This window comes from Oncorhynchus tshawytscha, linkage group LG11 (genome assembly GCF_018296145.1).
Source record: "Oncorhynchus tshawytscha isolate Ot180627B linkage group LG11, Otsh_v2.0, whole genome shotgun sequence".
NCBI classification, from domain to species: domain Eukaryota; kingdom Metazoa; phylum Chordata; class Actinopteri; order Salmoniformes; family Salmonidae; genus Oncorhynchus; species Oncorhynchus tshawytscha.
The window spans coordinates 26,126,074-26,197,301 of NC_056439.1; the positions used below are offsets into that span (position 1 = coordinate 26,126,074).

Consider the following 71,228-nt stretch of genomic DNA (forward strand, 5'->3'; position numbering starts at 1 on the left):
TAATATGTTCATAATACTGTCATGACACAGATCTTTAAACCTATTGTGAAATACTGTATATTCTGTTATATTGTGACTGGTTATGACACACACCTACATAAGAGTGTCAAAACCCACAAAACCTACCACACAGGGCAAAACATTGCTTTACACCATAGCCTACGTGTCAACAATATGCTTATGTCATATACAAAAAATATTAATTGACCATATTCAATTATCATTGTAATTGCACCTACCCCAATGCTCTGTGGCTGATGACTGCAGGAGCAGGAATCAGGAGCAGGACAAGACACCCTCCTTTTTGACTGATGATTGACATAAGGGCATGTACATGGTAGACCTATCTGGCTTATATCATTATATGATGGTCATAATACTTAGCCCAAGTAAAGTGACCCATAATGATTCATGACAGTGTCATAAAGTGTATTTCCTACAAATGATTTAACATATAATGAAAGAAAACACGACTGTAAATAATTCATTACAACAACAAGAAAGGATTTAAGAAACAAACTTGCAAAGAAAAGGGAACTTCTTGGTAGGGAAACATATTATTTGAATAAATGTGGGTTTTGACACCCTTATATAGGTGTCATAACCAGACATATAATAACGCAATTATTATGATAGTTTATGACAAGTTATGTCAGCTGTTATGACATATGACATGGTTACGACTGTGTCATAATGTGTTAGATCACTGAGTGTCAAGTAAAGTGTCACTGAAATCTTATTGTCATATTTTGGGGATTTCAAGTCCTTTCTGGGGTCCATAATAGGACAGATAACTTTGTTCCATGACAAAGTCATTTGCAAAAGACTGTTAATGACAAGTATTATCATTAATATCATTAGTGTTATGTAGGGCTCAACAATGCGTTTGCCAAATCATTTGATACTGACATTAGCCAACCAGCCAGCTGTATGGTTATGGGCCAGATCGTGTCAATAGTTCTGATAGGTAGGAAGATGTATGTCTATGTCACAGCGACAGTACGTCAGTTTAAACAGCCATTGTCAAGCCGTGTGATTGTCATGGCCCTAGGAGGCTACTGACCTTTTTGTTGTTGTTGATTATATTATATTAGATCAACTCAATTCATTTGGTAATGTGCTTAAAATGATGTGCGTGGCAAAACTGTGTGCTTAAACAATGTGATTCAAATGATGATGTGTGTAAATGTTTTTCCTGCAATTTGATATCAAAATCTTTGTGAGATTTTCACTGTCCTGGGAAAGTAACACACACAAAGTTAAAATCGTATCCTAGTAAAAATACAACTATATGTATATAGACACTGCACACTTCCTTACTCTTGATACTCCCACACTTCAATACCCAGAACACAATAGAACCAGCAACTGGCCAGGATTGTCATGCCGATCATTATGTAACCATGGGTTCAGATAGACAGCACTGTGAGTTTCCATCCTCACATTTCTTGCCTTGTCATGGTTTAGTTTTTTCCCTCTTGAGATGATGAACATGATGAGATGACGAACATGATATCGAGACAATGCGGTTGTATTTTGTATTATTGGCATTTACACAATGACAGCAAGGGTAGATTCCCAACTATTCATGGTATATCATATCTACTACAGGTGTAGGATCCTAGTTTGATCACTCTTTTGTTGCAGAGAATTTTCCTGGACAGCAGGAAATGCACACTTGTCGTATATTTGAGGTTTAAAATGTCAGACTTGATTTTCCCTCATTTATTATAATCCACATAATAATTCACATTTCCTGTTGCTGCAGGATTATTTTCCTGCTGTAGAAGAATTGGCTCAAATTTAGATCCTACATCGGTAGATGTGTCTTGAATGATTAATTTCACTGTACAAGGTTGAACCCTAACACAGTACGTCCCAAATAGCGGGCCTGGACATGACTAGCTCCACTAGGGTCACAGCAAAGAACTGAGTTCAGGCCAGACACATTGGTTTGATTCATTTTAAGGTCATTTACAGCCCTCCTGAAACAAAGCATCATATTCTCTTAGTTGCAAAACAATTTGATATCCAGTTTGTGAAACATAAAAAGCTATACTACGCTATCTCAGAGCTGAAGCAATGGAAAGCGAGGGATCTCAGAGCGAGTTCAGGTTCTTCATTAAGGCTTGACTGGCTTTGATGTGGCTCAGGTCTTCTAGGACTTAGTTTCCCCCATTTGTTCTGTCATCACAATCTAGGACACCACTGTCAGTCGAAATGTGGATGTCAGGGCCAGGGTTAACCTACATGGGGGTTTCTAAACATCCAGGAATCTCTGAAGTTGCTTCCTCCTCTTCCGCTAACAGCCAACCAGCGTGGGCTAAGTAATATCCAGGAACCACGGGGGGAGACCCAAAAACATTTGATCGATTAACCTTTTACTGCACTGGGCTAAATCAGGATCACACAGAGTGTTTATTGGGAGTCATAAACAAACCTACTTTGAAACGAAAGTATACACTTCACACACATGGTTATGGGCTTAAAAAAAGAAGACACCTATACCATAATTTTGAGTTTGCATCCCAATTTTACACTTTATATACATCACAGAAGACTGAAATTTAACTAAACCGTTTGACATATAAACACAGGTAAAAAAAAAAATATGAATAACATTCCACCCATGAGGCTACTAGGTCATTTGACTGCAGGAAAAGGCTACACGTGTGTATCTGTGGCGGTCAATCAAGAGCTTAGAACAGGGCACAAATATATTTGCACTTTCCTGACTTTTGGTTAGTCACTTTATATACACTACCGTTCAAAGGTTTGGGGTCACTTAGAAATGTCCTTGTTTTTGAAAGAAAAGCAAATTTTTTTGTTCATTAAAATAACATAAAATTGATCAGAAATACAGTGTAGACATTGTTAATGTTGTAAATGACTATTGTAGCTGGAAATGGCAGATTTTAAATGGAATATCTACATGGAGGCCAATTATCAGCAACAATCACTGCCGTGTTCCAATGGCACGTTGTGTTAGCTAATCCAAGTTTATCATTTTAAAAGGCTAATTGATCATTAGAAAACCCTTTTGCAATTATGTTAGCACAGGACTTTCTTTTAGACTAGTTGAGTATCTGTAGCATCAGCGTTTGTGTCTGTCACATCTGCTCCAGCCCTAGTGGACATCTGTTGTCTCCTTGACCTGCAGCCATTCCCCCAGTACACTCTCCCTCTCCCTCTCCCTCTCTGTGTGATTGTGTGGTTGGAGACAGGTGTCCTGGAGTCAGAGCAGATCCCCACCAGCTGCAACCCGTTCCATAATCAAGAACTCTACAAATACTCAGTCCTGCCACTTCCACTCTGCCAGATCGTAATCTCCGTTCAGTCAGTCATGCGTCTAGCTATTTGTTATTTAAGATCCTGTATCCTGTTGTGTTTCCTTGCCTGAAGCTGTTTATCCTCTCACTGCAGTTTTGCCGCTCTGACTACTGTACAGGTTTGCCGCTCTGACTCAGTTTTGCCGATCCTGTTCAGTTTTGCCGCTCTGACTCCTGTTTTGCCGCTCTGACTCCTGTTCCTGTCTCCTGTTCCACATCTCACCACCCTGCTACCCTGTTCTGGATTCGGCTCACCATCACTCCCTTGGATTCCCCTCCGGACCTGTTTACCCTGTCCCAACCCAGCTCACTCCAACCTCAGCCTCCACATCTGGTTTCCTACAACTCATTCGAGCTTCCCCGGATCTGCACTTCATCTCTCCCTGTGTTACAATAAATACCTTGGTTCATTCATCCCTGTTTCCTTGTCTGAGTCTGCTCTTGGTTTCCCCTGTGCTGCTCCGCATAACAGTGTGTTCAATTACAGGCTCAAAATGGCCAGAAACAAAGCACTTTCTTCTGAAACTTGGCAGTATATTCTGGTTCTGAGAAATGAGGGCTATTCCATGTGAGAAATTGCCAAGAAACTGAAGATCTCGTACAACGCTGTGTACTACTCCCTTCACAGAGCAGCGCAAACTGGCTCTAACCAGAATAAAAAGAGGAGTGGGAGGCCCCAGAGCACAACTGAGCAAGAGGACAAGTGCATTAGTGTCTAGTTTGAGAAACAGACGAGTCCTCAACTGGCAACTTCATTAAATAGTACCTGCAAAACACCAGTCTCAATGTCAACAGTGGAGAGGTGACTCTGGGATGCTGGCCTTCTAGGCAGAGTTCCTCTGTCCAGTGTCTGTGTTCTTTTGCACGTCATAATCTTTTATTTTTATTGGCCAGTCTGAGATAGGGCTTTTTCTTTGCAACTCTGCCTAGAAGGCCAGCATCCCAAGGTCGCCTCTTCACTGACGTTGAGCCTGGTGTTTTGCAGGTACTAAGGGAGTAGTACACAGCGTTGTACAAGATCTCCAGATTCTTGGAAATTTCTTGCGTGGAATAGCCTTCATTTCTCAGAACAAGAATAGACTGACGAGTTTCAGGAGAAAGTCTTTGTTTATGGCCATTTTGAGCCTGTAATCAACCCCACTGTTATGCTGATGCTCCAGATACTCAACTAGTCTAAAGAAGGCTTGTTTTATTGCTTATTTAATCAGAACAGTTTTCAGCTGTGCTAACATAATTGCAAAAGGGTTTTCTGATGATCAATTAGCCTTTTAAAATGATAAACTTAGATTAGCTAACACAACGTGCCATTGGAACACAGGAGTGATGGTTGCTGATAATGGACATCCATATGCCTATGTAGATATTCCATTAAAAATCTGCCATTTTCAGCTACAATAGTCATTTACAACATTAACAATGTCTATACTGTATTTCTGATCAATTCAATGTTATTTTAATGAACAAAAAATTAGCTTTTCTTTCAAAAACAAGGACATGTCTAAGTGACCCAAAACTTTTGAAAGGTAGTGTATATCATATTATTTTTCTATGTTGTATTTTATTGTATCATGAGTAGCAGTTATATCAGAAGCATTGCATTTGTCTACATACACACCTCCTCTCTCTAGATAAAATGGGGTCACAGAATTGCTGATACACTTCCCACAAGTAAGTATCTCTTGAGTCACAGCAGCAGACTAAGAATGAAACCCCTACACAGTCTGACCAGACCACATCAGAGGACGCTAGGAACCACATCACACAGATTGTGACATAACAGTAAGAGGTGGGGCCAGCAGGAAAGACACAGGAAGTTGGTAGGTCCATAAAAGGAAAGTAATGTACTGTACAGTACAATACCCGTCAGCTTCAAAAATCCAAGGATAATGAACAGTAATATGCTGCTTTGTCTGTTTTAAAAGGTTGTAGTCAGTGGTGTAGTGGGCCTGGAGAAGTGGGTATACTCACATTTTTCCCAAAATGTCCTAAATGGGCTGCCCGGGCAAAGGAAAGGCGACCTGGGTGAAAAATGATATGAGAAACAGTGGCATACTGTCAGGACTTCTGCCGAAGTCAGCCCTTCTCCTTGTTCTGGCGGCGTGCGGCGATCGACGTCACCGGCTTTCTAGCCATCGCCGCTCCATTTTTCGTGTGTCCATTTGTCTTGTCTTGTTTCCATACACATCCCTGGTTTACATTTCCCCAATTAAGCTACTTGTGTTTAACCCTCTGTTTCCCATCATGCTTTGTGTGTAATTGTTTTCATGTTAGGTGGTGTTAGTTTACGCGCTCTACTTTTATGTTCTGTTTTTTGAGCGTGTTTGTTTCATGTAGAGCTCTCGTTTTTGGAACTATAATAAAAGTGTGCCTGTTCATTGTATCTGCCCTCCTGCACTTGACTTCGCCTCCAATACACCATGCTCACACATACACTCTAAGTTATCTAAAATGATGAATCCCATATTGGTTTTTCACAGTCAGGCCAACCCATGCTGTACTGTGCAAGTAGGGTAATACTATTGAAACGGATAAATGAAGTTATCAACTGTGTCAGAAGGTTATTACTCCCAGTTACACTTCTTTATATAGAAACACAACACAATGAGATGGTCTAAATCCAATGTTTAAACCACATCAGGAGACCAGTTTTGACGGCTGGGAAAAATCTTTTTTTTTTTTTTTTTGTGTAGTTACCCTTTAATTCAGGTGTGCAGGCACCTACAGTAGCACTGTTTGGTTAGCGTTTCTGTAGCACAGAAGTTTGAAAAACAAATGACCACTTGGATTGATGCAAACGCCAGGTAGACAAAATAATTTTGCCATGTAGGCATAGGTTACTTTGTAGCCAGTTAACATTTAATTGGGAAGGTTTTACCTGAAGGTTAGACCTATCATTAGCATTTCTATATTTTTTATGTCCTTAAATTGTTTGAAACCTGGACATTTTACTTCATATTATGAAGCATGTGTTATCTTGCTCAAAGTAGTCTATAGCCAAAATCCCACCATAGAAACGTGGAGCCAATTATTTTATGAAGACATCCTCATATGCATTCTCCTGTTCTATTCTTTCAAATGTATTTAAATGTCTTGCAGCGAAAGGCATTATCCTAATCATATGAGCAACCCATGACAGTTGTTGCATCTTTATCTCTCCTCTTTCTACATTTCTAACCAATATTCCCATCTCTGTCCGCTTGCATGTGTGGAACACATTTTAGAACTGTGTTTTCCTGTGTTAGATTCTGGGTTAAACTTTATAACATTGTTATACTAGAGACATGATACATCAGGAGTAATACTATAGTATCTGAGGAGTGATAGAGGCTGGTTTTTACATCAGAAGTTAAATGGTTATCTGTAGGAGCCAGATGGCTTTGGAATGTGCTGGGTAGAGGGGAGGGTGTTAAGGGAGTGCTATGGGTGATACGGGTGGAGAGCTTTGGATTAGGCATCAAGGGGGTTGAGGTCAGGTCACCTTAAGGGAGGAGGAACGGTTTATTACCCCATCACTTCGTCATCCTGTTGAACCATAACAGATGTCAGGGTTGGAGAGAAGGAGGAGTGCATCTAAATTGGATTATATATACTTGTGTTGGTGGAAATATGTTTTGTCTAATGCAGCTGTATTGATCCTCTGGGAAGAATAAAATTTCTGGGACTAAAATGTGAAATAATGCTTTATAAAAATATATTTTAAGCTAAGCATTATGATCTGTTTCATCCTCCTTATTTAATTGATAGCATCATGGAGATTAAGAAGTGAGAATACGCAATGCCCACTGAAAAATAAGTGAGTGGGAGAAAACCTGTGTATAGCCTCTCTCTCTCTCTCTCTCTCTCTCTCTCTCTCTCTCCCTCTCTCCCTCTCTCTCTCTCTCTCTCTCTCTCTCTCCCTCCCTCCCTCCCTCCCTCCCTCCCTCCCTCCCTCCCTCCCTCCCCTCCCTCCCTCCCTCCCTCCCTCTCTCTCCCCCTCCCTCCCTCCCTCCCTCTCTCCCCCCTCTCCCCCTCCCTCCCTCCCTCCCTCCCCTCCCTCCCTCCCTCCCTCCCTCCCTCCCTCCCTCCCTCCCTCCCTCCCTCCCTCCCTCCCTCCCTCCCTCCCTCCCTCCCTCCCTCCCTCCCTCCCTCCCTCCCTCAATCTCTCCCCCTCTCTCCTCCTCCCTCTCCCCCTCCCTCCTTCCCTCCCTCCCTCCCTGGGACAGCATCTGACTGTGTGCATGTGAACGTTTCCCAGGTTGAGAGGACTTGTTAAGGTGGTAGATGTAACCTGTTTTAAAATGGGACCGTGTCTGGATGCAGTCAGCCTTTCACTCATCTGTGCAGTGGTTGGGTAGTCGAGAGCACATGAGGATGCCCTATCATTGGAGGCATCTATCTAGAACAGAGTTTCATCTCGATGGAGAGATAGATAATAAAACTGTTGTGTAGTTGTGTAGTCTAGAGTGTACGGAATGACTAGACTACAACTGGGTAGGAGGAGGTAGGAGTATCTCACAACTGCTTCTGTTATCTGTTCAGCCGATGCGGTTGATCGCTGAGATAAGAGAGTAAATGCATGCAACAGGCTACAACAACGATCAACAAAGGGGTGTAATGGGTTGTGCTATACTGCCCTACCAAGCAAAAAGGCAGTAACTGTTCATAGCGTTGAACTGAGAAAAATGGCTTCAGTTTTTTTAATTGTCCCTGACCTCTAAAATTACCTTTGACCCTTAAACGGCAGTTACTGCCTTTTTTCTTGGCATGATATGTTACAAATTGCAGGTTAATACCAAAGCAAAAAGCAGCATCTGCCATTTTCATTTGTTAGTATATTATACTTCTCATTTATGCTCATTTATTAATAAAAGAGCAGTGGAGTTACTGACAGTGTAACAGAGTTCAAACTGCATCCTTTGTGTGTCTTCCACTAAGATACCAGTTGCATTTATATGGAGATGTAGGTTCTGGTCAGTCACATTACATACTATGTTTAACAAGTATCCCATGTCTTGTTATAGTAATACATGTGAAAAGCAGTCCTAACGCACCCTCACATAGCAACTTTGATCCCCATAGATACTATAATCATCTAGGCCATAGGGGTTGGTGGAAGTCATTTTCGCAAAACAGTTTCTTCCCTCATTCAAGTAATGATGGCACCGAAGCAGACACATTGAGCACACGTTTGGCATGCCAAAGCTTGTTGTGCTAAAAACATACACCACCAACAAAGGTGATGGATACAATTTTGGATTTTAACTTTCCTGACCAGGACAGTCACTCAATACTGGAAGATAAAAGAAAACCAGAAACCCTGGACATGTGACTAGATATATTATTAATGAGTGTCACGGCCATCAAAAGAAGTGGACCAAAGTGCAGCGTTGTGAGCGTACATTTTATTTTATTTTAAAATGTCGCCAACAAAACAACAAACGAAGGAAACAACCGTGAAGCTTACAGGGCTAAGTGCCACAAACAAAGTTACCTACCCACACTGAAGGAGGGAAAAAGGGCTACCCAAGTATGATTCCCAATCAGAGACAATGATAGACAGCTGTCCCTGATTGAGAACCATACCCGGCCAAAACATATAAATATAGAAACCTAGAAAACAAAATATAGAATGCCCACCCCACATCACACCCTGACCTAGCCAAATAGAGACATAAAACTGCTTTCTAAGGTCAGGGCGTGGCTGTTACAGGCTAGAAATCGTGTGTGTGGTGTACTGATTCAAAGAAACCTTCAGATGAAATTTCTGAATGTAATTCATTATAGGGCTAATAGATTGAAGTTAGTATCATATCATCAAACCTTTGACTGGTACTGCATCACATACATACTGCATTCTTGCATCACAAGACAGTAACTCATTGACTACTGTCGCCATTTCCGGTCACAACCTGCAGACTTGTTTACGTGTTGCTGTGCGTTTTGTGCGTTTTGTTGCCAACCTTACTTTGCTACCTGACAACTTTACGGTTTTTACTTTTTAATTACCACTTATATTTTTGTTTTTTCCCATTCAACTTTTTCACTCCGGACGCTTTATCTGGACATGGTTCGTCAGGACCTCCAACAGCCGAAGCTAAGTAGTAACATTAACAGGATGCCTTCTAATTGCAGTCGCTGTATATTACAGCTGTACTGTAATATACAGGAGAACGATCGCCTTACGGCGAAGATAGCTGTGTTGCAAGCCCAGCTTCAGACGCAATCGCTATGCAAGGGTAATTTCAGTGTAGGAAAGGATGAAACAGCGTCTGTGCCACCAATAAGTACAGATAGTAACGTTAGTATAAATCCCCTCGCACGGTCCCCGCAGCCGGACAACTTTCTCATGGTTTCTGGAGGGAAATGCTGTAGGAATGCTCAACCGGTGTCGCTCATTCAGCCGACAGAAACTTTCAACCGGTTTTCCCCATTAAGCAGCGAGTCGGAGTCTGAGGCCGAGCCTTCTCTTGTCTCAGACCCTGTAACGGGAGGAGTAGAGACACCAAAGCTTCCCACCATTAGCTCTGACAAATTGAAAACCCTAGTCATTGGCGACTCCATTACCCGCAGTATTAGACTTAAAACTAATCATCCAGCGATCATACACTGTTTACCAGGGGGCAGGGCTACCGACGTTAAGGCTAATCTGAAGATGGTGCTGGCAAAGCTAAAACTTGCGAGTGTAGAGAGTATAGAGATATTGTTATCCACGTCGGCACCAACGATGTTAGGATGAAACAGTCAGAGGTCACCAAGTGCAACATAGCTTCAATGTGTAAATCAGCTAGAAAGATGTGTCGGCATCGAGTAATTGTCTCTGGCCCCCTCCCAGTTACAGTGCCTTGCGAAAGTATTCGGCCCCCTTGAACTTTGCGACCTTTTGCCACATTTCAGGCTTCAAACATAAAGATATAAAACTGTATTTTTTTGTGAAGAATCAACAACAAGTGGGACACAATCATGAAGTGGAACGACATTTATTGGATATTTCAAACTTTTTTAACAAATCAAAAACTGAAAAATTGGGCGTGCAAAATTATTCAGCCCCCTTAAGTTAATACTTTGTCGCGCCACCTTTTGCTGCGATTACAGCTGTAAGTCGCTTGGGGTATGTCTCTATCAGTTTTGCACATCGAGAGACTGACATTTTTTCCCATTCCTCCTTGCAAAACAGCTCGAGCTCAGTGAGGTTGGATGGAGAGCATTTGTGAACAGCAGTTTTCAGTTCTTTCCACAGATTCTCGATTGGATTCAGGTCTGGACTTTGACTTGGCCATTCTAACACCTGGATATGTTTATTTTTAAACCATTCCATTGTAGATTTTGCTTTATGTTTTGGATCATTGTCTTGTTGGAAGACAAATCTCCGTCCCAGTCTCAGGTCTTTTGCAGACTCCATCAGGTTTTCTTCCAGAATGGTCCTGTATTTGGCTCCATCCATCTTCCCATCAATTTTAACCATCTGCTTTCACTCTAGTGGTAGCATGAGACGGAGTCTACAACCCACACAAGTGGCTCAGGTAGTGCAGCTCATCCAGGATGGCACATCAATGCGAGCTGTGGCAAGAAGGTTTGCTGTGTCTGTCAGCGTAGTGTCCAGAGCATGGAGGTGCTACCAGGAGACAGGCCAGTACATCAGGAGACGTGGAGGAGGCCGTAGGAGGGCAACAACCCAGAAGCAGGACCGCTACCTCCGCCTTTGTGCAAGGAGGAGCAGTAGGAGCACTGCCAGAGCCCTGCAAAATTACCTCCAGCAGGCCACAAATGTGCATGTGTCTGCTCAAACGGTCAGAAACAGACTCCATGAGGGTGGTATGAGGGCCCGACGTCCACAGGTGGGGGTTGTGTTTACAGCCCAACACCGAGCAGGACGTTTGGCATTTGCCAGAGAACACCAAGATTGGCAAATTCGCCACTGGCGCCCTGTGCTCTTCACAGATGAAAGCAGGTTCACACTGAGCACATGTGACAGACGTGACAGAGTCTGGAGACACCGTGGAGAACGTTCTGCTGCCTGCAACATCCTCCAGCATGACCGGTTTGGCGGTGGGTCAGTCATGGTGTGGGGTGGCATTTCTTTGTGGGGCTGCACAGCCCTCCATGTGCTCACCAGAGGTAGCCTGACTGCCATTAGGTACCGAGATGAGATCCTCAGACCCCTTGTGAGACCATATGCTGGTGCGGTTGGCCCTGGGTTCCTCCTAATGCAAGACAATGCTAGACCTCATGTGACTGGAGTGTTTCCGCAGTTCCTGCAAGAGGAAGGCATTGATGCTATGGACTGGCCCGCCCATTCCCCAGACCTGAATCCAATTGAGCACATCTGGGACATCATGTCTCGCTCCATCCACCAACGCCACGTTGCACCACAGACTGTCCAGGAGTTGGCGGATGCTTTAGTCCAGGTCTGGGAGGAGATCCCTCAGGAGACCATCCGCCACCTCATCAGGAGCATGCCCAGGCATTGTAGGGAGGTCATACAGGCACGTGGAGGCCACACACACTACTGAGCCTCATTTTGACTTGTTTTAAGGACATTACATCAAAGTTGGATCAGCCTGTAGTGTGGTTTTCCACTTTAATTTTGAGTGTGACTCCAAATCCAGACCTCCATGGGTTGATAAATTTGATTTCCATTGATAATATTTGTGTGATTTTGTTGTCAGCACATTCAACTATGTAAAGAAAAAAGTATTTAATAAGAATATTTAATTCATTCAGATTTAGGATGTGTTATTTTAGTGTTCCCTTTATTTTTTTGAGCAGTGTATTTTACCTCTTGGGGATGTCATTCAAAAACATACTGTTAACTGTCACTTCTATGCGGATGACACACAGCTGTACATTTCAATGAAACATGGTGAAGCCCCAAAATTGCCATCGCTAGAAGCCTGTGTTTCAGACATAAGGAAGTGGATGGCTGCAAACTTTCTACTTTTAAACAGACAAAACAGAGATGCTTGTTCTAGGTCCCAAGAAACAAAGAGAACTTCTGTTGAATCTGACAATTAATCTTAATGGTTGTATAGTCGTCTCAAATAAAACTGTGAAGGACCTCGACGTTACTCTGGACCCTGATCTCTCTTTTGACGAACATATCAAGACTGTTTCAAGGACAGCTTTTTTTTACATCTACGTAACATTGCAAAAATCAGAAACTTTCTGTCCAAAAATGACGCAGAAAAATTAATCCATGCTTTTGTTACTGCTAGGTTAGACTACTGCAATGTTCTACTTTCCGGCTACCTGGATAAAGCACTAAATGCACTTTTCAGTTCGTGCTAAATACGGCTGCTAGAATCCTGACTAGAACCAAAGAATTTAATCATATTACTCCAGTGCTAGCCTCCCTACACTGGCTTCCTGTCAAGGCAAGGGCTGATTTCAAGGTTTTACTGCTAACCTACAAAGCATTACATGGGCTTAATTTGGTCCTGCCATACATACCTACACATACGCTACGGTCACAAGACGCAGGCCTCCTAATTGTCCCTAGAATTTCTAAGCAAACAGCTGGAGGCAGGGCTTTCCCCTATAGAGCTCCATTTTTATGGAATGGTCTGCCTACCCATGTGAGAGACGCAAACTCGGTCTCAACCTTTAAGTCTTTACTGAAGACTCATCTCTTCAGTGGGTCATATGATTGAGTGTAGTCTGGCCCAGGAGTGTGAAGGTGAACGGAAAGGCTCTGGAGCAACGAACCACCCTTGCTGTCTCTGCCTGGCCGGTTCCCCTCTTTCTTTCTTCAAAGCTGTGCTTTGGCAAAGTGGGTGGGGTTATATCCTTCCTGTTTGGCCCTGTCCAGGGGTATCATCGGATGGGGCCACAGTGTCTCCTGTCCCCTCCTGTCTCAGCCTCCAGTATTTATGCTGCAGTAGTTTATGTGTCCTCCAATTTACTCAAATGATGTCAATTAGCCTATCAGACGCTTCTAAAGCCATGACATAATTTTCTGGAATTTTCCAAGCTGTTTAAATTTACAGTTAACTTAGTGTAGACTTCTGACCCACTGGAATTGTGAGACTGTGAATTATAAGTGAAATAATCTGTCTGTAAACAATTGATGGAATAATTACTTGTGTCATGCCCAAAGTAGATGTCCTAAATTACTTGCCAAAACTATAGTTTGTTAACAATACATTTGTGGAGTGGTTGAAAAATGTGTTTTACTGACTCCAACCTAAGTGTATGTAAACTTCTGACTTCAATTGTATAAGTGACTAATGCTGATATTTGTACTAGGTCTTGAACGGGATTTGTGCCACAAATGCAAAAAAATTACCATATCGAAACAGTGCAGTGAAACTAAACCTAAGTATGAATTGCTGTCATACTCTGTCTATTGACTGCTTACAGGGTAAGGAAACCCATATGTAATTTTGTAATTTGGGTGAACTTGAACACCTTTTTGCGTGGTGTTTCCACACCGAAGGCGCCTGGAAGTAGATTTAGTGATAAGGCAAACTATTTCAGATCTGCAGAATCCCCCTTTGTTTCAAATGGTCTACAAACAGGTCAGGTCAGAGATATTATCTCATTGTTGATCCGTTTTCCATATTACGTGCAGATTTTCCACTCAAGGCATTTAGATAAATACTTCACACCCGGAGAAAGAAGTTCGACATAAAAACGTGACGGATAGACAGACAGAGATCAGAGATGGAGCTCAAAAGCAACGTGTCGAAGTACCTGGTGAGTATGACAGGCAGCGTGTGATAGAGATACTACTAATGTTTTTTTGTTATACTGAACATTGTATGTAACAATTTAAACTCTTATTGAGAGCATTTAAGGTTCATTCAAAGGCACATCCCAAAGATGTTTCACCTACTCGGCTCAAGGATTCATAATGGCAACCTTTCGGTTATTGGCCCAACACTAACCACTAGGCTACTAGCTGCCTAATAAGGATGACCATACATGTACTTATTTGCCATACTTTCTTTGCTATGTACTTGTGATGTGCAAATTAATTTATCTCATAAACGAAAAACTCTTTGGTTGCATCATCTGTAATGTATTTATTAGTACAGTGCAGAGTCACACCCGATCTGGACAATTTGATTCATTTAATTGATCTAAATAAATAAAAAATAGAACAGTGTCTGTCCAATGATCTTTGTTTAGCCTGTTTTTGTGCTTAAGTTTCAGCCCTATTCATTTGTTAGATAACTTCTAACATATTTACTTGTATTTCCATCTCTTCCCATCCTCAGGTTGTGTGCTGTGTGTCTATGCTGCTGGGCCTGACCATGGCGAAAAGAATGAAGGTGACAAAGGAGAGGTGTAACGAAACACTGATCATCCCTTCAGACTTCTACAAGATTCCCACAGAGGAATCCGAGGGAAATGGGAACATTCACACACGCTCTCTGTCACCCTGGACTTGGAAGTGAGTTACATTTACATACTATAGCAGACACTCTTATCCAGAGTGACTTACAGGAGCAATTAGGGTTAAGTGCCTTGCTCAAGGACAATTGACAGATTTTTCACCTAGTCGGCTCAGGGATTTGAACCAGCGACTTTTCAGTTACTGGACCAATGCTCGTAACCGCTAGGCTACCTACCGCAAATTTACATTAACACACACACACTACAGTATTTGATACTGTACCTAAAGAAATCCTTTTCAAAAAAATTGACCTCGATCTGAGTTATGTGACTGTCTTACAATCTTAATACAAGCTCTATGTAAAGCCTGTGAATACTATCCGTAGGTTTAAATATTTGTTGTTGATTTATTTTCTTCTCTCTCTGTTTAATCTCTAGAAGCACTACAGTGGAGAACCGTATTCCTCAGACCATGTGGGAGGCCGAGTGCAGCTCTATGTACTGTGTCTACCCCACCAACAGCAGCCAGTACATGCGCTACAGGCAGAACTCTGTACCTATCTACCAGCAGGTCGTGGTACTCTACACTTCAGCCACCAGGAAGTGCTACAGCGCCTCCTTCCTGTCTGTGGCCGTGGGGTGCACCTGTGCCTGGGCAAGGACTACTTGATGTAGCCTGCAGTACACTACATCTATGGCCTTACTTTGTTTGGTTATTCATTTAATTCAATATAAATGTAATGTATTTTAATTTAAAGTAACTAGGGAGGTCCAACTTTTGTTAATCCCACTAAGCAGAAGAATTGACTGTGAATAGTTGAGTAGAATTCAAGAAAAAGATCCCCATTGACATATGTTCTATTTGAGCAATAAAAACATTTTAAAAACCCAATTGTCTTAAACTTTTTGAAATATATTATTTTTTGAAGTAGAATAGTATGTCCAGTCCATTCATCAGAATTGAAAAATCAGCAGTAGAAGTTACTAGGGAAATCTCACTACAATTTAAAGAATGTCTCATGACTGATTATCCTCGTGGTCTGCAGTTTGTGTTTGGGAGGAAAATAAGCATAATTGGAGACAAATTCGTACATTCATTAAGAAAAGGAGACTCATTGTTTTATTAAGCTGACTAAGAGCTATGAGGTAGAACATACCATCTGTTACCCTTGTGTGTGTGTTTGTGTGTGTGAGAGAGAGAGAGAGAGAGAGAGAGAGAGAGAGAGATGCCCAAGCAAAATAGATCCCTATCATGAGGGAATGATGTCTGGGATCGGTGGGAGTGAAATGTTGATACACATAAAGTTGCAGTCAGTAGTCAGAGGTGGAAGAGTCCAGAAAGGGAGAGTTTCAGGTTAGTTCCTTTTTCCTTCTCTCACCTCTGTGGAACAGCAGCCTATACTTGTTATACACGTGTTCAAAGGGGGAATTCAAAGTTCTGTTTTATTAGGTTTGTTTCTCCTACATCCACTTTTAACGTATTTCTTCAGGGCTTTCTGGTTTAGTTTATAGTAGACATCTACAAGTATGTCTTCTGCTAACTGTTATTCACAAGGTTGAGTTCCTGGTTTGTCTTTGTGATGGTCACTGTGAGCATATGTAACCAGATTAGTCAGGAGCATGTTGATGTTGATGTTGATTTGAAAGAGGAGCATTACATGGCAGAGGATACACCAGAGGCATGAGAAGTCTAGTAACATGTTTGTCCAATGACAGTTCTGTCTGTAAATGTACAATCATGTACACCTCTTATTGTGTTATCCAATTTTTTGGGCAAAGCATGCATCTCATCAAATTCGACCAAACTCAGTATGACAACACAGTTACCAACCTGCTGTCCTTCCCTCTACAGACAGACCCCCTCACCTCAAACCTCCTCACAGGTGCCCCATTCTCCTTACCCCCTCATTCCCTCTGTCCCCAATTCCACCATGCCCAGTATATCTGTCTCCCTCTCCCTAAAACCCATGAGTTCCCTCTCCTCCTTCCTCTCCTCTCTGTCTTCTCTTCCCCACACCGTCAGAGACACTGAGGTCCCCCTTCTCTTCCGTGAGCCCTACATCCTGTCTGGCTACCGGCCCGTGGGCCATTCCTGGAGCTTCTACTTCCTCAGCCTCTTCCAGATACACAATGAGACAATCAACGTGTGGAGCCACTTGCTGGCCGGAGTCTGCGTTGCGCTGAGGTTCTCTGTTTTTGCTGTGATGTGTGGAGGGGTACTTCAATACTTTTTTGTGTAATTCAGTGTGTGTTAGGGTTAGATTTAGATAAATTTTGTATGTATGCATTTGTATGTGCGTATTTGTGTCCAAAATAATGCCACACAATTACTGCAGATTTAAACCTTGTATTTAAACCTCATCACCCTTCCGAAGGGTCTCGTGGGCCTGACCCTGAATGGACCAGACGGGCTGGGTCTTTACCTGGACCTGGCCTGTCTACCGCTGGTCTACTACGTCCTGTCTCTTCTGACCTACTTGTGCTGCAGCGCAACAGCCCACCTGCTCCAGTCCCACTCCGAGCTGGCCCACTATGCCCTATTCTTCCTGGACTATGTGGGAGTGGCTGTGTACCAGTATGGCTGTGCCCTGGCTCTATACTTCTACAGCTCTGATCCCGCATGGAGACGCAGTCGAGTAGGAGAGGTGGGGAATGAGTGAATGAGGGAGTCAATGAGTGAATGAATGAGTGGACAAAGGAACAAAGTTACGAACAAACCTCTCCTCTGTTAGGTGTTCCTCCCTGCAGCAGCTCTCCTGGCTTGGTTATCCTGTGCCTGCTGCTGCTTTGCCAAACTCAGTTACCTCCACCCATACCCACTCCATCGTAAGCTGTGCCAGGTCGTGCCAACCGGTCTGGCGTGCCTGCTAGACAGCAGTCCTGTGGCACATAGACTGGTCAGCAGGACCTGGGGAGACGACCCTGCTATGACCCTACACGCAATACAGGTGAGGGAGAGGGAGAAAGAGAAGGAGAATGATGGAGAAAGAGATAGAGAAGATTGAGGTTGGGGAGAGGTTTCTGCACAATCTGACACTCTGATGTCACACACAGGTGTTGCTGTTCCTCCTGGCAGCGTTCTTCTTCTCCTGTCCCATGCCTGAGCGTTTCTTTCCTGGGCACTGTGACATCATCGGCCACGGGCACCAGCTCTTCCACTTCCTCCTCTCCCTCTGCACGCTGACCCAACAGGAAGCTGTGTTTGAGGACTTCCTGTCCCGGCGGGCGTCCCTGACGAGGGAGTACGGGGAGTGCCGCCTACAGGTGGCAGCCGTGTCATTTCCTGCCCTGGTGTTCTGTAGCGTGCTGACAGCTGTGATCATGAGGAGATTGGTGGAGAGGAGGCTGAGGAAGGAGGACAGTTGGGGGGAGGAGGTAGAGAGAGGATAGAGAGTGGGAGAAAGAGAGATCTGGTGTGAGGTAGAACGAAGGGGAAGAGAGGGTTAAAGGGGAAGGAGAGAGAGATTTGGGGATTGTAAGATGAATTCTTATACATTATAAGGCCTTCATCCGATGACTTGATATCTAGCTTTTATGGTCACTTATTTGTTTTGAACATAATTCACTGGTGATCATAGGCTTATGTATGTTGTTGTCTCATTTGTAGTATGCATCTTTGGCCATAGGGAGGCAGTGTCTACTGTCATTACTATCTACTGCACGGAGAGTTGTGATTTGTGAAGCAAAGATGAACACTTTTACACCAAGCACATTCATGCTGTGATTATGTTCCTATTGAGAAGCATTTAACAATTTCACGCTGTTTAGGTTCATGTTGTTTAGGTTCACGCTGTTTAGGTTCACACTGTTTAGGTTCACGCTGTTTAGGTTCACACTGTTTAGGTTCACGCTGTTTAGGTTCACACTGTTTAGGTTCACGCTGTTTAGGTTCACGTTGTTTAGGTTCATGTTGTTTAGGTTCACTCTGTTTAGGTTCACACTGTTTAGGTTCACACTGTTTAGGTTCATGTTGTTTAGGTTCACTCTGTTTAGGTTCACACTGTTTAGGTTCACGCTGTTTAGGTTCACACTGTTTAGGTTCACACTGTTTAGGTTCACACTGTTTAGGTTCACACTGTTTAGGTTCATGTTGTTTAGGTTCACTCTGTTTAGGTTCACGCTGTTTAGGTTCACACTGTTTAGGTTCACGCTGTTTAGGTTCACGCTGTTTAGGTTCACGCTGTTTAGGTTCACACTGTTTAGGTTCACACTGTTTAGGTTCACACTGTTTAGGTTCATGTTGTTTAGGTTCACTCTGTTTAGGTTCACACTGTTTAGGTTCACACTGTTTAGGTTCATGTTGTTTAGGTTCACTCTGTTTAGGTTCACATTGTTTAGGTTCACGCTGTTTAGGTTCACACTGTTTAGGTTCACGTTCTGTTTAGGTTCACACTGTTTAGGTTCACACTGTTTAGGTTCACACTGTTTAGGTTCACTCTGTTTAGGTTCACGCTGTTTAGGTTCACTCTGTTTAGGTTCACGCTGTTTAGGTTCACTCTGTTTAGGTTCACACTGTTTAGGTTCACACTGTTTAGGTTCATGTTGTTTAGGTTCACTGTTTAGGTTCACACTGTTTAGGTTCACTGTTTAGGTTCTGTTTAGGTTCACGTGTTTAGGTTCTGTTTAGTTCACACTGTTTAGGTTCACACTGTTTAGGTTCACACTGTTTAGGTTCATTTGTTTAGGTTCACGCTGTTTAGGTTCACTCTGTTTAGGTTCATGTTGTTTAGGTTCACACTGTTTAGGTTCACACTGTTTAGGTTCACACTGTTTAGGTTCACACTGTTTAGGTTCAGGTTTAGGTTCACTCTGTTTAGGTTCACGCTGTTTAGGTTCACTCTGTTTAGGTTGTTTAGGTTCATGCTGTTTAGGTTCACACTGTTTAGGTTCACACTGTTTAGGTTCATGTTGTTTAGGTTCACTCTGTTTAGGTTCACACTGTTTAGGTTCACGCTGTTTAGGTTCACGCTGTTTAGGTTCACACTGTTTAGGTTCAGGTTATTTAGGTTCACTGTTTAGGTTCACTGTTTAGGTTCACACTGTTTAGGTTCACACTGTTTAGGTTCATGTTGTTTAGGTTCACTCTGTTTAGGTTCACGCTGTTTAGGTTCACTGTTTAGGTTCTGTTTAGGTTCACACTGTTTAGGTTCATGTTGTTTAGGTTACCTCTGTTTAGGTGCACGCTGTTTAGGTTGACTCTGTTTAGGTTCACGCTGTTTAGGTTCACACTGTTTAGGTTCACACTGTTTAGGTTCACGCTGTTTAGGTTCACTCTGTTTAGGTTCACGCTGTTTAGGTTCACTCTGTTTAGGTTCACACTGTTTAGGTTCACACTGTTTAGGTTCATGTTGTTTAGGTTCACTCTGTTTAGGTTCACACTGTTTAGGTTCACACTGTTTAGGTTCATGTTGTTTAGGTTCACGCTGTTTAGGTTCACACTGTTTAGGTTCACTCTGTTTAGGTTCACATTGTTTAGGTTCATGTTGTTTAGGTTCACACTGTTTAGGTTCACACTGTTTAGGTTCACACTGTTTAGGTTCACACTGTTTAGGTTCATGTTGTTTAGGTTCACTCTGTTTAGGTTCACGCTGTTTAGGTTCATGTTGTTTAGGTTCATGTTGTTTAGGTTCACACTGTTTAGGTTCACACTGTTTAGGTTCATGTTGTTTAGGTTCACTCTGTTTAGGTTCACGCTGTTTAGGTTCACACTGTTTAGGTTCACACTGTTTAGGTTCACGTTATTTAGGTTCACACTGTTTAGGTTCACTCTGTTTAGGTTCACACTGTTTAGGTTCACACTGTTTCGGTTCATGTTGTTTAGGTTCACTCTATTTAGGTTCACGCTGTTTAGGTTCATGTTGTTTAGGTTCATGTTGTTTAGGTTCACACTGTTTAGGTTCATGTTGTTTAGGTTCACTCTGTTTAGGTTCACACTGTTTAGGTTCACGCTGTTTAGGTTCACGCTGTTTAGGTTCACACTGTTTAGGTTCACACTGTTTAGGTTCACACTGTTTAGGTTCATGTTGTTTAGGTTCACTCTGTTTAGGTTCACGCTGTTTAGGTTGACTCTGTTTAGGTTCACGCTGTTTAGGTTCACACTGTTTAGGTTCACACTGTTTAGGTTCACACTGTTTAGGTTCATGTTGTTTAGGTTCACTCTGTTTAGGTTCACTCTGTTTAGGTTCACGCTGTTTAGGTTCACTGTTTAGGTTCACAATGTTTAGGTTCATGTTGTTTAGGTTCACTCTGTTTAGGTTCACGCTGTTTAGGTTCACACTGTTTAGGTTCACACTGTTTAGGTTCATGTTGTTTAGGTTCACTCTGTTTAGGTTCACGCTGTTTAGGTTCACTCTGTTTAGGTTCACGCTGTTTAGGTTCACACTGTTTAGGTTCACATTGTTTAGGTTCATGTTGTTTAGGTTCACTCTGTTTAGGTTCACTCTGTTTAGGTTCACGCTGTTTAGGTTCACACTGTTTAGGTTCACACTGTTTAGGTTCACACTGTTTAGGTTCATGTTGTTTAGGTTCACTCTGTTAGGTTTAGGTTCACTCTGTTTAGGTTCACGCTGTTTAGGTTCACACTGTTTAGGTTCACACTGTTTAGGTTCATGTGTTTAGGTTCACTCTGTTTAGGTTCACACTGTTTAGGTTCACTCTGTTTAGGTTCACGCTATTTAGGTTCACTCTGTTTAGGTTCACACTGTTTAGGTTCACACTGTTTAGGTTCATGTTGTTTAGGTTCACTCTGTTTAGGTTCACACTGTTTAGGTTCACACTGTTTAGGTTCACTCTGTTTAGGTTCACACTGTTAGGTTCACACTGTTTAGGTTCATGTTGTTTAGGTTCACGCTGTTTAGGTTCACACTGTTTAGGTTCACTCTGTTTAGGTTCACATTGTTTAGGTTCATGTTGTTTAGGTTCACACTGTTTAGGTTCACACTGTTTAGGTTCACACTGTTTAGGTTCACACTGTTTAGGTTCAGGTTGTTTAGGTTCACTCTGTTTAGGTTCACGCTGTTTAGGTTCATGTTGTTTAGGTTCATGTTGTTTAGGTTCACACTGTTTAGGTTCACACTGTTTAGGTTCATGTTGTTTAGGTTCACTCTGTTTAGGTTCACGCTGTTTAGGTTCACACTGTTTAGGTTCACACTGTTTAGGTTCACGTTATTTAGGTTCACACTGTTTAGGTTCACTCTGTTTAGGTTCACGCTGTTTAGGTTCACACTGTTTAGGTTCACACTGTTTAGGTTCAGGTTGTTTAGGTTCACTCTGTTTAGGTTCACGCTGTTTAGGTTCATGTTGTTTAGGTTCATGTTGTTTAGGTTCACACTGTTTAGGTTCACACTGTTTAGGTTCATGTTGTTTAGGTTCACTCTGTTTAGGTTCACGCTGTTTAGGTTCACACTGTTTAGGTTCACACTGTTTAGGTTCACGTTATTTAGGTTCACACTGTTTAGGTTCACTCTGTTTAGGTTCACGCTGTTTAGGTTCACGCTGTTTAGGTTCACGCTGTTTAGGTTCACGCTGTTTAGGTTCACACTGTTTAGGTTCACACTGTTTAGGTTCATGTTGTTTAGGTTCACTCTGTTTAGGTTCACGCTGTTTAGGTTCACGCTGTTTAGGTTCACACTGTTTAGGTTCACACTGTTTAGGTTCACACTGTTTAGGTTCATGTTGTTTAGGTTCACTCTGTTTAGGTTCACGCTGTTTAGGTTCACGCTGTTTAGGTTCACTCTGTTTAGGTTCACACTGTTTAGGTTCACACTGTTTAGGTTCATGTTGTTTAGGTTCACTCTGTTTAGGTTCACGCTGTTTAGGTTCACTCTGTTTAGGTTCACTCTGTTTAGGTTCACGCTGTTTAGGTTCACACTGTTTAGGTTCACACTGTTTAGGTTCATGTTGTTTAGGTTCACTCTGTTTAGGTTCACGCTGTTTAGGTTCACTCTGTTTAGGTTCACGCTGTTTAGGTTCACTCTGTTTAGGTTCACACTGTTTAGGTTCACACTGTTTAGGTTCATGTTGTTTAGGTTCACTCTGTTTAGGTTCACACTGTTTAGGTTCACACTGTTTAGGTTCACTCTGTTTAGGTTCACACTGTTTAGGTTCACACTGTTTAGGTTCATGTTGTTTAGGTTCACGCTGTTTAGGTTCACACTGTTTAGGTTCACTCTGTTTAGGTTCACATTGTTTAGGTTCATGTTGTTTAGGTTCACACTGTTTAGGTTCACACTGTTTAGGTTCACACTGTTTAGGTTCACACTGTTTAGGTTCAGGTTGTTTAGGTTCACTCTGTTTAGGTTCACGCTGTTTAGGTTCACTCTGTTTAGGTTCACGCTGTTTAGGTTCACACTGTTTAGGTTCATGTTGTTTAGGTTCACTCTGTTTAGGTTCACGCTGTTTAGGTTCACACTGTTTAGGTTCACACTGTTTAGGTTCACGTTATTTAGGTTCACTCTGTTTAGGTTCACGCTGTTTAGGTTCACGCTGTTTAGGTTCACGCTGTTTAGGTTCACGCTGTTTAGGTTCACACTGTTTAGGTTCACACTGTTTAGGTTCACACTGTTTAGGTTCATGTTGTTTAGGTTCACTCTGTTTAGGTTCACGCTGTTTAGGTTCACTCTGTTTAGGTTCACGCTGTTTAGGTTCACACTGTTTAGGTTCACACTGTTTAGGTTCATGTTGTTTAGGTTCACTCTGTTTAGGTTCACGCTGTTTAGGTTCATGTTGTTTAGGTTCATGTTGTTTAGGTTCACACTGTTTAGGTTCACACTGTTTAGGTTCATGTTGTTTAGGTTCACTCTGTTTAGGTTCACGCTGTTTAGGTTCACACTGTTTAGGTTCACACTGTTTAGGTTCACGTTATTTAGGTTCACACTGTTTAGGTTCACTCTGTTTAGGTTCACACTGTTTAGGTTCATGTTGTTTAGGTTCACTCTGTTTAGGTTCACTCTGTTTAGGTTCACTCTGTTTAGGTTCACGCTGTTTAGGTTCACACTGTTTAGGTTCACGCTGTTTAGGTTCATGTTGTTTAGGTTCACACTGTTTAGGTTCACGCTGTTTAGGTTCACGCTGTTTAGGTTCACGCTGTTTAGGTTCACACTGTTTAGGTTCACACTGTTTAGGTTCACACTGTTTAGGTTCATGTTGTTTAGGTTCACTCTGTTTAGGTTCACGCTGTTTAGGTTGACTCTGTTTAGGTTCACGCTGTTTAGGTTCACACTGTTTAGGTTCACACTGTTTAGGTTCATGTTGTTTAGGTTCACTCTGTTTAGGTTCACTCTGTTTAGGTTCACGCTGTTTAGGTTCACACTGTTTAGGTTCACAATGTTTAGGTTCATGTTGTTTAGGTTCACTCTGTTTAGGTTCACGCTGTTTAGGTTCACACTGTTTAGGTTCACACTGTTTAGGTTCATGTTGTTTAGGTTCACTCTGTTTAGGTTCACGCTGTTTAGGTTCACTCTGTTTAGGTTCACGCTGTTTAGGTTCACACTGTTTAGGTTCACACTGTTTAGGTTCATGTTGTTTAGGTTCACTCTGTTTAGGTTCACTCTGTTTAGGTTCACGCTGTTTAGGTTCACACTGTTTAGGTTCACACTGTTTAGGTTCACACTGTTTAGGTTCATGTTGTTTAGGTTCACTCTGTTTAGGTTCACGCTGTTTAGGTTCACACTGTTTAGGTTCATGTCGTTTAGGTTCACTCTGTTTAGGTTCACACTGTTTAGGTTCACTCTGTTTAGGTTCACGCTATTTAGGTTCACTCTGTTTAGGTTCACACTGTTTAGGTTCACACTGTTTAGGTTCATGTTGTTTAGGTTCACTCTGTTTAGGTTCACACTGTTTAGGTTCACACTGTTTAGGTTCACTCTGTTTAGGTTCACACTGTTTAGGTTCACACTGTTTAGGTTCATGTTGTTTAGGTTCACGCTGTTTAGGTTCACACTGTTTAGGTTCACTCTGTTTAGGTTCACATTGTTTAGGTTCATGTTGTTTAGGTTCACACTGTTTAGGTTCACACTGTTTAGGTTCACACTGTTTAGGTTCACACTGTTTAGGTTCATGTTGTTTAGGTTCACTCTGTTTAGGTTCACACTGTTTAGGTTCACACTGTTTAGGTTCACTCTGTTTAGGTTCACACTGTTTAGGTTCACACTGTTTAGGTTCACTCTGTTTAGGTTCACGTTGTTTAGGTTCACACTGTTTAGGTTCACGCTGTTTAGGTTCACGCTGTTTAGGTTCACACTGTTTAGGTTCACACTGTTTAGGTTCACGTTATTTAGGTTCACACTGTTTAGGTTCACTCTGTTTAGGTTCACGCTGTTTAGGTTCACGCTGTTTAGGTTCACGCTGTTTAGGTTCACACTGTTTAGGTTCACACTGTTTAGGTTCACACTGTTTAGGTTCATGTTGTTTAGGTTCACTCTGTTTAGGTTCACGCTGTTTAGGTTCACGCTGTTTAGGTTCACACTGTTTAGGTTCACACTGTTTAGGTTCACACTGTTTAGGTTCATGTTGTTTAGGTTCACTCTGTTTAGGTTCACTCTGTTTAGGTTCACGCTGTTTAGGTTCACGCTGTTTAGGTTCACACTGTTTAGGTTCACACTGTTTAGGTTCATGTTGTTTAGGTTCACGTTATTTAGGTTCACACTGTTTAGGTTCACTCTGTTTAGGTTCACTCTGTTTAGGTTCACGCTGTTTAGGTTCACACTGTTTAGGTTCACACTGTTTAGGTTCATGTTGTTTAGGTTCACTCTGTTTAGGTTCACGCTGTTTAGGTTCACTCTGTTTAGGTTCACGCTGTTTAGGTTCACTCTGTTTAGGTTCACACTGTTTACGTTCACACTGTTTAGGTTCACTCTGTTTAGGTTCACACTGTTTAGGTTCACACTGTTTAGGTTCACACTGTTTAGGTTCACTCTGTTTAGGTTCACACTGTTTAGGTTCATGTTGTTTAGGTTCACGCTGTTTAGGTTCACACTGTTTAGGTTCACTCTGTTTAGGTTCACATTGTTTAGGTTCATGTTGTTTAGGTTCACACTGTTTAGGTTCACACTGTTTAGGTTCACACTGTTTAGGTTCAGGTTGTTTAGGTTCACTCTGTTTAGGTTCACGCTGTTTAGGTTCATGTTGTTTAGGTTCACACTGTTTAGGTTCACACTGTTTAGGTTCATGTTGTTTAGGTTCACTCTGTTTAGGTTCACGCTGTTTAGGTTCACACTGTTTAGGTTCACACTGTTTAGGTTCACGTTATTTAGGTTCACACTGTTTAGGTTCACTCTGTTTAGGTTCACGCTGTTTAGGTTCACGCTGTTTAGGTTCACGCTGTTTAGGTTCACACTGTTTAGGTTCACACTGTTTAGGTTCACACTGTTTAGGTTCATGTTGTTTAGGTTCACTCTGTTTAGGTTCACGCTGTTTAGGTTCACTCTGTTTAGGTTCACGCTGTTTAGGTTCACACTGTTTAGGTTCACACTGTTTAGGTTCATGTTGTTTAGGTTCACTCTGTTTAGGTTCACTCTGTTTAGGTTCACGCTGTTTAGGTTCACGCTGTTTAGGTTCATGCTGTTTAGGTTCACACTGTTTAGGTTCACACTGTTTAGGTTCACACTGTTTAGGTTCATGTTGTTTAGGTTCACTCTGTTTAGGTTCACACTGTTTAGGTTCATGTTGTTTAGGTTCACACTGTTTAGGTTCATGTTGTTTAGGTTCACGCTGTTTAGGTTCACGCTGTTTAGGTTCACGCTGTTTAGGTTCACACTGTTTAGGTTCACACTGTTTAGGTTCATGTTGTTTAGGTTCACTCTGTTTAGGTTCACGCTGTTTAGGTTCACTCTGTTTAGGTTCACTCTGTTTAGGTTCACACTGTTTAGGTTCACACTGTTTAGGTTCATGTTGTTTAGGTTCACTCTGTTTAGGTTCACTCTGTTTAGGTTCACGCTGTTTAGGTTCACACTGTTTAGGTTCACACTGTTTAGGTTCATGTTGTTTAGGTTCACTCTGTTTAGGTTCACGCTGTTTAGGTTCACACTGTTTAGGTTCACACTGTTTAGGTTCATGTTGTTTAGGTTCACTCTGTTTAGGTTCACGCTGTTTAGGTTCACTCTGTTTAGGTTCACGCTGTTTAGGTTCACTCTGTTTAGTTTCACACTGTTTAGGTTCACACTGTTTAGGTTCATGTTGTTTAGGTTCACTCTGTTTAGGTTCACACTGTTTAGGTTCACACTGTTTAGGTTCATGTTGTTTAGGTTCACGCTGTTTACGTTCACACTGTTTAGGTTCACTCTGTTTAGGTTCATGTTGTTTAGGTTCACACTGTTTAGGTTCACACTGTTTAGGTTCACACTGTTTAGGTTCACGCTGTTTAGGTTCATGTTGTTTAGGTTCATGTTGTTTAGGTTCACACTGTTTAGGTTCAGGTTGTTTAGGTTCACTCTGTTTAGGTTCACGCTGTTTAGGTTCACACTGTTTAGGTTCACACTGTTTAGGTTCACGTTATTTAGGTTCACACTGTTTAGGTTCACTCTGTTTAGGTTCACGTTATTTAGGTTCACACTGTTTAGGTTCACTCTGTTTAGGTTCACATTGTTTAGGTTCACTCTGTTTCAAACATAATTTTTCAAACAATAACCTAAACTTTCTGACACATGCATCTTTCAACAATGTCATCCTACTCACACTAATACAGACACATATACAGGCTTAGTGAGCCATGGCCACTGCGAACACAAAGGACATTCATGCATGGGTGCATGAGTGACTGTGTGTCGGTGAAGATAAGGCTATTTTTAGGTTAGACCCTGTTGCTACAGTATGTCTCAATCAGCACCCTGGGGTGATGTCATGCTAAAACTCCTCTACAACATTCTCAATCCGCCTCAAACCCAGCCCTGTATTCACCAAATAAATCCGATCAAATCAAATTGTATTAGTCACGTACACATATTTAGCATATAATGTGTGTGTAGTGAAATGCGTGTGTTCCTAGCTCAGTGCAGTAGTATTTATCAATACACAACAATAGACACAAATCTAAAATATATATATATACTCCGGACCTCGAGATTGCTCATCCTAACTTTTCTATATTTCTTAATTCCATTTATTTACTTTTTTTTTTTGATTTGTGTCTATTGTTGTGTATTGTATATCTGTAGAATATGTAGGACAGAATAGTATATGTACAGCAATAGTTTAATAGGATGGCCTTGACCAGAATACAGTATATACAGTGCCTTGCGAAAGTATTCGGCCCCCTTGAACTTTGCGACCTTTTGCCACATTTCAGGCTTCAAACATAAAGATATAAAACTGTATTTTTTTGTGAAGAATCAACAACAAGTGGGACACAATCATGAAGTGGAATATTGGATATTTCAAACTTTTTTAACAAATCAAAAACTGAAAAATTGGGCGTGCAAAATTATTCAGCCCCCTTAAGTTAATACTTTGTAGCGCCACCTTTTGCTGCGATTACAGCTGTAAGTCGCTTGGGGTATGTCTCTATCAGTTTTGCACATCGAGAGACTGACATTTTTTCCCATTCCTCCTTGCAAAACAGCTCGAGCTCAGTGAGGTTGGATGGAGAGCATTTGTGAACAGCAGTTTTCAGTTCTTTCCACAGATTCTCGAATGGATTCAGGTCTGGACTTTGACTTGGCCATTCTAACACCTGGATATGTTTATTTTTTAACCATTCCATTGTAGATTTTGCTTTATGTTTTGGATCATTGTCTTTTTGGAAGTCAAATCTCCGTCCCAGTCTCAGGTCTTTTGCAGACTCCATCAGGTTTTCTTCCAGAATGGTCCTGTATTTGGCTCCATCCATCTTCCCATCAATTTTAACCATCTTCCCTGTCCCTGCTGAAGAAAAGCAGGCCCAAACCATGATGCTGCCACCACAATGTTTGACAGTGGGGATGGTGTGTTCAGGGTGATGAGCTGTGTTGCTTTTACGCCAAACATAACGTTTTTCATTGTTGCCAAAAAGTTCAATTTTGGTTTCATCTGACCAGAGCACCTTCTTCCACATGTTTGGTGTGTCTCCCAGGTGGCTTGTGGCAAACTTTAAATGACACTTTTTATGGATATCTTTAAGAAATGGCTTTCTTCTTGCCACTCTTCCATAAAGGCCAGATTTGTGCAATATACGACTGATTGTTGTCCTATGGACAGAGTCTCCCACCTCAGCTGTAGATCTCTGCAGTTCATCCAGAGTGATCATGGGCCTCTTGGCTGCATCTCTGATCAGTCTTCTCCTTGTATGAGCTGAAAGTTTAGAGGGACGGCCAGGTCTTGGTAGATTTGCAGTGGTCTGATACTCCTTCCATTTCAATATTATCGCTTGCACAGTGCTCCTTGGGATGTTTAAAGCTTGGGAAATCTTTTTGTATCAAAATCTGGCTTTAAACTTCTTCACAACAGTATCTCGGACCTGCCTGGTGTGTTCCTTGTTCTTCATGATGCTCTCTGCGCTTTTAACGGACCTCTGAGACAATCACAGTGCAGGTGCATTTATACGGAGACTTGATTACACACAGGTGGATTGTATTTATCATCATTAGTCATTTAGGTCAACATTGGATCATTCAGAGATCCTCACTGAACTTCTGGAGAGAGTTTGCTGCACTGAAAGTAAAGGGGCTGAATAATTTTGCACGCCCAATTTTTCAGTTTTTGATTTGTTAAAGAAGTTTGAAATATCCAATAAATGTCGTTCCGCTTCATGATTGTGTCCCACTTGTTGTTGATTCTTCACAAAAAAATACAGTTTTATATCTTTATGTTTGAAGCCTGAAATGTGGCAAAAGGTCGCAAAGTTCAAGGGGGCCGAATACTTTCGCAAGGCACTGTACATATGAAGTGGGTAAAACATTATGTAAACATTATTAAAGTGACCATTGTTCCATTATTAAAGTTACCAGCGTTCCATTATTAAAGTGACCAGCGTTCCATTATTAAAGTGACCAGCGTTCCATTATTAAAGTGACCAGCGTTCCATTATTAAAGTGACCAGCGTTCCATTATTAAAGTGACCAGTGTTCCATTATTAAAGTGACCAGTGTTCCATTATTAAAGTGACCAGTGTTCCATTATTAAAGTGACCAGCGTTCCATTAATAAAGTGACCAGTGTTCCATTATTAAAGTGACCAGCGTTCCATTATTAAAGTGACCAGTGTTCCATTATTAAAGTGGCCCGTGTTCCATTATTAAAGTGACCAGTGTTCCATTATTAAAGTGGCCCGTGTTCCATTATTAAAGTGACCAGTGTTCCATTATTAAAGTGGCCCGTGTTCCATTATTAAAGTGACCAGTGTTCCATTATTAAAGTGGCCCGTGTTCCATTATTAAAGTGACCAGTGTTCCATTATTAAAGTGACCAGTGTTCCATTATTAAAGTGACCAGTGTTCCATTATTAAAGTGACCAGTGTTCCATTATTAAAGTGGCCCGTGTTCCATTATTAAAGTGACCAGTGTTCCATTATTAAAGTGACCAGTGTTCCATTATTAAAGTGACCAGTGTTCCATTATTAAAGTGACCAGTGTTCCATTATTAAAGTGACCGGCGTTCCATTATTAAACGTGTTAGATGTTTATGTACATAGGCAGCAGCCTCTAAGGTGCAGGGTTGAGCAACCGGGTTGTAAACGGCTAGTGACAGCGACTAAAGTTCAGGACAGGGTACTGGGCGGAAGCCGGCTAGTGGTAACTATTTAACAGTCTGATGGCCTTGAGATAGAAGCTGTATTTTAGTCTCTCGGTCCCAGCTTTGATGCACCTGTACTGACCTCGCCTTCTGGATGGTAGTAGAGTGAACAGGCCGTGGCTTGAGTGGCTGAGGTCCTTGATTATCTTTTTGGCTCACATAATGACACTGAACCACTCACATAATGACACTAGACTTTTACTGCTTTTAAACTGGTACTTAATTTTCACTGCTGTAAGTACAGTGCAATAATACTTAAAGAGCTTGTTGCACTGTATTCAGAGTAATAATTACCCAGTATTAAGGACACACTAATGTAAGGGTTGAATGTAAAGTGTTACCTAAAATTACAATATCTGTGCTGGTCTTTATAAATAAAACATACACTTAACCTAATAACTTGAGCTGTGATAGTTGTGATTCTGAAAGCTAGGCATACATGTTGACACTTATCAGGGTGGGAGAGCGAGATTAAGCATGTCAGAATATGACAACCCAGCAAACCAAAGTTGGTTCTGTTCCCAGAAAGTTCCAAGAACATTTGTTAGGTTGCGGAAAATGTTCTCATAACACAAAAACTGTCCAGTCGTGCTGATGATTTGTCAAGAGATTATTTAAGGTTTGTATTAAACATTTGCCTGATGTTGCAAGAATGTTCCATGATCACATTTAGCCTGTTCTTTAAAGTTTCCCAGAATGTTTTAAAAGGTTGTGGGAACAGTCTGGTGGGAACATTGTGGGGTTATCACAAAAAATATGTGAACAAAACACAAAAACAGTCCAGTTGTGCTGATGATTACACAATGTTTCTTTTAGGGGCAAAAACATTCACCTGACGTTACAACAATGTTCCCAGGACATTTTTTTATGTTCTTTAAAAGTTCATAGACATTTCTTTAGGTTGTGGGAACATTGTGGAGTTCCCAAAATAAGTTCCCAAAACACTAAAACTGTCCAGTTATGCTGACATTCAGATAATGTTTGCATCAGGGTGAACAACACACTCCATTGATGTTGTAAGAATGTTGACAGAAGAGCCATTCTGAGTTCTTTAAAGGATCCCAGAATATTTAATTAGGTTGTGGGAACACTGTGGGTACATTACAAGAGATATGTTCCCAAAACACAAAATCTGTCCAGTTGTGATGACATTCTTATAGTGTTTGTATCAGGGTGCACAAAATAATACCTCAATATTCCTAGCATGTTATTCCGATGTTCCTATGTTTCTTTCATGTGTTAGTGTTATCTTACTGTTAAGGAAGTTAGTTGTACAACAATCCATGTAGAAACATATACGGCAATTATTTACAAACATAGTTTGAACCTACTTTTTAAATTGGACCCCTTTTTCTCCCCAATTTAGTGATATCCAATTGGAATTTACACTCATCGCTGCAACTCCCATACAGACTTGGGAGAGGTGAAGGCCTAGAGCCATGCGTCCTCTGAAACACGACCCAACCAAGTCACACTGCCCGCTTAACCCAGAAGCCAGCCACACCAATGTGTCAGAGGAAACACCGTACACCTGGTAACCATGTCAGCGTGCATGTGCCCGGTCCACCACACCACAGGAGTCACTACAGCACAATGGGACAAGGACATCCCTGTCAGCCAAACCCGGACAACGCCGGGCCAATTGTGCACCGCCCCATGGGTCTCCCGGTTGCAGCCGGCTGCAACAGAGCCTGGGCTCGAACCAGGATCTCTAGCGGCACAGCTAGCAACTGCAATGCAGTGCCTTAGACCTCTGCACCACTCGTGGGGTAATCTACTTTGTTGATAGTCACAAGCGGGGATAGAGCCTTTGAACTTTGGAGTGATATCCCTTGAGTTAGCTGTTTACACCTTTACTCTGCCTTCCAGGATGTGGTCTTTGTCTTTGCAAAAGAGAGAATAACTAAATCTAGAAAAATACGTCATCTCTATTATTTTGTACTCTACCAATCTTCTTTATATACTGTAAACTTGGGATGTACTGACTTGTATTTTACCTACAAACTTGGTAGAGTAAGAAATAATAAAAGACACTTATTTTTCTATATTTAGTTATCCTCTCTTTTGGATAACCACATTCTAGAAGTCAGAGTAAAAGTCCCAGTGGACCAGTGGTTTCATTCCAAGGATAACACTCAAAAGCTCCCAGGTTTGATCTCTGCTTGCGGCTAACAACAAAATACAGTGAAACTACTGTATGTTTGTACATTGTCATGTCATGTGATTCCAAATAATTGCCGTATGTGTTTCTACATGGATTGTTGTACAACTAACTTCCTCAACAGTAAGGTAACACACGGAAAAAGAAACCACCATGGACTGTTCAAAATGTAATTGTGTCATTCTGGGAACATTGAGGTAATGTTTTGTGCACCCTGATTCAAACATTGTAAGAATGTCATCACAACTGGACAGATTTAGTGTTTTCCATTTCCATTGTTCTGACATTTTGTTGCGGCAGTATGACCTAAAAACATTACTAGTACATTGTGCTATTACATTACCTGAAAACCTACTGAGAAAGTATGAGGAATGTTCTGTGGCAGTCGCTCCAAATGTTGTGCAAAACATTTTAGTGAATGTAAGTGAATGTAAGGAGAACATTCCGAAGATATTTAATTGAAAACATTTTCTGAAGAAAAAACAACAACATTTTGTTATCAAAACATTCTTTGAATGGTTTAGGATGTCATCATCCTAATGTTAGATAAAACCGTGACTGGGACTTAATGGGAATCTTAGCTATTATTCCGCGAATGTTTCCGTTTTGCTGTGATGTGTGTCACATTAAGCGAGAAAGAGAGAGAAAGAAAGAGGTGGGGAGAGAGAGAATGAGGAAGTAAAGTTCCAAAGTTACTTGCTGCTTAGTGCTAACCGAGATCAGTGACAAGATAACAGAGAGAGACAGAGACAGACAGAGAGAGAGAGACAGAGACAGCGACAGAGGGAGAGAGGTGGTGGCTGTGGTGTGCCATATTGACATGGTACATTTGGGTGAGAAGGTGTTGCTGTCTGTTGACCGTCTGTGACAAGGTCAGCTGTCCGACCCTGCAAAATTCTTTACTTTGTGAGTACTTGTTTATTTCCACCTGTGTGTGTGTGTGCTTGTGGGCCTTTGCCCGAATACTGTATATACTCCATGAATACTGTCTATGCTTGTTTTAATTTTTAAACTCCTCACACTGTCATACACAATATCTACCATCTGCTAAGTGTTTATCTTCTCCTTTCTCTCCTTCAATGTATTAAGTGGTCTTTCTCTTCTCCTTTCTCGCTTTCATCTCAGTGACACACAGCTGGGGTCGCAACACACTATGCATCACTGATCAAGGGTTAACCATCAGTTGGGGGCTGCTGTGCACTGCTAAAATAGCTGCCAGTTTGATATCATTGTATACTAATCCCTTGTCACAGTATTGTACAAGAACAACAAAAATGGCTTGATCCCAATTCCCAGACCACAATACACACAAGAAACAACACAACAAGAGCCTTTCAAAGGAGAAAGATAGGGTGTATTTCAGTATTAAAGCCTTCAACACCTGTACAGTGAAAGTCATTAATGACCATATAACACAAACATAGGAGCACTGTTCAGTACTTGCCCTCTGTTCAGGGTGTTCAAGGCTGTCAATGAATAAACTGCAGAATGTAGAAACTTCCATTTCCACTTTTATTAACAACCCAATTTGCCATAGGCTACAGTCTAAGTCTTAGGCTGCAGGAGAAGCCTGTTCATTGACACTGTTCTTAGAGTGAGTTTTCAGGTGTGGTCAAAACAACCTGCTCCTTTGTGCAAGCATACAGTGTGTGTGTGTGTGTGTGTGAATGTGTGTTTGTACATTAGGACTACAGTATTTGCTCATGGGTTACCTGAAAGAAAAAGTTACATTTCAAAATATAATTCGAATTGTTTGAACAACGTGAAGGCCGCATCAAGTACAGAGTGAGCAGTAGAATTAGCACATGCATTTGTATGAGCACAGGTTTGTATCTAAATGCTTTTCAATCAACACCAGCCCATTTTGATTGACTCAAATCAACGGGTCATTGATTGGCAGTGGCAGTGAGACCTCTCCAAACAGGTGAAAGGGTTTCAGAGAACACAGAATGGAACTGACATGAGGTCATTCTTGGAATGGTAGAATAGAATATAAACATTGTTAATGATATCAGTTATCAGGTGTATTACATGTCAATTAAAAGCCTGTGTATTTTTCCTTCTGCTATTTGACACTTATTTGACAGATGGCTCTGGGTTATGAATTTGATTGGATTATAACAGTCAAGACATAATCCCTGTGAATCACAAGGTAAATCCTTTTTTATATGAAATACGGTTTCCTATTCAATATGTAACAAGCTATCTGTAGAAGCCATATACTGAATGAACATGTCATATCATGATGTCCTTTGGGTGACGGACCATTCTTGATACACACGGGAAACTGTTGAGTGTAAAAAAAAACAGCTGCGTTACGGTTCTTGACACACTCAAACCGGTGTGCCTGCACCTACTACCATACCCCGTTCAAAAGCACTTCAATCTGTAGTCTTGCCCATTCACCCTCTGAATGGCAGACATACACAATCCATGTCTCAATGGCCTCAAGGATTAAAAATCCTTCTTTAACCTGTCACCTTCCCTTCATCTACACTGATTGAAGTGGATTTAAAAAGTGACATCAATAAGGGATCATATAGCTTTCACCTGGATTCACCTGGTCAGTCTGTCTACGTCATGGAAAGAGCAGGTGTTCCTAATGTTTTGTACACAGTGTATGTCCGTTTTCTTTTGTTTCACTGTTTCTATTTCAATGTTTTACTTTTCTTAGAATATTTTGCACACTTGTTGATAATTCGGTATTTAAGTACAGTATGTGATGTCTGTCTGTCTGTCTGTCTGTCTGTCTGTCTGTCTGTCTGTCTGTCTGTCTGTCTGTCTGTCTGTCTGTCTGTCTGTCTGTCTGTCTGTCTGTCTGTCTGTCTGTCTGTCTGTCTGTCTGTCTGTCTGTCTGTCTGTCTGTCTGTCTGTCTGTCTGTCTGTCTGTCTGCATGTGTGCATTATTCTAATAGGCAAATTTTTTGATAAATATCGGTGATCAATACTGCCAGCAATAGAAATCCCTCACTGTTTTGCATAAGATAGGAGCAACGTTTTTACTAACTTACCATCTACTGTAAGGGCATAACCAGATCCCCTCACCCTCAAGTGGATAAGCAAGCAGCCTACACTTCCTTAAGCAGACATGGGTGCAGGCAGGGCTGGGAATATACAAAGAGTTCAATCCTATACTGTAATAATAAGTGCATACATGAACTCTCTTGAATTATCTTTCAATGAGTAAGTAGATTAATCCTCTCAGTGCACAAATGTGTGCTATGCTTTGTTTTGTCAACTTCTCTTTGATCATGTAACCATAAAAGTACAAATTGACACCATCAATCACAACTATACACAAACTAAACACTCCTTTCAGTAGATGAGCCAACGCTTTTATTTCACCCAAGCACACTCTGAAAGCATGTATGCACCCACAAACTCTCTCTCTCTTTCTCTCCACCTCTCTCACTCACTGTTTCCCCTTACAGCAGCAGTTGCCATGGCGCCAGTGGGAGAGTTCATGGAGTCATGGGCAGTGTCAGTGTCGAAATCATTCTCTATAGAGGTCGTTGTTTTCTCTCTGCTCTTCCTCCTCCTCTCCATCATCCTCCTGGCCCTCTGCACTATCTGTGGAAGGTCAGTGATAGATTCATTTTATAACATTCTTATTTTGTTCCATTATAGAAAGTATTTGACGCCTACAGATGTAGGATCTTAATTTGATCACCCTGTAGCAGGATAACTTTACTGCAATGCATGAAATGTATAATGTGTAGTGTATTTGAGCTTTAAAAATATGCACTTTGAAATTTCAGACTTGTTTTTCCCTTACGAAATATATATAGACTCCTACAAACATGTAAATTAATTATAATCCACTTAATAATTCACAATTCCTATAGCAGCAGGAAATTTTTCCTGCTGTAGCAAACTGGCTCAAATTAAGAAGCTATATATGTATGAGAACTGTACAAGAACCTATATGGCATGCTTACAGGAATGAGGTGTAGGTAAATGTATGAATGAAACGTGCATGGAGCTCAGTGCTCCAGACTACAACTAGTTCATCCCTCCATACAGTACACCACGGCCTCAGGTTAAAATTCCAACTCTTTCTGAGATTCTAGAAGACTTTGTCCCATCAACTATGGCTAAGGAGAGAGTAATTTTACATCTAAACCATGACTAGAAAAGTAATGTACCTGTTGTATATGTAGGAATACTCACAGTGGCCATGGATTACAGGCAACATCCGCATCGAGCTAAAGGCTAGAGCTGCCACTTTCAAAGAGCGTGAGACTAATCCGGACGCTTATAAGAAATCCCACTATGCCCTCAGACGAACCATCAAACAAGCAAAGCGTCAATAAAGGATTAAGATTGAATCCTACTACACCAGCTCTGACTCTCTTCGGATGTGGCAGGGCTTGAAAACTATTACGGACTACAAAGGGACACCCAGACGCGAGCTGCCCAGTGACGCAAGCCTACCAGATGAGCTCATTTCCTTTTATGCTGGCTTCTGGGCAAGCAACACTGAAGCATGCACGAGAGCACTAGCTGTTCTGGATGACTGTGTGATGCTCTCGGTAGCCAATGTGAACAAAACCTTTAAACAGATCAAAAATCACAAAGCCGCTGCGCCAGAATGATTACCAGGACGTGTACTTAAAGCATGGGCGGACCAATTGTCAAGTGTCTTCACTGCCATTTTCAACCTCTTCCTGACCGAGTCTGTAATACCTACATGTTTCAAGCAGACCACCATAGTCCCTGTGCCCAAGGAAGCAAAGGTAACCTGCTTAAATTATTACCGCCCCGTGGCACTCACGTCGGTAGCCATGAAGTGCTTTGAAAGGCTGATCATGGCTCACATCAACAGCATCCTCCCGGACACCCTAGACCCACTCCAATTCGCATACCGCCCCCAACAGATCCACAGATGATGCAATCTCTATCGCACTCCACACTGCCCTTTCTCACCTGAACAAAGGGAACACCTATGTGAGAATGCTGTTCATTGACTACAGCTCAGCGTTCAACACCATAATGCCAACGAAGCTCATCACTAAGCTAAGGACTCTGGGACTAAACACCTCCCTCTGCAACTGGACTTCCTGACGGGCCGCCCCCAGGTGGTAAGAGTAGGCAACAACATGTCTGCCATCCTTAACACGTGGCCCCTCAGGGGTGTTTACTTAGCCCCACCTGTATTCCCTGTTCACCCACGACTGCGTGGCCAAACACGACTCCAACCCCATCATTAAGTTTGCTGACAACACAACAGTGGTATGCCTGATCACCGACAACAATGAGACAGCCTCTAGGGAGGAGGTCAGAGAACTGGCAGTGTGGTGCCAGGACAACAACCTCTCCCTCAATGTGAGCAAGACTAAGGAGCTGATCGTGGACTACGGGAAAAGGCGGGCCAAACAGGCTCCCATTAACATTGAAGAGGCTGTAGTGGAGCGGGTCAAGAGTTTCAAGTTCCTTGGTGTCCACATCACCAACAAACTATCATGGTTCAAACACACCAAGACAGTCGTGAAGAGGTCACGACAAAACCTTTTTCCCTCAGGAGACTGAAAAGATTAGGAATGGGTCCCCAGATCCTCAAAAGGTTCTACAGCTGCACCATCGACAGCATCCTGACCGGTTGCATCACCGCCTGGTATGGCAACTGCTTGGCATCTGACCCTAAGGAGCTACAGAGGGTAGTGCGAATGGCCCAGTACATCACTGGGGCCAAACTTCCTGCCATCCAGGAGCTATATGATAGGCGGTGTCAGAGGAAAGCCCATAAAATTGTCAGAGACTCCAGTCACCAAAGTTATTGACCGTTTTTTCTGGTACATGGTTAAGGCAAGCGGTACAGGAGGGCCAAGTCTAGGACCAAAAGGCTTCTCAACAGTTTCTACCCCCAAGCCATAAGACTGCTGAACAATTCATAAAATCGTCAGTTTACAATTTACAATTTACATTGACCCCCCCTCCCTGTGTATACTGCTGCTACTCGCTGTTTGTTTGTTACCTATGCATTGTTACTCACTTCGCTCCTACCTGCATGTACAGATTACCTTAACTAGTCTGTACCCCCGCACACTGACTCGGTACCGGTGCCCCATGTATATAGCCTCGTTATTGTTACTCTTATTGTATTACTTTTTATTTTAGTCTACTTGGTAAATATTTTCTTCTTCTTGAACTGCACTGTTGGTTAAGGGCTTGTAAGTAAGCAATTCACATAAAGTCTACACTTGCTGAATTCGGCGCATGTGACAAATAAAGTTTAATTTGATTTTGATTTGAGTGTACTTATGGATCATTATCAATGTATGCTTGATCAATGTCATGATACTCTACACCTGAGACATTGTCTTTGAATGCCGTATTGTCTTTTGTCTTGTAGATAATCATAAACCAAAATATGTCTGTCTATCTCAAACGCACGCATGCACACACACGCGCGCGCGCACACACACACACAGACATTCCAGACAGACAGAACGTTCAGGTTTGGTGGCTTCGGGAATTCCTGTGGTATGAGGCATATGACTCTCTCTTCTTCTCTCTCTACATTACGAAACGACACACTTCAAATACCGTACATAATGTACAGACCGACCCCACCGGTGAATCACTCAGATACTTCACTCTGCTTCACTCTCAATCTTTCTTTTCCGAGCAAGAGAGAATATACATACTTTTGTAAGGTTCTGAACAAACAGAGTAAAAACTCAAACAGATGACTAGAAAAAGCTTAAACCAAGTTTATTCACCCACTGGGTGCTTCATCTGCAGACACAAGTCACACAAGCATATACAGTACTTACGACTAGGTGTCCCCTCCTTGTATGTCCAATATAAACACACCTTTTCTGTTGTTTGGCAGAAACTCAGTCGGTTCCTCTTACTGGTATTGTCATGGCCCTGCCTAAGTCTAGGACCCTCTTGGGCGTGAAATTGTGTATGAGATAGGACTTTGATCAGATGGTCTTTGAGGTGGGCCCCTATGGCCCCCATCTCAGCAGTGTCTTCTCTCTTCAACTGTTGACCTTAAAGGCTTCCCGAGTGACATAAGGCGTCACTACAGCCCCGGGTCCAATCCCAGGCTGTGTCACAGCCTGCTGTGACCGGGATACCCATGAGGCGGCGCACAATTGGCCCAGCGTCGTCCGGGTTAGGGGAGGGTTTAGCCAGCCTGGATTTCCAAGTCCCATTATGCTCTAGCGACTCCTTGTGGCAGCTAGATGGTGTTTCCTCCTACATATTGGTGCGGCTGGCTTCCGGGTTAAGCAAGCAGTGCGGCTTGGCAGGGTAGTGTTTTAGAGGACGCATGGCTCTTGACCTTCGTCTCTCCCGAGTCCGAGTTCAAGTAAAATAAATCAATGTAGGCTACAGCAGAACACACATATGAGAATATATACAGTTGAAGTTGTAAGTTTGCGTACACCTTAGCCAAATACATTTAAACTCAGTTTTTCACAATTCCTGACATTTAATCCTAGTAAATGTTCCCAGTTTTAGGTCAGTTGGGATCACCACTTTATTTTAAGAATGTGACATCTCAGAATAATAGTAGAGATTTATTTCAGCTATTATTTCTTTCATCACATTACCAGTGGGTCAGAAGTTTACATACACTCAATTAGTATTTGGTAGCATTGCCTTTAAATTGTTTAACTTGGGTCAAATGTTTTGGGTAGCCTTCCACAAGCTTCCCACAACAATAAGATGGGTGAATTTTGGCCCATTCCTCCTGACAGAGCTGATGTCAGGTTTGTAGGCCTCCTTGCTCGCACACACTTTTTCAGTTCTGCCCACACATTTTCTATAGGATTTAGGTCAGGGCTTTGTGATGACCACTCCAATACCTTGACTTTGTTGTCCTTGTGCCATTTTGCCACAACTTTGGAAGTATGCTTGGGGTCACTATCCATTTGGAAGACCAATTTGCAACTTCCTGACTGATGTCTTGAGATGTTGCTTCAATATATCCACATACTTTTCCTACCTCATGATGCCATCTATTTTGTGAAGTGCACCAGTCCCTCCTGCAGCAAAGCACCCCCACAACATGATGCTGCCACCCCCGTGCTTCATGGTTGGGGATGGTGTTCTTTGGCTTGCAAGCCTCCCCCTTTTTCCTCCAAACATAATAATGGTCATTATGGCCAAACAGTTCTATTTTTGATTCATCAGACCAGAGGACAATTCTCCAAAAAGTACGAACTTTGTCCCCATGTGCAGTTGAAAACCGTAGTCTGTCGTTTTTTATGGCAGTTTTGGAGCAGTGGCTTCTTCCTTGCTGTGCGGCCTTTCAGGTTATGTCGACATAGGACTTGTTTTACTGCGGAAATAGATACTTTTGCTGTTGTTCTGGGATTCAATCCCAGACTATTGGATATTTGAGCGGCGGTAACTCACTAGAACTAGCAGCATTACGACCAGGAATACGACTTCCCTGGAGCAGATACTTTGTTCACTCTCCCCAGAGCAATTGAACTTATTCCAGAGGCCGATCCAAAAACATCGCCTGCGGAGGAGAGGCACTTCAGTGAGCCTGCTGGTTCGATTTAGGAGGCAAGCACACCACCCACCGCTTCCAAGTATATTACTCGCTAATGCAAGGATTTTTTTCCAGAGGGACATTGGGGCCTGTAACATACTTTGTTTCGTGGAAACATGGCTCTCTCGGGAAACTCTGTCGGAGACGGTAAAGCCGACAGGATTCTCCGTACATTACACAGACAGGAATAAATATCTCTCTGGGAAGCAGATGGGCAGAGGGGTGTGTTTCATGATTAACGACTCATGGTGTAATTAAAGGAACATACAGGATATCAAGTAATTTTCTTCACCCAACCTTGAATACCTCACAATCAAATGCCGACCATATTATCTCCCAAGATAATTCTGCTCCGTCATTACCACGGACGTTTACATCCCTCCTGAAGCCGATACCATGACAGCCGTCAGAGAGCTTCACTGGACTTTATGAAAACTGGAAACCACATATCCTGAGGCTGCATTTATTGTAGCTGGGAATTTTAACAAAGCAACTTTGAGGACTAGGCTGCCGAAGTTCTATCAACATATCGACTGTACTACTTGCCCTGCTAATACTCTCGACCATAGCTATTCAAACTTCCGGAATTCCTCCCCCGCCCTCCTTTCGGCAAATCTGAACCACGACTCCATCTTGCTCCTCCCTTCCTATAGGCAGGAACTCAAACAGGAAGTACCCATGCTAAGAACTATTCAACGCTGGTCTGACCAATCGGAATCCACGCTTCAGGATTGTTTTGATCACGTGGACTGGGATATGTTCCGGGTAGCTTGCGAAAATAATCTAGACGCATACACGGACACGGTGACTGAGTTTATAAGGAAGTGTATAGGAGATGTAGTACCCACTGTGACTATTAAAACCTACCCTAACCAGAGACCAACGTCTTGCTTCCGGACAGGCTGAACAAATTCTTTGCACTGAACTTAATGACTATCGCCCGTAGCACTCACCTCTGTCATCATGAAGTGCTTTCAGAGACTAGACAAGGATCATATCACCTCTCCCTTACCTGCCACCCTAGACACACTTTAATTTGCTTACCGCCCCAATTGACCCACAGACGATGCAATCGCCATCACTCTACACACTGCCCTATCCCACATGGACACGAAGAATACCTATGTAAGAATGCTTTTTATTGACTATAGCTCAGCATTCAACACCATAGTACCCTCCAAGTGCATCATTAAGCTTGAGGCCCTAGGTCTAACAACGCCCTGAGCAACTGGGTCCTGGACTTCCTGACCCGCCGCCCCCCAGGTGGGGGAGGCAGGAAACATCACCTCCACTCTGCTAATCCTCAACACTGGGGCCCCACAGGGGAACGTACTCAGCCCCCTCCTGTACTCCCTGTTCACCCATGACTGTGTGGCCAAGGACGCCTCCAACTCAGTCATCAAGTTGCAGACGACACAACAGTAGTGGGCTTGATTACCAACGATGACAAGACAGTCTACAGGGAGGAGGTGAGGGCTCTGTGGTGCCTGGAAAACAACCTCTCACTCAACGTCAACATAACAAAGGAGATGATCTTGGACTTCAGGAAACAGCAGAGGGTACTCTCTTATCTACATCGACGGGACTGCAGTGGAGAAGGTGGAAAGCTTCAAGTTCCTTGGTGTACACATCACTGACAAACTGAAATGGGCCACCCACGCAGACAGTGTGGTGAAGGTGCAACAGAGCCTCTTCAACCTCAGGAGGCTAAAGAAATTTGGTTTGTCACATAAAACCCTCACAAACTTTTACAGATGCACAATTGAAAGCATCCTGTTGTGCTGTATCACCACCTGGTACGGCAACTGCACCACCCGCAACCGCAAGGCTCTCCAGATGACAAACTACCTGCCCTCCAGGACACCTACACCACCCGATGTCACAGGAAGGCCAAAAAGATAATCAACGACATCAACCACCCGAGCCACCGCCCCGATATCATCCAGAAGGCGAGGTCAGTACAGGTGCATCAAAGCTGGGACCGAGAGACTGAAAAACAGCTTCTATATCAAGGCCATCAGACTGTTAAACAGCCATCACTAAAACATTAGAGGCTGCTGCCTATAGGCATAGACTAGAAATCCCTGGCCACTTTAAGGAATGGAACACTAGTCACTTTAATAATGTTTTCATATCTGGCATTACTCATCTCATATGTATATACTGTATTCTATACTTCTATGGTATCTTAGTCACTTAATGTTTACATATCTTGCATTGCTCATCTCATATGTATATACTGTTTTCTATACTATTCTACTGTATCTTAGTCCATTATGCTCTGACATCGCTCATCCATATATGTATATAGTCTTAATGAATTAATTTGTGTGTATTGGGTATATATTGTGTAATTGGTTAGATATTACTTGTTAGATATTACAGCACTGTCAGAGCAAGAAGAGAAAATATTTTGCTTTACCCACCGTAACATCTGAAAATCACGTGTATGTGACCAATAAACTGTGATATGTTTTGACATGTACATTTCTTATATGTGTAAAGTAATCAATAGGTTCTAGTTTGGTAACATGAATAAGTATATTTCATACCAGAATCCAACACCTTCAAACAGTGATTTGATAGCACCAAAGTGTGAGTGCTAGTATATCATGAACACACCTATAAATACAGGTCTGTTACCAGCAAATAATCACTTTATATACTGTTTATAGATACTGTTGCTGATATGCATTAGCTAATGGTGAACCATTTATTGTTTGTGCACTTGACTCTAAAAGTAAATGCTTTTTCATGCATTGTTGAATATTGGGGAGTGTACCAAATTCTTTGAAATTCTGTAAGCATCAGTAGATATCTGTTGTACTTGTTCAGATTCTCTAGTTTGTGTTGTGTTCCACAGGCAATCCTTTGAGCTTCAGGACGGTGGTGGGGAGGTGGGGAGAACCCAGTCACAGCTGATGAGAGTGGTGAGAGACAAGACAAGCAACAACAATGACGGAAGCTATGTCCTGACCAGGGTTACACAGAAGTCAGTAAGAGAGGAGGTAGTGAGATACGGAGGAAGGGAGGAAGCAAGGAAGGTGTAGAATGGATTAAAGGGTTGAAGAGAGAAGGGACGGAGGGATGCGGTGGATGGAATCCTTTTGAGAGTACTTTGTCTTGAGACCAATGACAGCGAAATGATGAACCCAGTACACTGTGATGTCATTACCTGAGTGTTTTTGATTGACAGGTAAAGTTGGAGGACGCCCTGGCCGCCAGGGAGAACCCCATGATCAATGACATCAGAAAAAACGAGAGAGGTGGGAAACCAAACTGTTACACCTCTGTGTTTATAATTTCAGCCGTAAGCGAGGCTTCCTCTAGATCTGCTAGAAGGGTTGTCTTACAGTGTGTGTTCTGTTTTCATCTCCTCCCTGGTTAGATTTCAGTCACATACCTGAAGAACGTGTCCCAGAGCAGCTTCCTGCTGAGCAGGATGGCATCAGGTTCAAACCCGGGAGGAGCCGCAGGGTGGCGCCAGATCAGCAAGGTACTGCCTTCATCACTCTCTCTGTATCTCCCTACGCATTTCTCCCATGTGTCTTTCACACACGTTTGGTGAGTAGTTGGTGAGTATTACAGTGTTTTGATGTCCTGCAGGTGATTCTCTAGGTGTCTTGCAGATGGCCAACGGAACCCCTGTGGCCATGATGACAATATCTCCTCCTCCCCCCACCACCGTTGACATCGGTAGGCTACCTCAAATCACCCATGTGCACTTCTCAAACTATCAACCAATCAATCAAATCAAATATATTTATAAAGCCCTTTTTACATCAGCAGATGTCACAAAGTGCTATACAGGAATCCATCCTAAACCCCCAAACAGCAAGCAATGCAGGTGTAGAATAATAATAATCACATGGCTTGTAGAGTGTGCAACAGGTCAGCACCTCAGGAGTAAATGTCAGTTGGCTTTTCATAGCCGATCATTCAGAGTTAGAGACAGCAGGTGCGGTAGCGAGAGAGTCGAAAACAGCAGGTCCGGACAAGATAACACATCCGGTGAACAGGTCAGGGTTCCATAGCCACAGGATGAAACTAATGGGGCTCAATCTCTCTTTGGCTAAGCTTCAGGTTAAGTGACTCTCCTCTATTATTTTCTTATTTTCTCACCTTGTAGGTGACCTGAGGGACGTCCTGAACTTCACACCCGAGCTCCACTCTATACCAGCCCCGATATCCGTGGTGGAAGATGACAGCCCCCTCGAGTCCATACCCCCACCTGTCTATTCAGGGGACACCCTGGAAACACCCATCATGAATGTTCTTCACACCCTAGTGCTGGATGCCCCCATCGTGGATCCCCTCATCATAGACACCCTTGCATCTGTGGATGCCCCCATTGTGAACAGGCTTGAACCTGTCGACATCCACATTGTGAATGACACTGACCCCCTCAATATCCCCATCGTGAACCACCTTGACCTCCTGGAGGCCCCTGCAGAATTCAGCTCTAACTTTATCGCTCAGCTTGAAGAAGATGGTCAGGTGGAGGGTGAGGACCAGGGGCCTTCCCTGGGGGTCCGACCCGAGCACACCTATGAGATCTTTGGGGAGCTCACACCTGATGATCCCTCTGTGGAAGTGGACCTGACAACCCCAGGCTATCAAACCATAGCTGAAATGGTCCACAAATCAACCACACAGCCTGACGATGACACAACCATGGTTACAATGCCATCGGACCTGGCAAGCAAGGACTATGAGATCATAGCTGAACTTGTCCAGCATTTGAGCGCAACCACACTGCCTGACAATGAGCCAATAAAAACTACAGGCACAGTCCCGGGGGAGGGGCTTGACCTGACAAGCCCTCTCTCATTTGTGGAGGAGGTAGAGGATGGTTTGAGTGACAGGGGCTGGAATCCAATGTATGCCAGGGTGAGCAGGAAGCTTAGTAAGTGCCCCACCCCACCCCCTGTGCCTCCGCCAGAGGAAGAGGAGGAATATTTACCTCCAATACCGGAAAGAAGAGGAGAGATGGAGGAATGATCATTGTAGAATATCCCTTCAGACTTTTAAAAAGCACCGCAAATGTGTTTTATGTACTCAATGCTATTTGAATGTATATGCAGTGCATTCAGAAAGTATTCAGACCCCTTGACTTTTTCAACATTTGTTACATTACAGCTTTATTCTAAAATTGATTAAATTGTTTTTTTCCCCTCCTCAATCTACACACATTACCCCATAATGACAAAGGAAAATCAGGTTTGTAGAAATGTTTGTAAATGTATTAAAAATAAAAAAGGGAGATATCACAGTTACATAAGTATTCAGACCCTTCACTCAGTACTTTGTTGAAGCACCTTTGGCATGGATTACAGCCTCGAGTCTTCTTGGGTATGAAGCTACAAGCTTGGCACACCTGTATTTGGGAAGTTCCTCCTATTCTTTTCTCAAGCTCTGTCAGGTTAGATTGGGAGCATCGCTGCACAGCTATTTTCTGGTCTCTCCAGAGATGTTCAATCGGGTTCAAGTCCGGGCTCTGGCTGGGCCACTCGAGGACATTCAGAGACTTGTCCCAGAGCCACTCCTGCGTTGTCTTGGCTGTGAGCTTAGGGTCGTTGTCCTGTTGGAAGGTGAACCTTCGCCCCAGTCTGAGGACCTGAGCACTCTGGAGCAGTTAAAAAAAAATCAAGGATCGCACTTTTCTCCGTTCATCTTTCCCTCAATCCTGACTAGTCTCCCAGTCCCTGCATCTGAAAAACATCCATAAGGTAAGATGCTGCCAGCACCATGCTTCACCATAGTGATGGTGCCGGGTTTCCTCCAGATGTGATGCTTGGCATTCAGGCCAAAGAGTTCGATCTTGGTTTCATCAAACCAGAGAATCTTGTTTCTCATAGTCAGAGTCCTTTAGGTGCTTTTTGGCAAACTCCAAGTGGGCTGTCATGTGCCTTTTACTGAGGAGTGGCTTCCGTATGACCACTCTACCTTAATGGCCTCATTGGTGATGTGCTGCAGAGATTGTTGTCCTTCTGGAAGGTTCTCCCTTCTTCACAGAGGAACTGTGGAAGTCTGTCAGTGACCATCGGATTGTTGGTCACCTCCCTGACCAAGGCCCTTCTCCCCGATTGTTCAGTTTGGCTGGGCGGCCAGCTCTAGGGAGAGTCTTGGTGGTTCCAAACTTCTTCCATTTAAGAATGATGGAGGCCACTGTGTTCTTGGGGACATTCAATGCTGCAGCAATGTTTTGGTACCATTCTCCAGATCTGCCTCGACACAATCCTGTCTTGGAGCTCTATGGACAATTCCTTTGACCTCATGGCTTGGTTTCTTTTCCTGACATGCACTGTCAACTGTGGGACCTTATATAGACAGGTGTGTGCCTTTCCAAATGATGTCCAGTCAATTGAATTTACCACAGGTGGACTACAATTAATTTGCAGAAACAAGGATGATCAATGGAAACAGGATACACCTGAGCTCAATTTTGAGTCTCATGTTAAATGGTCTATATATTTATGTAAATAGGGTATTTTTTGTGTGTTTTTTTTACATTTGCAAAAATGTCTAAAAAAACTCTTTTGCTTTGTCTTTATGTGGTATTGTGTGTAGATTGCTAAGGATAAAAATTTTTTTTAAAGGCTAACGTAACAAAATGTGGAAATAGTCAAGGGGTACTTTCCAAATGCACTGTATACTAACTATCTGTGCCTTATTTCTAGACATATAATATATCTGATGATGAGGGTAAGGGTTGTAACCAGTCCAAATAGAAAGTAACACTTCCCTATCTAAATACTCTTATATGAGACAGGTATCTCAGTATCCTATCCTCCTACCAAGTAATTTCATTGGTTTTGCAAACGCTGTTCCAACTCAATGCCATGCTATGCATTCCATAACGAACCCTGAGCCAGAATAGAACTGGGTCCCTTAACATGTGCCAGAGTAGGCTGTTCCCCTGCTCAGATGTTGCATGCATCAACCAATGGTTGAGTGCCACGTCAACGACTGTGTCATCGACTAACAGATTGTTATAACATATGATGTGGTTAGCTAATACGTTAAATACCTATCCAGGCATTCTAAGATCTGGCAGGCATCAGCAACACCTAGGCAGAGGAATGCACCCTTTATGTTTATATGTACTAACACATTACAGCGTGACATGGAAATTACACAATTATAAATCTAGGAGTTTTTGTTTCTTTGAGATTCATTCAACTGGGTCAACTAAGACTCTCTCTCTAGAATTACAAACGTAATACTATAATGACTATAATGGTGCATTCTTAATAAATCATGCATGTATATTAATAAATTCAATTAAATTGACATCAAAACAATATAATAGCCATAGCTAGTTTATTTATTCATTCAAACCTTTCCATGTGAGGTATAATAAATCATTTAAATGTTTTGTTTAACTAGGCCTACCCCGGCCAAACCCTAACGATGCTGGGCCAAACCCTAACGATGCTGGGCCAATTGTGCACCGCCCTATGGGACTCCCAATCACAGCTGGTTGTGATACAGCCTGGAATCAAACCAGGGACTGTAGTGATGCTTCTAGCACTGAGATGCAGTGCCTTAGACAGCTGCACCACTCGGAAGTTCATCCTACTTGGGATTTATGGACTATGTAAATCTGTGTTGTAAAATGTTCATTTTCATTATTAGAACATATAAGCAGAATGAAATACAAGAGGACAGATGTAATAAACAGTATTTAGTACATCCTGTTGGCCATCATTTACTACGAAATATTACATTGCAAACCTCAACCATTGAGGGAGTGAATGTCACAATCTGAAATTAAGCCACTATTGAAATATCACATTGTGGATGGGACATAGCGAAATTCAACACATATATCACTGTTCCAATTCAATATATTGCGTGTAAATGGATGTGTGCAGATGCAATTCCTGTATCTCACCACAGTGGGGTAGTAGAACTGAAGATCTGTGACTGGATTTCTCTCTTTCAGTGGAAAGTGAGTTGCCAAAAAAGGGGCCACATCGAGCTCCTCTAAAATCCTGCTGCCGATGCATCACGTGAGGCAGGTGGGGCGGAGCGCCACCAATATCCAAGAGATTTGCATGCAAATCTGTTATTTCCTGTCACAACAATATATCATATCCGAACTAACTGTGCAATAGATGAAGCGAAGCAATAGCGTTATAAATGTTGCATATTGTTAACTGGGTTATTTTGTAACAGGCAGGCAGACATGCAAAGTGTTGTTATATTGCAGAGCGATGACTAGCTAGTTTATTCCATAACAGTATACTCGACTACAGCGGCCTTCTGTGCAAAGAGCTAAAGATATGGGAAGTAGCCATACACTGATCGTAACCCAAAAGTTATAAAGTTTGTGTATGTGGCTCAAAACTCATTTCTGGGATTGGTTATAAGTGCATTCAATGTGTTGCCAGTGTAGTGTACTGGTTTTGATGCATATGAGCTTTGTTGATTGAGTTTGGCCAGTCAATATTTGAATTTTAAAATCACCACTGCTGCTGTATATTCCTTCTGAGGAAGGGTGGAAAGACCACAGGATCTGTGGTCAGGAAATGAAACATAAATACACAAACCTAGCACATACCTTTCAAAAGTAGGCATGGAGAGAACAAATATGACTTTCCTTCTACTAGTATAGCATGCCCATAAGCCTTGTGGAAATGAGTGCAACGTCCTTCAGCTCTTTTACTCTAACGATATGCAACAGTAAGAATACAAAACCACAAGTACATTGCTCAATGACAAATATTTATAAGACCGTGGAAAGAATTGTTCCTTCAGCATTTTTGTGGTCCGATTTGATGTTGAATTCCACATGGAAATTGATGGTTCTGTCTATTAGCCATTGAGAGACATAACCATGGAGAAAATTCATAGTTTAGTAAATTAGTTGGTGGTGGGTGCCCTGCATGGTGCTGCAAATGCAGTATTGTTTTTCAACTGACTGCTACAGCACCTATCATCAATTCATAACAAAAAAACAACAACTCTTTGGTTCAAAAGTTGTCCTGCATTTTGGGGGGACCCGACCAAATTCACATAGAAATTTGTGTCATAGATCTGTTATTGTCATCGGAAGCAAGTCTAAGGAGTGGTAGATCTGTTCTATGAGCTCCAATTCTATGCTTCTATGCTTCTATGCTTCCCAGTTTTTGCGTCTTTTTCTTGCGGTTTTGTACACCAGCTTCAAACAGCTGAAAATACTATATTTTTGGTTATCGTAAATATATTTCACAGCGATTTAGATGTTACAATGATTCCTTACACTAAACTTGCTTGTTTTGATACATAAACTGAAATTAAGCGAACTATTAGAATTTGAGCAATATAGTACATCTTTAAAATGAGCAATGTGCTTCTCCAAAAGTGAATGCAGGAAATGTGAGCAGGTTGCCACCAGTCTCTCCTGTGGGGTCAACTAAACTCTCTCTCTATGGTCTCCATCAGGTCCACTTCTGATCCATCATACAGGATGACGGGCGTGGAAAGAGAGGGGCCATGGCTATCATCAGGGACTCTGGGAAGGAACAGAGAGATATGTCAGAAATGGTTATAACAAGAAATTGACTCGCAGAGACAGTTTCAGAAATGGGCCTAGATTAAAGCAATAGTTTTATAGATGAAACTTTGGACCAAATTGTGAAGCGTAATGGATACAGTCAGTGTGTAATGTGCACCATAGAGGCAATATAGCCTAGGCCTATTCCACAATAATTTCAAAGTGTAATTCAATATTTAATCATCATCTTTTTTATAGCATATTCTCATGTTGAAAAGTATCTACATAAATTAGCCACAATAAAGCAGTTGTTTGCAAGTGGTTTGCTGACATGTAACTAATCTGATCTGCCCAAAGGCTTGGTATTTTGTTATGCTCAAGGTGAATTTGATCTTGCCCGATCAGCAGTTACTTACGAGTCTGATTCTGAGCGAGGCACTGATTCCACCCAAGTTCCCTTTGTCAAGAAGTCCTGTTGAGAGTTTTGACAATAGAGTTGTCAGAGAACACCATAACAGTCCCTTCAGAAAGTATTCACACCCCTTGACTTTTTCCACATTTTGTTGTGTTACAGCCTCAAATTAAAAGGGATAACATTTAGATTTTGTTTCACTGATCTACAAACAATACCCCATAATGTCGAAGTGGAATTATGTTTTAGAAATGTTTACAAATTAATAAAAAATGTATAGCTGAAATGTCTTGAGTCTATAAGTATTCAATCCTTTTGTTACGGCAAGGCTAGATGAGTTCAGGAGTAAAAATGTGCTTAAAGGTGCAATATGCAGAACTTTTTCTGCCATATCCTGGTTGCTAAAATTCTAATAGTTTGCCTAATTTCAGTCTATGTGACGAAACAAGCAATGTGTAGTGTAGATAATCATTGTGCCATCTAAACTGCTGTGAAATGTATTTTCAGTAATCAAAAATATTGTATTTTCAGCTAATGTACAAAACTGCAAGTAAAAGTTGCAAAAACTAAACTTAAGATTGGGAAGAATAGAAATAGCAAACACAGAACAGATCTACCATTTCATAAACTTATTTTCAATGAGAATGACAGATCCATAACACACTTTCCATGTGAATTTGGTCGGGTCGCCCAAAAAGTTACAGATTTCAGATTTAACAAGTCACATAATAAGTTGTATTGACTCACTCTGTGTGCAATAATAGTGTTTAACATGATTTTTAAATTACTACCTCTGTACCACACACATACAATTATATGTAATGTCCCTAAGTCGACTGGTGAATTTCAAGCACAGATTCAACCACAAAGACCAAGGAGGTTTTCCTATGGTTCGTAAAGGGCACCTTTTTAGTAGATGGGTAAAAAGAAGCAGACTTTGAATATCCCTTTCAGCATGATGGTGTATCCATACACCCAGTCACCGCAAAGATACAGGCACCTTTCCTAAACCGCTCAGGGATTTCACCATGAGGCCAATGTCAGAGTTTAATGGCTGTGATAGGAGATAACTGAGGATGGATACACAACATTGTAGTTCATCCACAATACTAACATAAATTACAGAATGAAAAGAAGGAAGCCTGTACATAATACAAATTATCCAAACATTGCATCCTGTTTGCAATAAGGCACTAAAGTCATACTGCAAAAAAATGGCAAAGAAATGTACTTTTTGTCCTGAATACAAAGTGTTATATTTGGGGCAAATCCAATCCAACACATCACTGAGTACCACTCTTCATATTTTCAAGAATTGTGGTGCCTGCATCATGTTATGAGTATGCTTGTCATCGGCAAGAACTACGGAGTTTCTAGGATAAAAAGAAACGGAATAGAGCTAAGCACAGGCAAAGTCAGAGGAAGACCTGGTTCAGTCTGCTTTCCAACAGACACTGTGAGACAAATTCACTGTTCAGCAGGACTATAACCTAAAACACAAGGCCAAATATACACTGGAGTTGTTTACCAAGACATCATTGAATGTTCCTGAATGGCCTAGTTACAGTTTTGACTTAATTAAATCGTCTTGGAAATCTATGGCAATACTTGAAAATAATATATCTATATATTTTTTTGTTTATTTCACCTTTATTTAACCAGGTAGGCCAGTTGAGAACAAGTTCTCAGTTGTAAATGAGTTGAGAACAAGTTCTCATTTACAACTGTGACCTGGCCAAGACAAAGCAAAGCAGTGCAACAAAAACAACAACACATGGAATAAACAAACATACATTCAATAACACAATAGAAAATCTGTATACAGTGTGTGCAAATGAAGTAAGGAGGTAAGGCAATAAATAGGCCATAGTGGCGAAGTAATTAGAAAAAATGTCTGTCTAGCAATGATCAACAACCAACTTGACAGAGCTTGACAAATATTTTAAAGAAAGATTTGTCAATGTTGTTCAATCTAGGTGTGCAAAGTTCTTTGAGATTTTCCCAGGACTCACAGCTGTAATCGCTGCCAAATATGATTGTAACATGTATTGACTCAGGGGGTTGAATACTTATCTAATCAAAATATATTAGATTATATTTTCTATTAATAAAAAATCAAATAAAAACATTTCTTCCACTTTGACATTGCAGTGAATTTTCTGTAGATCATTCACACAAAAAATGATAATTGAATCCATTTTAATCCCACTTAGTAACACAACAACATTTGTCAAGGGGTGTGAATACTTTCTGAAAGCACTGTATATGGTTTGCAGAAAACCTTACAATACAAAAATGTAATCAGTTACCAATGCCATTGGTTAAGTATTTTAAAATTTTATATAACAGGAAATAATAAATCAAATGCTGTCAATTTGATTATGCTCGTCCATCACCACTGATCAGAATGAGCTAAAATAATATTCTTACATTTTCCTGAGTGGCGCTTGGGAACTGAATGTGTGTATCTTTGGAAATGTGGTGAAAGACATGCTTGTCCTTGTTGATGACTCCTACAGAACCGTTATAAGGACAATGTGCCCCCGTCCCTTCCGACAACTCAGAACTCTGCAAGTGAGGGGTTGAATTGAAATCGCTTTCATTGTGGACCCGTTTGGAATTACAGAATCCATACGTGTCTGACCCGATTAAAAGCGTCTTTTCAAAAGTTTTCCTTTTGGAACGCAATTCCCGATTGTCATATTCCTCTAGAACCCGGTCCAGTTCCATATCAACGTCATCATCCTCTGCTGAAAATTCCGAGTCGTGTCCATCACTGTGGCAGTCCAGTTGTTGCGTTATGTTTCGTGACTGATTGAAGTTCGTCAATTTGTGTATATTCAATGGTTTGAACAAGTGACTTTCCTCTTTCGAAACATGGACTGTGTTGTCATCTCCTTTGAATGCGTTTATCTCGTTGACACTCCCAGGTGCAACCTTCTTTCCACGACTACTACCGCTTCCCATGTTGTTGTTGTCCCTTGGCACCAGGCTGTAAAAATGTACGAGGCACAGCAAAGGCACGCTCCCATTGCCAGGTCCCTTGGCCCCCCACCAAGTAATCCAAGAACTCAGAAGTTAGGTCAAAAATTAACTTGCCTCCACTCAATAGATCACCAAAAAATGTGGTTCACTTACGCACTGGAGGGAAAGCTGTCCTTCTGTCTGTGGCGCAATGGAATCATACAAACACAAACAAAAAGTGTGGAATAATTTGATCCAATCTAGACGTCTACCCGTAGTTTGCAAAACGCAGTCAAGCCATCCGTGCTTCAGCCTCCTCCTGAATTTGTACGTGCGAGTACACAACACTTTACGGTATAACGTCTTTTCTGACTGATTCGGATGCGCTCTCATGCGCAGTCAGATAGAGAGATTCAGTAGGTACTTTACAAATCATTCCAAGCAAACAGTTTGAAACACATTCATTCAATATTCGTTTCATTAATTTTCGTCCTTATCAAAAATAACTTTGATATTATGGGTAGAGTGAGGCTGCAGAAGCCTACCAGGGTGCTGTTTACCAAATGTTACATTGTGAAAGAAAAAATGTCTTTACAGTCATGACACACAAATACAGTAGACACACAAACTCACGCACTCACAACATTTGAGGCTTTGATTGACCCCTATGTCCCAAAAAATCACAGTAAAAATGTCTGGTATACTTTTTTTGAGATGTGTGCGACTAGTAGATCATTAATCCAGTGTGATGACCATTGCATCGCATAAGAGGCCTAGTGCTAAGCAACTAAGTGAAATGATTTGAATCCCGTTTCATACATTTTTTTTAGTGAGCGCAATGCACAGTTTCTCTAGAGATAAATCAGCTCAAGCTGGAACTGTGCAAGGCAGTAGAGAGTTGTAGTTTCCAACAGGCCAATATTCAACATAGTTTAGCGCCCAGAGCCTGGTAATTAATTTAGTTACAATGACCATAATCCGTTGCGTGCCTACTTGTCTGGTCTGTGTGGTGCAGACAATAGAAATAATAGAGGCCTCTGGTGGCCAAAAGGCCATTTAAGCATTCGTAGCCCCATTAAGGGCTTCCTCCATGCTTCTGCCATTTTAAAGTAGTCAACTGGGTGCGGATTCTTATGGGTTGTAGCCTCAATGGCGCTGCCCATGCTGTCACAGATGCTATAACGGCACAGATATGAAGATGAGTCCTCTATATATCTCTATGGTGCAATCATAGCCGGAGAGAAGAGACAGAAGAAAGCCAATCTAGAGGGATAGAGATCAGCTGCTTTGTGAGGTATCTCTACCTGAAAATAAATTATTGATAGTTGGTATTTGGCAGTCATAAAAGTATGCCTTATTTACTTTGAAGAACTACTAAAATAGTGATTTTGTCAGACAGCATAGGCAGCAGCTCTATAGAGATGAGATTATGACTTGGAATGAAATAATAAAGTCATCAAATAGGCCTAAAACAAATGTAAGATACAGTGCCTTGAGAAAGTATTTGGCCCCCTTGAACTTTGCGACCTTTTGCCACATTTCAGGCTTCAAACATAAAGATATAAAACTGTATTTTTTTGTGAAGAATCAACAACAAGTGGGACACAATCATGAAGTGGAACGACATTTATTGGATATTTCAAACTTTTTTAACAAATCAAAAACTGAAAAATTGGGCGTGCAAAATTATTCAGCCCCTTGAATTTCAGTGCAGCAAACTCTCTCCAGAGGTTCAGTGAGGATCTCTGAATGATCCAATGTTGACCTAAATCACTAATGATGATAAATACAATCCACCTGTGTGTAATCAAGTCTCCGTATGGAGTTATATGCCTTTAAAATTCACTGTAATATATAGAATTACCAACTATTATCCCCCATCTTTTAAGATGACATAAAACGGGCGGTTTCTTTCTGATCACGTCGTGATGTGTGTTTTGTCCTATATTTTTACTTCATTTATTTCTATTTGAATCCCAGCCCCCGCCCCCGCAGATAGGCTGTCATTGTAAATAAGAATTTCTTCTTAACTGACTTGCCTAGATAAATAATGGTTAAACAAAAATAAATACAAAATACAATTATTAAAAAATAATAACAGTTTTCGATAGTTTTTTTTAGACATTAAATGCACCATGCATTATGTGGGTTGAATGCTGTAACAACACTGAATAAAACAATTATTAAAAGTCTCATGATGGTAGTAACTGCCCATTACTGCTTATCACTTATTAATCATCATTTATTCGCCTTACTTTACTTTAGTAAAATATTTCAGTTGCTGTGTATATATATATCTTACATTTGTTTTAGGCCTATTTGATGACTTTATTATTTTATTCCAAGTCATCATCTCATCTCTATAGAGCTGCTGCCTATGCTGTCTGATAAGGGGCAGCATTTTCACGTTCGGATGAAAAGCATGCCCAGAGGAAACTGCCTGCTACTCAGGCCCAGATGCTAATATATGCATATTATTAGTATATGTGGATAGAAAACACTCTGTAGTTTCTAAAACTGTTTGAATGATGTCTGTGAGTATAACATAACTCATATGGCAGGCGAAAACCTGAGAAAAATCCAACCAGGAAGTGGGAAATCTGAGGTTTGTAGTTTTTGAAGCCATTGCCTTTCGAATATACAGTGTCTATGGGGTCATATTGCACTTCCTAAGGCTTCCACTAGATGTCAACAGTCTTTAAAACCTTGTTTCATGCTTCTACTATGAATAAGAGCTGTTTGACTAAGTTTGACTAAGGGGTCTGGCAGAATGCCATGAGCTAAGTCAGGCGCGTGGTTGTGAGAGCGAGCTCTGTTTCTTTTCATTTCTAAAGACAAAGGAATTGTCCGGTTGAAACATTATTGAACATTTATGATTAAAAACATCCTAAAGATTGATTCTATACATTGTTTGACATGGTTCTACGAACTGTAATATAACTTTTTTTACTTTTTGTCTGGACTTTCATCTGGACTTGCCTGCGCCTTGTGAATATCGATTGGTGAACTAAACGCGCTAACAAAAAGGAGGTATTTGGACATAAAGATGAACTTTATCGAACAAAACAAACATTTATTGTGGAACTGGGATTCCTGGGAGTGCATTCTGATGAAGATCATCAAAGGTAAGTGAATATTTGTAATGCTATTTCTGACTTTTACTGACTCCACAACATGGCGGGTATCTGTATGGCTTGTTTTTGTGGCTTAGCGCTGTACTCAGATTATTGCATGGTGTGCTTTTTCCGTAAAGCTTTTTTGAAATCTGACACAGCGGTTGCATTAAGGAGAAGTATATATGCATTTTCAGGTAGAGATACTTCACGAAGCAGCCGATCTCTATCCCTCTCGATGTTCTACTGTCTCTTCTCGCCGTATCCGTGTCTGCACCATAGAGATAGAATTAGGACTCATCTTTATATCTGTGCCATTATAGTGTCTGTATAATCATGTGCAGGGCCATTGAGACTACAACCCATAGGAATCCCCACCCAGATGACGAGCATGGTGGAAGCTCTTAATGGTGCTGCCCATGCTAAACTAGCCTTTTGCCCACTAGAGGCCTCTATAATTCTTTATGGTCTGCACCACACTGACCGGATAAGTAGTTGTGTAATGGATTATGGCCATTGTAGTTAATTACTACATTTTCTGGGCTAAACTATTTAGAATAGTGACTTGTTGGAGACTACAACTCCCTAAGACATCACAGCATTTGGACTTGATCTGATTTGTGTCTACAGAAAAAAAACGAATGACATGGAACAAAATTTTAGATGGAGCCGGAGAAGATGGCTGTCATTATATAGGCTCCTAACCAATTGTGCTTTTGTGAATGTTTTTTCACGTTATTTATAACTTATTTTGTCCTGCCACAGTCTCTTATGATCGAAAAAAGCTTCTCTTATGACCAAAAAGAGCATCTGGACAGCGATTACTCACCTTGTACTGGACAAAGATTTTTTCTTTAATGAGTCAGATACGAAGGATTTACCTCAGACACCTGACAAAGGCCCAAATCCCTGTCATTCGCATGAAGAAGAGAAGGAGATATCTGGGACGTAGGACGGGGTGCCTTGTAAGGACTCGACGGTGAGTGAGTAATCCCCCTCTACCTTCAGTCTTATTAGCCAACGTGCAATCATTGGATAACAAAATGGATGAACTCTGATCAAGACTATCCTACCAACGGGACATTAAAAACTGTAATATCTTATGTTTCACCGAGTCGTGGCTGAACGACAACATGGAGAACATACAGATGGCTGGGTTTTCTGTGCATCGGCAAGATAGAACGGCTGCCTCCGGTAAGACAAGGGGTGGTGGTCTGTGTCTATTTGTAAATAACAGCTAGTGCACAAAATCTAATATTAAGGAAGTCTCAAGGTTTTGCACGCCTGAGGTGGAGTATGTTAAATGTGCAACCAGAGAAAAAATAACTATGGACCACCTTTACTCCACACACAGAGATACATACAATGCTCTCCATCACTCACTATTTGGCAAATCTGACCATAACTCTATCCTCCTGATTCCTGGGAAGTGGTCAGATGACGCAGATGATAAACTACAGGACTGTTTTGCTCGCACAGACTGGAATATGTTCCAGTATTATTCCGATGGCATTGAGTAGTACACCACATCAGCCACTGGCTTCATCAATAAGTGGATCGATGACATAGTCCCCACAGTGACCGTATGCACATACCCAAACCAGAAGCCATGGATTACAGGCAACATCCGCACTGAGCTAAAGGGTAGAGCTGCCACTTTCAAGGAGCGAGACTCTAACCTGGACTCATATAAGAAATCCTGCTTTGCCCTCCGACAAACCATCAAACAGGCAAAGCGTCAATATAGGACTAAGATTGAATCATACTACACTGGCTCCGATGCTCGTCAGATGTTGCAGGGCTTGCAAACTATGACGGACTACAAAGAGAAGAACAGCCGCAAGCTACCCAGTGACACGAGCCTACCAGACGAGCTAAATAACTTTAACACTTGCTTCGAGGCAAGCAACACTAAAGCATGTGTGAGAGCGTTAGCTATTCAGGATGACTGTGTGATCACACTCTCCATAACAGATGTGAATAAGACCTTTAAACAGGTCATCATTCACAAGGCCGTGGGGCCAGATGGATAACCAGGACGTGTGCTCCGAGCATGCACTGTCCAACTGGCAAGTGTCTTCACTGACATTTTCAACCTGTCCCTGACCGAGTCTGTAATACCAAAATGTTTCAAGCAGACCACCATAGTCTCTGTGCCCAAAAACATCAAGGTAACCTGTCTAAATGACTACAGACTCGCAGCACTCACATCTGTAGCCATGAAGTGCTTTGAAAGGCTGGTCATGGCTCACATCAACACCATTATCCCAGAAACCCTAGACCCCATCCAATTTGCATACCACCCCAACAGATCCACAGATGATGCAATCTCTATTGCACTCCACACTGCCCTTGCCCAGCTGGACAAAGGAACACCTATGTGAGAATGCTGTTCATTGACTACAGCTCAGCGTTAAACACCATAGTGCCCTCAAAACTCATCACTATGCTAAGGGCCCTGGGACTAAACATCTCCCTCTGCAACTGGATCCTGGACTTCCTGACAGGCCATCCCCAGGTGGTAAGGGTAGGTAATAGCACATCTGCCATGCTGATCCTCAACACGAGGGCCCCTCAGGGTTGAGTACTCAGTACCCTCCTGTACTCCCTGTTCACCCATGACTGCACGGCCAGGCACGACTCCAACACCATCATGAAGTTTGCTGACGACACAACAGTGGTAGGCCTGATCACCGACAATGATGAGACAACCTATAGGGATGAGGTCAGAGACCTGGCAATGTGGTGCCAGGATAACAACCTCTCCCTCAATGTGATCAAGACAATGGAGATGATTGTGGACTACAGGAAATGGAGGAGACCTTTCTCATCGACAGGGCTGTAGTGGAGCAGATTGAAAGCTTCAAGTTCCTTGGTGTCCACATCACCAACAAACTATCATGGAACAAAAACACCAAGACAGGAGGCTGAAAAGATTTGTCAGTCCTCAGATCCTCAAAAAGTAATACAGCTGCACCATCGAGAGCATGGTTACATCATCGCCTGGTATGGCAGCTGCTTGGCCTCTGACCACAAGGCACTTACAGAGGGTAGTGCATACGGCCCAGTGCATCACTGTTGCCAATCTTCCTGCCATCCAGGAGATCTATACCAGGCGGTGTCAGAGGAAGTCCCAAAAAATTGTCAAAGACTCCAATCACCAAAGTCAAGGTGTACCTCGACTAAGCTGTACCTCCGCACATTGACTTGGTACCGGTGCCCCGTAAATAGCCTTGTTATTGTTATGTGATTTCAGCATATTGTTACTTGCTGATGTGGCCTTTAAACCATGAGTTTAAAAACTAAGCCATCAAAGTAAGGCCTAATGATATAAGTATTGTATTTTCATGGAGTACATTTTTTATGATAGCATTCACCTAGGTACTCACTTTGTGAAAGCCATCGGCTTTTAAAATGAAAGAATTCAATAACCATGTCTCTGTCACTAACAAACAGTCATTGGTTGTAACCCTACATACAATTCACTCAACAAGAAAAGGCTCCCTGGGAAAATGCAAATTAGGCTTTACACCATACAGTGTTAAAACAAAACCCCAAAACGATGTACTGTAACACTACAGGTGTTCATTCCGTACACTGAGAAAGTGTAGCAGCATCAGCCACTGTTCAATTAACTCTAAATCAAGTGTTATGTTTTACCCTGTAGGTGTTGCCTATTACTCTACAGTAGAGCTATGCAAACACCATAATCAAGTTAACTTGAACACTGTAAGAATTGAATGGTAAACACTGCCACAGAGTTAAATCTTTAACACTTTTAAAAGTGTTATTTTAATACCAGTTCAGTGGGATGTATATGTTCACTGAAAATAGTGTACATTTAAAACTTTCCGAGTTAAATGTACACCACTTATTTTACTGTGCAAACAGATCATGCTACTGTACCCACCAGTTGGCCTGACTCTTTTCCTGACTCTGAGCACGAACATGAGGATGATTAGTGACAAAAAAGAATGAAGCAATTAGTTTGATATATCTTGGCCATGTCAAGACAGCAACAATGGCCGGGTCATTGTCATGTCTGTGTTCCACTAACAGATTCTATTGAGGCAAGTGAGGACAGGACAAGAAGGATGTGAGACCCTGTCACAGAGCAGTAGTATGAATAACAGACTCAGAGATCCTATGGTGAGTGATTCAATGTCCAGTGCTGACCTATACAATAGAGGGGCATTCCATTCCAACAACACAGGCTTCCCGGAGATTCCCCAATGAGCCTTTGTTTGGTCCGCAGCTTGCTGGAGAGTTACCAAGTCAAAGACACCTGGCCTAGAGGCTTTTTTGCTGGCTTCTCATCTGCTTGGAATAAAAACAAAGAAAATGTGTTGGCCTTTTCCCCACTTTTTTTACATGAGAAAGTTAAATAACATTGATGCATTATCACAAGAGAGACAAAACAGTATCCTTTTTAGACCTTCACCTGGCCCAAAATTTTCAGAGAGGATTCATATGGATGAAAAGCCCATTGAATGTTGAGTGGAAATGTTTTACATATTGGGATTTTTTTACATTCCTCCTATATCCTTAAATGTTCTGTTCTAGCCATGTTTGTGTTCTTGAGCAGACCCCTCTCTGCTATTGACTGTTACATTTATGTGTCCCAGAAGGGTTGAGAACATCTGAATCTCAGCTCAACAGCTTCCAGACAAGAGAGAGAGAGAGACACTGCTGCAGCTGTGGAGTCCACAGAACAAACATACCAGCTACAGAATGTGTTTTTCCCTACTCTACTCCACTATGGCCATACTAGAAATAAACCCTTACATGAAGACACTAGCTTTAGGGGTCTTAGGGGTTGGAGCAGACAAGCAGTTTTTTAAATCAACTCTGAATAACTACTCGTTTTCTTCTACCTTTAGTTTTTTATTATCATTTTGTTGTACCCCTTTTTCTCCCCAATTTTGTGATATCCAATTGGTTGTTACAGTCTTGTCCCATCGCTTCAACTCCTCTACGGACTCGGGAGAGGCGAAGGTTGAGAGCCATGCTTCCTCCGAACCACGACCCTGCCACACTGCTTCTTGACACATTGCTCGCTTAACCTGGAAGCAGGCCGCACCAAATTGTCGGAGGAAACACTGTCCAGCTGGTGACCGAAGTCAGCTTGCATATGCTTGGCCCGCCACAAGGAGTCGCCAAAGTGCAATGTAACAAGGAAATTCTGGCCGGCCAAACCCTCCCCTAACCCGGACAACGTTGGGCCAGTTATGCCCCGCCTCATGGGTCTCCCGGTCACGGCTGGCTGTAACACAACCTGGGATCGAACCCGAGTCTGTAGTGACGCCTAAAGCACTGCAATGCAGTGCCTTAGACCGCTGCGCCACTCGGGAGGCCCCTTCTATGGTTTGTCTGATGCTGTATCCCATTCCTCCTCCAAGTTCATATGAATAAGAGTCCCCCAAAATGAGAATTATTGTCCTCAAATGTTGAAACAAATGTTTACTTTCCATTTTTGTGGTATATCATCCTCAAACAAGGATGTTTTTACAATGGAATTGTGATGGATCTAGAAATTATTTATGCTTTCTGTTTCACACATGGAACCAAAACTGCTGAGGTCATTTTAACAAGGCATTTGCCCACTGATAGGCATTCCATCAAAACTGTGACAGGGCCTGTTCGCTCACCATAAGCTCCTCAGGTACATAAACCCATTCAATGTTACACATGACATCTCTATCCCATCCTGCCTGAACTGTAGTCTCCATATGTCTCTCCCTTGGTATGTTTATGTGTGAATGCCATCCCTTCACAGTTCATTACACAGGAAGGATAAACAAGAAACTGCAACAGCCTGCAGACCTGCCATGCTGTTGATACTGGGTAACAGCCTGTTAGCGATCTGTTTACTGTGATCAGATTTGCTAGCTATGTGATCTGTTGTTCATTGATAATCAATTACAGTATTCTTGTTTGTAATTTTGCTGTGTGTTCCGTGTTCTGTTGATCTACCCTAGATAACAGACATACAGTGCCTTCAGAAAGTATTCACACCTCAATAAATTTGCAATAATTTCTAAAACATGTTTTCACTTTGTCATTATGGGGTATTGTGTGTAGATGGGTGAGGAAAAGCATCTATTCATTCATAATGTAACATAACAAAATGTGGAATAAGTCACTCTCTGAAGGCACTGTATCTGTAATCCCTTCATGGCGCACACAAAAGTAGGACACTTCACTGTCTCACCATCACTGCCAAACTTGATGGCTTGGACAGTATGTTGGGAAAAAATGTTTTAGTTCCAGTGAAAGAGAATGTCCTCCAATAGATTTACCACATAATCGGCTGAATGGATGAGCAGCGCAAACATATTGTATCCCCTTGACATATGATGTAAGGTTGCTATGGTAACCCTTTCACTGTTGAAGAGTGCAGCGTTGGTGAAAGAGAGACACTGTCAGCCTATTCATCACTGGCCTTTCCCCAGTTTCCTACATTACAGCTATGTGAATTAGAGGGTGATTGACGTAATGCAATTTTTTTGTAGTACTTTCACCCATTTTTAACCACAATTGGTAATACAACTCCCGTACAGACTCAGGAGAGGCAAAGGTCAAGAGCTATGCATCCTCATCCACTGCTCGCTTATTCCTGAAGCCAGCCGCAACATGTGTCAGAGTTAACACAGTACAACTGGCAGGCACCCGGCCCGCCACAAGGAGTCGCTAGAGCGCAATGGAACAAGGACATCACGGGCGGCAAACCCTCCCCTAACACGGACAATGCTGGGCCAATTGTGCACCGACTCATGGGTCTCCCGGTCACAGCCTGGAATCGAACCCGGGTCTGTAGTGACGCCTCAAGCACTGTGATGCAGTGCCTTAGTGTCTTAGACAGCTGCGCCACTCGGGAGGCCCGATTGATGTCATTCTAATGTTGGTACTCATGTCATTGGGACATTAAGGGTTCTACAGGGGTCCCAAGAGGAAGTTGGCTTTGCTGTCCTTGTGAGGGAAACTGAACACAAAAAGTGTATATGATGTTGGGTTAATGTTTATTGCAGACTCCACTTTTTGTTAAACAGCTGTGCTGCTGAAAAGCCCTTTGATATTCACAACCACCAGATGGAGCTAACATGCAGACAGACTATAGCCTCTCAAAGAACAAGGAGGAAAGAAGAGTTTGACATTGTTGTCCATGTTTTTAATCTTGATCTTGACCTGGGATGATGTTTATTGCAGACATACAGACCTTTTTAAGACTCTACATTTTGTGAAATTGCTGTGCTGCTTAAACCCCTCAACATTCAAATAGTGTCCTTCTGAGGCAAAAACAAAGCATTACTTCAAGATCTATATTTATTTCACACAACTCACCCAGTTAGACAGACATGCCTTTGATATTCACAACCACCAGGTGGGGCTAGCATGCAGATAGAATATAGCCTCTCAAAGAACAAGCATGAAAGAAGAGTTTGATATTGTTGTCCACTTTATATGAGTCGATCTTGACCGTGTTGTGTGCAGCTAACTTTCTTTTCAAAAGCTGGTAACAGAAGGTGTAAACTGCCTTTTCTGTCCCAATTAGTAATGCAGAATCACAAATATTTGACAAAAACAAACTTTTGAGGCTGTAAATACACTACTCAAAAAAATAAAGGGAACACTTAAACAACACAATGTAACTCCAAGTCAATCACACTTCTGTGAAAACAAACTGTCCACTTAGGAAGCAACACTGATTGACAATAAATTTCACATGCTGTTGTGCAAGTGGAATAGACAACAGGTGGAAATTATAGGCAATTAGCAAGACACCCCCAATAAAGGAGTGGTTCTGCAAGTGGTAACCACAGACCACTTCTCAGTTCCTATGCTTCCTGGCTGATGTTTTGGTCACTTTTGAATGCTGGCGGTGCTTTCATTCTAGTGGTAGCATGAGACGGAGTCTACAACCCACACAAGTGGCTCAGGTAGTGCAGCTCATCCAGGATGGCACATCAATGCGAGCTGTGGCAAGAAGGTTTGCTGTGTCTGTCAGCGGAGTGTCCAGAGCATGGAGGCGCTACCAGGAGACAGGAAAGTACATCAGGAGACGTGGAGGAGGCCGTAGGAGGGCAACAACCCAGCAGCAGGACCGCTACCTCTGCCTTTGTGCAAGGAGGAGCAGGAGGAGCACTGCCAGAGCCCTGCAAAATGACCTCCAGCAGGCCACAAATGTGCATGTGTCTGCTCAAACGGTCAGAAACAGACTCCATGAGGGTGGTATGAGGGCCCGACGTCCACAGGTGGGGGTTGTGTTTACAGCCCAACACCGTGCAGGACGTTTGGCATTTGCCAGAGAACACCAAGATTGGCAAATTCGCCACTGGTGCCCTGTGCTCTTCACAGATGAAAGCAGGTTCACACTGAGCACATGTGACAGACGTGACAGAGTCTGGAGACGCCGTGGAGAACGTTCTGCTGCCTGCATCATCCTCCAGCATGACCGGTTTGGCGGTGGGTCAGTCAAGGTGTAGGGTGGCATTTCTTTGGGGGGGCCGCACAGCCCTCCATGTGCTCGCCAGAGGTAGCCTAACTGCCATTAGGTACCGAGATGAGATCCTCAGACCCCTTGTGAGACCATAAGCTGGTGCGGTTGGCCCTGGGTTCCTCCTAATGCAAGACAATGCTAGACCTCATGTGGCTGGAGTGTGTCAGCAGTTCCTGCAAGAGGAAGGCATTGATGCCATGGACTGGCCCGCCCGTTCCCCAGACCTGAATCCAATTGAGCACATCTGGGACATCATGTCTCGCTCCATCCACCAACGCCACGTTGCACCACAGACTGTCCAGGGGTTGGCGGATGCTTTAGTCCAGGTCTGGGAGGAGATCCCTCAGGAGACCATCCACCACCTCATCAGGAGCATGCCCAGGCGTTGTAGGGAGGTCATACAGGCACGTGGAGACCACACACACTACTGAGCCTCATTTTGACTTGTTTTAATGACATTACATCAAAGTTGGATCAGCCTGTAGTGTGGTTTTCCACTTTAATTTTGAGTGTGACTCCAAATCCAGACCTCCATGGGTTGATAAATTTGATTTCCATTGATAATTTTTGTGTGATTTTGTTATCAACACATTCAACTATGTAAAGAAAAAAGTATTTAATAAGAATATTTCATTCAGATCTAGGATGTGTTATGTTATTGTTCCCTTTATTTTTTTGAGCAGTGTACGTACAGTATTATGGACTAGAGGTCGACCAATTAATCGGATTGGCCGATTAATTAGGGCCGATTTCAAGTTTTCATAACAATCGGAATTCGGTATTTTTGGAAGCCAATTTTGTTTTTACACCTTTATTTAACTAGGCAAGTCAGTTAAAGAACACATTCTTATTTTCAATGACAGCCTAGGAACGGTGGGTTAATTGCCTTGTTCAGGATCAGAACGACAGATTTTTACCTTGCCAGCTCAGGGATTCAATCTTGCAACCTTTCGGTTAACTAGTCCAACGCTCTAACCACCTGCATCACAAGGAGCCTGCCTGTTACGCGAATGCAGTAAGAAGCCAAGGTAAGTTGCTAGCTAGCATTAAACTTATCTTATTAAAAACAATCAATCAATCATAATCACTAGTTATAACTACACATGGTTGATGATATTACTAGTTTATCTAGCGTGTCCTGCCTTGCATATAATCGATGTGGTGCGCATTTGCGAAAAAGGACTGTCGTTGCTCCACCTAGCCATAAACATCAATGCCTTTCTTAAAATTAATTCACAGAACTATATTTTTAAACCTGCATATTTAGCTAAAAGAAATCCAGGTTAGCAGGCAATATTAACCAGGTGAAATTGTGTCACTTCTCTTGCGTTTATTGCATGTAGAGTCAGGGTATATGCAACAGTTTGGGCCGCCTGGCTCATTGCGAACTAATTTTCCAGAATTTTACATAATTATCACAAAACATGACGGTTGTGCAATGTAACAGCAATATTTAGACTTAGGGATGCCATCCGTTAGATAAAATACGGAACTAGCCACTTTAACTATGCCCGTATTTCATTGAAAGAATAAACGTCTTGTTTTCGAGCTGATAGTTTCCGGATTCGACCATATTAATGACCTAAGGCTCGTATTTCTGTGTGTTATTATGTTATAATTAAATCTATGATTTGATAGAGCAGTCTGACTGAGCGAAGGTAGGCACCAGCAGGCTCGTAAGCATTCATTCAAACAACACTTTAGTGCATTTTGCCAGCAGTTCTTCGCAATGCTTCAAGCATTGCGCTGTTTATGACTTCAAGCCTATCAACTCCCGAGATTAGGCTGGTGTAACCGATGTGAAATTGCTAGCTAGTTAGTGGGGTGCACGCTAATAGCGTTTCAAACGTCACTCGCTCTGAGACTTGGTGTAGTTGTTCCCCGCGTTTTTTTTGTGGCGCGATGTGTAACGCTGCTTCGAGGGTGACTGTTGTCCTTGTGTTCCTGGTTTGAGCCCAGGTAGCGGCGAGGAGAGGGACGGAAGCTATACTGTTACACTGGCAATACTAATGTGTCCATAAGATCATCCAATAGTCAAAGGTATATGAAATATAAATCCTATAGAGAGAAATAGTCCTATAATTCCTATAATAACTACAACCTAAAACTTCTTACCTGGGAATTTTGAAGACTCATGTTAAAAGGAACCACCAGCTTTCATATTGCTTTCATGTTCTGAGCAAGGAACTTAAACGTTAGCTTTTTTACATGGCACATATTGCACTTTTAGTTTATTTTCCAACACTTTGCTTTTGCATTATTTAAACCAAATTGAACATGTTTCATTATTTATTTGAGGCTATTTATTTAACACTTAAAATAAGTGTTAATTCAGTATTGTTGTAATTGTCGTTATTGCAAATACAATTTTTTTTTAATCAGCCGATTAATTGGTATCGGCTTTTTTAAGCACTCCAATAATCGGTATCGGTAAAAAAATTTAAAAAATCATAATCGGTCAACCTCTATTATGGACCATTAAATGAAGTGGGTTTAGAAACGTTTTGCTCTTTCACTTTGTGTGAGGAATCTTGTCTGATAGAGTACCAGGAACCCAACAGCATTGGGTGCGGCAGGGTAGCCGCAGTGGTTAGAGCGTTGGGCTAGTAACCGGAAGGTTGCAAGTTCAAATCCCTGAGCTGACAACATACAAATCTGTCGTTCTGCCCCTGAACAGGCAGTTAACCCACTGTTCCTAGGCTGTCATTGAAAATAAGAATTTGTTCTTAACTGACTTGCCTAGTTAAATAAAGATATAAAAAATTGCTTTTCTTTTCAGTCAGTTGGCTAAAGGCAGAGAGGTCATAAAAACATTTGACTAAGATAACGCTATGAGCACAGTACTGTAGTAGTATACACAGCAGTTTACCAAGGACCTTGTGGAGAACCCTAAGTAATCCTAATCAAATGTAACATTTGTGTGCTAGTAAGGCAACCCTCTCTCTCTCTCTGTGATGTTTCTGAGAGTGTGGAAGAGAGAGGAGAACACTAAAGGGATACTTTACCTCATTGAAGCATAGGGGATTATGCCATACATTGCCCCCTGTTATGTAATGGAGCAGTAATTGGCAAGCATCCTTATCTGTTCCTGCCAGTCTAAAAATACAGTTTGAAAACTCCAACAGAATGTGGCATTTATGTAACTGACGAAAGGACAGGGTATTGGATCACTAGCTGTTTCTCTGCTCTGAGAAACAAGAGAAGTGACTGTGGGTGTATGCATGCTAGTTCCCAAGTCTTTTATATCTGGCAAGTTTGTGGTTTATGCAAGTTTGTTACACTCGAGTCTCACCTGTTCTTGCTACACGGTATGAAAAGCAATGTTACATTTCTTCAAACCACATTCTTCAATATCCTCTAATGACTCGTATAGGTAATTGCATCGTCTCTGTGTTCAGGTAATTAGTTAGCAATCAACATGCTGTTTTGTTCTGTGGTGTGGTTATACTGCTGATGCTCCAGAGACTAAATCAACTCCACTGTAATTACAGCAGTGATATTGACTAAATGTTTTCCTTTATTAACATGCAGTTACAGTCTACTCCTAGAACTCAGTTTAAATGTGTCACTTCCATAAGGCTTTTCCTGGTCAACGTTTCTGTCACTGTTCCAGCATCCTAATGAGAGCTTGGCAGCGGCACCCAGCTGTGTGTGTGTGTGTGTGTGTGTGTGTGTGTGTGTGTGTGTGTGCGTGTGTGTGTGCGTGCGTGCGTGCGTGTGTGTGTGTGTGTGTGTGTGTGTGCGTGCATTTCTCTGTTTCAGAAAAAGCCCTAAATGGTACTGTACATTTGAACCTTGTTGATCCCTTTACAAGGAAGTGTACTACGCTTTCCCAGCAGCCAGCAGGGGAACTAATGACCGATTCCGATTCACCCCTGAACCAAAGTCATCAGGGACGAATCAAATGTTTTCCACCATATGCATGGCTAGATAATGGGCCATGTGGACAGAGGTGTGTCAAGTGTGATGCTTATTTCATTACCTCACACTCACACTTGCTGTTTGTAATAATGAAGTGCTTACTGACAGTTTAAATGCAGCCATTTAAAATTAGCAGCACATAACGCTAATCCTGAGGGCATCCGTCAGCCAAGATGAGCCCCAAAGCCCCTAAGCAGTTCACTGTAATCATACAACTCACTTAGATACTTTACACCAAGGGCCTAATGTTGTGACTAACCATTAATATCCCTGTGATGGTTTGAGCTATAAGTAAGATTTCCAATGTATGTATTACATAATGACATATAAACTTGAGCTTTATCCTTGGAGGACGGGTGTGAAGAAAGAGAACCATATGTAACTGTGACTTTCCTGACAAACTACACAAGGTAAGCAACTTGAAAATGTGTTAGCACAGTGTTTGTGAGATTTATGTGCACGTCTGCACACATACCTAATTTGGCTGGATCTGGCAGACAAGGCAGAAAGTCCACGACAGAAAGAAACCCTCAATAGATCCCCCGATTGTAAAAGTCAATAACTTGTGTGTGACTACATATCTGTAACATATGTGTTACATCGTAATTAACATATGTTACGGGTTATGTAACTTCAGCATTTTCTTTACGTGACTTTATGACATTGTTCAGGTGATATGTAAGGTGGTATTTTTTTGCGATAAGCAAAATGCAAGCATGCATTTTCAATAAGTTTTTGTTTATAATTTAATTGCTAATTCCTAATCATGAATACATTTTACAATATTATCTCTGAAAAAATGTAGAGGATGTACAGGTGTAGCATCTTAATTTTAGCCAGTTCCTTGACATTTTCCACATTTTGTTAGGTTACAGCCTTATTCTAAAATTGATCAAATATTTTTCCCCCTCATCAATCTACACACAATACCCCATAATAACAAAGGAAAAACAGTTTTTTGAAAGTTATACAAATTGGATCAAAATTAAAAATGGAATTATTACATTTACATAACTTTTCAGACCCTATACTCAGTACTATGTTGAAGCACCTTTGGCAGCGATTACAGCCTTGAGTCTTCTTGGCTATGACGCTAGAAGCCAGAGGTGTGGACTCGAGTTACATGACTTGGACTCACTGGAATTGTGATACAGTGAATTATAAGTGAAATAATCTGTCTGTAAACAATTGTTGGAAAAATGACTTGTGTCAGGCACAAAGTAGATGTCCTAACCGACTTGCCAAATCTATAGTTTGTTAACAAGAAATTTGTGGAGTGGTTGAAAAACTAGTTTTAATGACTTAAACCTAAGTGTATGTAAACTTCCGAATTCAACTGTATTTCTTAACTCCATTCTTTTACTTTAGATTTGTGTGTATTGTTGTGAATTGTTAGATATTACTGCACTGTAGCAGCTAGGAACACAAACATTTTGCTACAACCGCATAACATCTTCTAAATATGTGTATTTGACCAATACAATTTGATTTGATTTAACCTATTAATTTTATGTCCTGAATACAAAGTGTCACGTTTGGGGCAAATCCAACACAACACATCACTGAATACCATCATATTTACAAGCTGCATCATTTTGTGGGTATGCTTGTCATCGGCAAGCATTTTTTTAATGAAAATAAATGGAATAGAGCTAAGCACAGGCAAATCCTAGAGGAAAATCTGGTTCAGTCTTCTTTCCAACAGTCACTGTGAGACAAATTCACAATAACGATAACCTAAAACACAAGGCCAAATATACACTGGAGGTGCTTACAAAGACAACATTGATTGTTTCTGAGTGGCCTAGTTACAGTTTTTATTA

The 71,228-nt window shown here is 41.9% G+C and overlaps 5 protein-coding genes and 1 long non-coding RNA gene across 9 annotated transcripts in view; 3 read left to right on the plus strand and 3 right to left on the minus strand.

Annotated features, from left to right (window-relative positions):
- il17a/f1 (interleukin 17a/f1) overlaps positions 1-513 on the minus strand; it is a 2,335-nt gene extending 1,822 nt beyond the window's left edge. Inside the window, exon 1 of the mRNA XM_024419971.2 lies at positions 1-513. This exon is cut by the window's left edge and continues 397 nt beyond it. The gene's annotated coding sequence lies outside the window, so the exon portion shown is untranslated.
- A 13,391-nt stretch (positions 514-13,904) lies between these two features.
- On the plus strand, positions 13,905-15,326 carry il17a/f2 (interleukin 17a/f2). Its single transcript, XM_042329973.1, has 3 exons — positions 13,905-14,000; positions 14,525-14,700; positions 15,081-15,326. Exons 1-3 carry the CDS (start codon positions 13,968-13,970, stop codon positions 15,310-15,312), a joined length of 441 nt encoding a protein of 146 aa, XP_042185907.1. The 5' UTR covers positions 13,905-13,967; the 3' UTR covers positions 15,313-15,326.
- An 884-nt stretch (positions 15,327-16,210) lies between these two features.
- On the plus strand, positions 16,211-18,032 carry LOC112250109 (membrane progestin receptor beta-like). The gene is made up of 4 exons (XM_024419972.2): positions 16,211-16,850; positions 17,049-17,287; positions 17,375-17,590; positions 17,697-18,032. The coding sequence occupies exons 1-4, from the start codon at positions 16,352-16,354 to the stop codon at positions 18,030-18,032; spliced, it is 1,290 nt and encodes a 429-aa protein (XP_024275740.1). The 5' UTR covers positions 16,211-16,351.
- A 15,138-nt stretch (positions 18,033-33,170) lies between these two features.
- Positions 33,171-46,217, plus strand: LOC112261607. Of its 4 annotated transcripts, none has more exons than XM_024437062.2 (8): positions 33,171-33,411; positions 34,593-34,657; positions 35,937-36,084; positions 43,881-43,947; positions 44,214-44,283; positions 44,406-44,513; positions 44,624-44,713; positions 45,147-46,217. In XM_024437062.2, the coding sequence occupies exons 3-8, from the start codon at positions 35,948-35,950 to the stop codon at positions 46,016-46,018; spliced, it is 1,344 nt and encodes a 447-aa protein (XP_024292830.1). In that variant the 5' UTR covers positions 33,171-33,411; positions 34,593-34,657; positions 35,937-35,947; the 3' UTR covers positions 46,019-46,217. The 4 variants fall into 4 exon arrangements, with proteins under 4 accessions (XP_024292830.1, XP_024292831.1, XP_024292833.1 ...); XM_024437063.2 differs by having other exon boundaries at positions 35,940-36,084; XM_024437065.2 differs by lacking the exon at positions 34,593-34,657 and having other exon boundaries at positions 35,940-36,084.
- On the minus strand, positions 35,937-39,578 carry LOC112261608. The gene is made up of 2 exons (XR_002955183.2): positions 39,282-39,578; positions 35,937-36,075 (listed from the first exon to the last, which is right to left on the minus strand). It is a non-coding gene; the product is annotated as an uncharacterized LOC112261608 (long non-coding RNA).
- Positions 46,218-48,323: 2,106 nt separating the features above from the next.
- Positions 48,324-54,167, minus strand: LOC112261609. Its single transcript, XM_024437066.2, has 3 exons — positions 53,341-54,167; positions 50,915-50,970; positions 48,324-50,516 (listed from the first exon to the last, which is right to left on the minus strand). The coding sequence occupies exons 1-3, from the start codon at positions 53,875-53,877 to the stop codon at positions 50,414-50,416; spliced, it is 696 nt and encodes a 231-aa protein (XP_024292834.1). The 5' UTR covers positions 53,878-54,167; the 3' UTR covers positions 48,324-50,413.
- Positions 54,168-71,228: the final 17,061 nt, after the last annotated feature.

Bases quoted from the DNA above. Each gene is read 5' to 3' on its own strand.
- il17a/f2 (XM_042329973.1), top strand. From the start codon at position 13,968: ATGGAGCTCAAAAGCAACGTGTCGAAGTACCTG. The intron at 14,001-14,524 runs GTGAGTATGACA...TCCCATCCTCAG, and splicing joins GCAACGTGTCGAAGTACCTG to GTTGTGTGCTGTGTGTCTAT. The intron at 14,701-15,080 runs GTGAGTTACATT...TTTAATCTCTAG, and splicing joins CTGTCACCCTGGACTTGGAA to AAGCACTACAGTGGAGAACC.
- LOC112250109 (XM_024419972.2), top strand. From the start codon at position 16,352: ATGACAGTTCTGTCTGTAAATGTACAATCATGTACACCTCTTATTGTG. The intron at 17,288-17,374 runs GTGGGGAATGAG...CTCCTCTGTTAG, and splicing joins GACGCAGTCGAGTAGGAGAG to GTGTTCCTCCCTGCAGCAGC. The intron at 17,591-17,696 runs GTGAGGGAGAGG...TGTCACACACAG, and splicing joins TGACCCTACACGCAATACAG to GTGTTGCTGTTCCTCCTGGC.
- LOC112261607 (XM_024437062.2), top strand. From the start codon at position 35,948: ATGGCGCCAGTGGGAGAGTTCATGGAGTCATGGGCAGTGTCAGTGTCG. The intron at 36,085-43,880 runs GTCAGTGATAGA...TGTGTTCCACAG, and splicing joins CTCTGCACTATCTGTGGAAG to GCAATCCTTTGAGCTTCAGG. The intron at 43,948-44,213 runs GTGAGAGACAAG...TTTGATTGACAG, and splicing joins AGTCACAGCTGATGAGAGTG to GTAAAGTTGGAGGACGCCCT.
- LOC112261609 (XM_024437066.2), bottom strand. From the start codon at position 53,877: ATGGGAAGCGGTAGTAGTCGTGGAAAGAAGGTTGCACCTGGGAGTGTC. The intron at 50,971-53,340 runs GTAAGAATATTA...AACTCTCAACAG, and splicing joins CAAGCGCCACTCAGGAAAAT to GACTTCTTGACAAAGGGAAC. The intron at 50,517-50,914 runs GTAAGTAACTGC...GTTCCTTCCCAG, and splicing joins CCTCGCTCAGAATCAGACTC to AGTCCCTGATGATAGCCATG.